This window comes from Chenopodium album, chromosome 17 (assembly GCF_948465745.1).
Source record: "Chenopodium album chromosome 17, dcCheAlbu1.1, whole genome shotgun sequence".
Classification (NCBI taxonomy): domain Eukaryota; kingdom Viridiplantae; phylum Streptophyta; class Magnoliopsida; order Caryophyllales; family Amaranthaceae; genus Chenopodium; species Chenopodium album.
Window position 1 is genome coordinate 40,643,966 of NC_137850.1, and position 72,089 is coordinate 40,716,054.

General features: G+C 32.8%; 3 protein-coding genes, 7 non-coding genes and 3 pseudogenes across 11 annotated transcripts; 7 read left to right on the forward strand and 6 right to left on the reverse strand.

Annotated features, from left to right (window-relative positions):
- Positions 1-4,214: 4,214 nt before the first annotated feature.
- Positions 4,215-19,566, reverse strand: LOC145588981 (uncharacterized; annotated as a pseudogene).
- Positions 19,567-22,494: 2,928 nt separating this feature from the next.
- Positions 22,495-22,561, forward strand: LOC145590464 (small nucleolar RNA U49). The gene has a single exon (XR_014102058.1). It is a non-coding gene; the product is annotated as a small nucleolar RNA U49 (small nucleolar RNA).
- A 255-nt stretch (positions 22,562-22,816) lies between these two features.
- On the forward strand, positions 22,817-22,971 carry LOC145590461 (small nucleolar RNA snoR2/U65). Its single transcript, XR_014102056.1, has one exon. It is a non-coding gene; the product is annotated as a small nucleolar RNA snoR2/U65 (small nucleolar RNA).
- A 193-nt stretch (positions 22,972-23,164) lies between these two features.
- Positions 23,165-23,286, forward strand: LOC145590250 (small nucleolar RNA SNORD14). The gene has a single exon (XR_014101888.1). It is a non-coding gene; the product is annotated as a small nucleolar RNA SNORD14 (small nucleolar RNA).
- A 319-nt stretch (positions 23,287-23,605) lies between these two features.
- On the forward strand, positions 23,606-23,727 carry LOC145590239 (small nucleolar RNA SNORD14). Its single transcript, XR_014101878.1, has one exon. It is a non-coding gene; the product is annotated as a small nucleolar RNA SNORD14 (small nucleolar RNA).
- Positions 23,728-24,125: 398 nt separating this feature from the next.
- On the forward strand, positions 24,126-24,248 carry LOC145590261 (small nucleolar RNA SNORD14). The gene has a single exon (XR_014101899.1). It is a non-coding gene; the product is annotated as a small nucleolar RNA SNORD14 (small nucleolar RNA).
- Positions 24,249-24,454: 206 nt separating this feature from the next.
- On the forward strand, positions 24,455-24,614 carry LOC145590473 (small nucleolar RNA snoR143). Its single transcript, XR_014102067.1, has one exon. It is a non-coding gene; the product is annotated as a small nucleolar RNA snoR143 (small nucleolar RNA).
- Positions 24,615-26,293: 1,679 nt separating this feature from the next.
- LOC145590463 (small nucleolar RNA snoR2/U65) lies at positions 26,294-26,447 on the forward strand. The gene has a single exon (XR_014102057.1). It is a non-coding gene; the product is annotated as a small nucleolar RNA snoR2/U65 (small nucleolar RNA).
- A 6,864-nt stretch (positions 26,448-33,311) lies between these two features.
- On the reverse strand, positions 33,312-34,121 carry LOC145587971 (uncharacterized). Its single transcript, XM_081644617.1, has one exon. It carries the CDS (start codon positions 33,977-33,979, stop codon positions 33,449-33,451), a length of 531 nt encoding a protein of 176 aa, XP_081500743.1. The 5' UTR covers positions 33,980-34,121; the 3' UTR covers positions 33,312-33,448.
- Positions 34,122-34,570: 449 nt separating this feature from the next.
- On the reverse strand, positions 34,571-38,671 carry LOC145588982 (cytosolic sulfotransferase 15 pseudogene; annotated as a pseudogene).
- A 15,582-nt stretch (positions 38,672-54,253) lies between these two features.
- On the reverse strand, positions 54,254-55,558 carry LOC145587972 (cytosolic sulfotransferase 15 pseudogene; annotated as a pseudogene).
- A 2,781-nt stretch (positions 55,559-58,339) lies between these two features.
- LOC145588983 (proline-rich receptor-like protein kinase PERK15) lies at positions 58,340-62,033 on the reverse strand. The gene is made up of 8 exons (XM_081645564.1): positions 61,214-62,033; positions 60,666-61,112; positions 60,395-60,478; positions 60,208-60,278; positions 59,333-59,409; positions 59,095-59,242; positions 58,811-58,969; positions 58,340-58,694 (listed from the first exon to the last, which is right to left on the reverse strand). The coding sequence occupies exons 1-8, from the start codon at positions 62,031-62,033 to the stop codon at positions 58,449-58,451; spliced, it is 2,052 nt and encodes a 683-aa protein (XP_081501690.1). The 3' UTR covers positions 58,340-58,448.
- A 1,398-nt stretch (positions 62,034-63,431) lies between these two features.
- LOC145587973 (proline-rich receptor-like protein kinase PERK15) lies at positions 63,432-69,682 on the reverse strand. 2 transcript variants are annotated; one of them, XR_014101506.1, is made up of 10 exons: positions 69,188-69,682; positions 67,225-67,719; positions 66,421-66,504; positions 66,258-66,328; positions 66,033-66,109; positions 65,802-65,949; positions 65,536-65,694; positions 64,989-65,324; positions 63,608-63,722; positions 63,432-63,465 (listed from the first exon to the last, which is right to left on the reverse strand). XR_014101506.1 is itself a non-coding variant. In XM_081644619.1 (8 exons), exons 1-8 carry the CDS (start codon positions 69,510-69,512, stop codon positions 65,016-65,018), a joined length of 1,668 nt encoding a protein of 555 aa, XP_081500745.1. In that variant the 5' UTR covers positions 69,513-69,681; the 3' UTR covers positions 64,762-65,015. The 2 variants fall into 2 exon arrangements, 1 of the variants encoding a protein (XP_081500745.1); XM_081644619.1 differs by lacking the exons at positions 63,432-63,465; positions 63,608-63,722 and having other exon boundaries at positions 64,762-65,324; positions 69,188-69,681.
- Positions 69,683-72,089: the final 2,407 nt, after the last annotated feature.

Consider the following 72,089-nt stretch of genomic DNA (forward strand, 5'->3'; position numbering starts at 1 on the left):
TTTTTCCAATTGTAACAAAATTGCAAATCAGTTGTAGAAAGTATAATTGTGGAAATAGGATGATGGACGGGAGAAAGAATAAGGAGTAAGGCCCCGTTTATTTCGCCTTATTTTTGCTGAACTAAATGATTTTTACTGAACTAAAATTATTTTTGCTGAACTTAAATTATTTTCACAGAACTTAAATTAATTTTACTGCGAACTGAAATTATTTTTACTGAGCTGAAATTTTTTTTACTGAATATTATTTTTTTAAGGTGAAGTGAACAGAACCTAAGACAGTATGAAGTTTGATGAAAATTACTTCCTTAATGTATATTAGCATTGGGAGAACTTTTTTCCATTGCTTTACATACCTAAAAAAAAGAAAATATGTACTACGGGCCTGGTTCTGATTTACTGAAAACAACTAAACTGAATTAAATTGAAATTAAGTTGAACAGGACAGGTCCTACCACTGTTAAATATTAGTTGCAACTTTGGATATTATTTACGATATATAAAATATTCCAAAATTACAATTAATATTTAACAAATGTAGTATAACATACACCTAATTAAACCACATCCATTTAAGGCTTTAAGCCCAATGAGGGCAATACTACGTACTCTAGCCCTTCTACTATTTAGTCTTAGTACCTTAGGCTCAAGCTCAATAGATTTAGTGGCCCCTTTCTAATAGGGGTCCAGCCCTTCGGCCCTGTTTTGTTTCCCGTATTGGGCAGGCTTATCGCATCATTTGCATAAACCAATATAAGTCATCTTACAACACAAATCCTTTAAATACAAAACATGTACTTCGTATGTGATAGCATGGACTAAGGGCTTATTCTGATTTACTGAATTGAGATGAACTGAACTGATTTGTTTATAAGAGAAAGAAATTGGAACTAAACTGTTTATGAGAGAAGGAAATTAGGAACTAAACTGAAATTAAGCTGAAATGAACAGGTCTTAATGCTTTTTTTTCTTTACAATTTCAATATCAGATCTATAGGAGTGTTTCATACACTTTCATGGGATGGGTTGGGATGTGGCCTTAAATATTTATGTTCAAGATTCACCTATACGGCTATCCATAGAGGTGTCCATTCAGTTTTCGGTTTGGATTTAGCCCAAACCCAGTCCGATCCAAAATAAATTTCGGTTTTTAATTTTCAAATCCAATCCGATCCGAATTACTTACCAAATCCAATCCGATCCAATCCGAATTATAATTCAGTTATTTGGATCCAATCCGAAAATCCAAATTAAAATAAGTTACTAATTTTTTTTGGGTCTAATGCGATTATAAAAATAAAATTGCAATAATACAGTTCAATTCTTGAAAGTATAGTAGTACATGATTTATACAAGTATTGAAAACATAGGTTTACATGATTAATATTGTTATAATCATAAACATAGTTTAACATGATTAATATTAACAATATTTTTTTTTGTAAAATAACACTTTCATAATTCGGTTATTTCAGTTTTTTGGATCCGAACAAGGTCAATCCGATCCGATCTGGAAATCCGAATTTTCAAAAAAATTCAATCCGATCTGATCCGATTTAAAGTTTGGATCCGATTCGAATTGATAATTCGGTTTGAATTGGATTGAATTTCAGTTTTTATCCAAATAATGGACACCCTAGCTATACGCTTAGTTTGAACAATAAATATGAAGTACGTAGTATATATTATAGAACGTGACTCCTTTAATGTTTGTTTTCAGGAGTTGCCACTATAAGGCCTCGTTTTTTCAAAAATTCTCAATAGGAATCCAATTATTATTGTTACTTTTTGTGGTAAGGGAAGCCAATTAGGATTATTGCCTTGTTGGGAGTTATGGACCTTATTATGGTTAGCAAAAATGATATTACTAGTATTCTTTAGTGTAACCTAATTGTAAGCAAAACCTTATTTGTTGTACTCTGTAACTACATAAAATACTCCCTCTATTTTTTTATTAGAATCTCATTTCTCTTTATTATGTGAGTAATACATGTTAAGAATGGGAATTTAATAAAAGAACGGAGGGAGTAGTGTTTAAAAATTAAAATCAAAACTATGATAGTGGGAGCCAAATAAAATGCACTTGATGGACTACAAAAATAAATTATGTTTGAATATGCAACGTGTTAACTAGACCTGGTTATTGGGCGGGTCGGGTCAGGGTCGGTGCGGGTCGGTTGCGGGTCAGGGTCAAAGAGGGTCACATTTTATAGGGTCAATATAGGGTCGGGCCAATGCGGGTCGCGGGTCGATAATGGGCGGGCCTACAAAATATCAATTAAAATAAATATTGGACAAAACCATTATTAAATACATATGAATACAAATTAATCTATATAATTATTTTTACATTATGTATTTTCTTTATCAACTAAATTGGAAAACATGTTGGCCCTGTATCGACCCTACCCAATAAGGGCCCTGTCCATTAAAAGCCCTATAAGCTTGGCCCTGACCCTGTTATCATTGGGCTACCCTGTCCAATAACCACCTCTAGTGTTAACAACTACTAGTCTACTACACGTACAAACACCCGTGTTTTTGCCTACCTTCTTCAACATTAATGTTTAAATTCATTAGATCATTAGATAAATTGAATAGCTATGCTAAATTGTATTAACATGGGTCACCATAACTTTCATAAGCAGTGGTTGCACAACAATAATTTTCCATACAACCACATAGATTGCTCTTAGTGCTGCCACCAGCCTTGGCACCATCGATGTCACTTCCGCTACATCAAAAAATACGTCTGCCACCGGCAATACCACATTTGGCATCATCGCCAATCTCGTTCCCACAATCGCCACCTCCTTCGAGGAATCGTGTAGCGGTGGGAGCTGTTGTTGGGGGTAGCATATTGGTAGTGGTAATGTTGGTTGTTTTGTTTATTTTCTTGTTTAAGAAATGGCGGGGTAGAAAAAGTAGTCAAGGCCAAATCAAAGAAATAGCGCTTGGAACGTCTACTGGTCTTCTGCATCCTTGATCAGATGCATGTTCGTAACACACTAAATTTTCTTGACAATATACTTAGTCCAAGAGGCCCATAATCTAGCTGTGAGTTGCGGAAGATATGGATAACTCTTGTTTGACATGTGACTATCTTTGTAACCATTGCCTAAAAATAAAAATAAAAATAAAAAATTCAAAAGTTTGTTAGAAATTATTTTATACAACCAGGTACGCGGTGTACCCCAATAGTATTTTTTTTTTTTTTTTTTTGCTTATTTCGATGATATCATTAAATGAACAAACAAATACCCTTTAATGTACCGTACATTCGGCTATATATAACAATCTCTCAAAGTTTGTAAATGAGCAAATCACTCGTGCTTTTCTACAAGGACATAATAATTAAAATTATTAAATGAAAGAGGACTTTGAATTGTTTATTTGTTGTCATGTTTGTAGAATGCTAGAATGGGTAATACTTTAACTATTTTGTAACGAAATGATATGCAAAATACCCGAAGTATATATGGTTAACTTTGGGAGCTCCTGATTTAATTTAATAATATTATCTGCCTAAGATTTCACAAAAAATATAAGGAAAAAATGCAAAACTTATTACTCTCAACATAATACGGAGTATGTAAAAATGTAAAATGAAGTATTGTGACTGGTTCGATATTGACATGGAGAATGACTCAATTAGGCACAACCCTCAAAACTAGTTAAAGCAACTAGTACAATACCCATGCGATGCACGGCTTATAATATTAAATAAGATTAACTAATTAATATGCGAAATTAATCCAACTTATGAGTAATAAAAATATGAAACAAAACTATCATCAACTGTATAGTGTGAATGATATGTTGTTGTAGAAGTGTTTTTGTTAAAACTTCTTGCTCTCTTATCATATAAGTAATCAAGCAATAAATAATTGTTTTATATGAAGAAAAAAATAACACAAACAAATCTATTTAAGGTCCAGCCCAACACATATAATGTTTGAATAAAAGTTAAATTATTTGACTCTAACCACAAAAATCTAATTAAAGTACTTAATGCCTTTCAATCTCTACCTACTTCGTCCATTAGTTGGGCATTAATAAAAGTCCATGAATTGTAGCACTGCAATGTAAAAATTGATTACAAAAGTTAGAGAGTTTAACAATAAAATTAGAGAGTTTAACAATGTAGATTTAAAACAATGTTAGCAAATGATGAATATTAATTTATATATTAATTAGTGTTGAGTAATACCTTCTCATGGCAAATTTTGAAATACTTCTTTGTATACTACATTGTTTGTAGTGTTAGCAATATTTTTGTCCTTATCGCATATTAGAACCTTCAAACCTTTCTTGTTTGTAACTCTGGAGATTGCAACATAAAGCTGACCATGACTAATCTTGGTAGATATAAACCAACATGTGAGAGTGATTGACCTTGGCTTTTATTTATTGTCATAGCAAAACAAACTACCAATGGAAATTGTCTACGCTGAAGCTTGATTGGCAAAGTGGTAGTATCCGATGGGCTTAGGACCATTCTAGGAATGAACACTTTATGCCCAATGTTACTACTTGAAATTATTTTGGCTTCAACAACATACTTTCCTAGCTGAGTTATCACCAATCGGGTACCATTACATAAGCAAGAAGACTGATCAATATTTCTGAGAAGCATGACAGGAACACCAACCTTCAATCTTAGCCGGTGATTTGGCAAACCGGAGCATCTAATGGTGTTTAAGAACTCGGGTGGATAAAAGTCTTCAATTCCCATGGTTGTATCTGCTTGACATATGCTATCAGAACTCAAGTACTCTATTTCTTCACCTAGCATTAAAGATAGCAAGTAATAGTCAATAAAAATCTTATATATTAAATTAAGAAGTAATCATTTATAAGCAAGTAATAATTTAAACTTTATCTTCACCTGGCATTAAAGATAACATATAATCATTTATAGCTTCAACATTTTCATGAGTTGGTGCTAAAATTGCTCTTTCTTGAAAGTATTTTGGATCCCACAAATTCTGAAGAATAGATGGATAAGTACTATCGACAATTGCTTCGATCGAATTTGTTGCTTCCTTTATCAGATTGTCATCAGGAATTTCTATAGTACCTTCACCATCATTTGGCTCTCCTACCGTACCATCTCCAATTTTTAATATCCACTCTGAAAATTCTCTTATATCTATATTACTTGAATTTGATCGTCCTACTTGAAGCCTCATATTTCTTGTCAATTTTAGGACCTCACAAAAATTCCACAAATAAGATGAATTGATTGTTTCAAACACAATGTCTTGTCTACTTCCCTTCGAGATAACTGGAAGGATTTGTCGAAAATCTCCTCCAAAGACAACTACCTTACCCCCAAATGGTTGCTCTGAAGGCCTTAAAACATCTCTTAAACTTTTGTCTAGTGCTTCAAAACAGAATTTATTTACCATAGGAGCTTCATCCCAAATGATAAGCTTTGTCTTTTTTAAAAGCTCCGCCAAATCACTTCCCGATTTTATATTGCATGTTGAGTCTTCCGTTACATTCAAATGTATTTTAAACCTAGAGTGAGCTGTTCTTCCTCGGGGAAGGAGAAGTGATGCAATTCCACTTGAAGCAACAGGGAGCACAATTTCTCCTTTGGATCTTATAGCAGCGCATAGAGTTCTCCAAATGAAAGTTTTACCCGTGCCACCATAGCCATATATGAAGAAAACACCTCCCTCATCTTTTGAAACCGCACTCATGATTTTATTGTACACCTCTTTCTGCTCATCGGTAAGACTTGAACAAAGGGCCTCATATTCTTGTTGTAATGATGATCTATCATACTGCAACTCATCTTGAATCAACTTGTTTCTTCCTTCTGACATTAGCATATCATCTGGAAAAGGTATCATGGGATATTTTCGAAGTGTGCTACCATTACTTTGCAAAAAATTTTCTATTTCAGATAAAGTGAAATTCTTTAGCTGATCATCTGTTAACTGCAAATCTATAATATAGTTGAAATTATGTCAATGATTTGCATTAAAGCTTATTGTAAAATTGTGAGGTACGTAGTACATAATTATGTATACTCAATTATGCAAATGTATTGTTAAAACAAAAAATGGAAATGTGCGACCAAACGTACAACTAAACATCCAAATGCATCAAGGAAATTTTCACGCATCTATCCTTCTCAAAGTTAACATGGCCTAATATATTACAAAAAAGTAAAGTAGTGTAGATATTTATAATTGCATTCACATGTATGAAAATAAAGAATAACATATGAAAACCAAAAGGATATAACGTAAAGTATGTAAAATAAAAAAAATAAAAAGTCTTTTTTTTTTAATCAAAATTGAGTTAGTTAGGTGTAAAAAAAAGGTTTCAAAAAAAAGGAAAAAAAAAAGAACAAAAAGTGAGTTCGTTACGTAAGTCATGGTAATTTGCATTCACATGATCACATCATATTAAATATCTTATAAGAAATAGTAGTAATATTATATGTTAGAATATATTGATAAGTATCAATGTATTCTTATTGTATATTAGTTATAGTTATATATGCTTAGTGTATATTTGCACCAAAAAAAATATATGCTTAGTGTATATTTGTCTTCCATTAATTGTAGGAAATTAGGCCTACTTTATAGTTTACCATACGTAGCTTACAGTGTATATAATGCATTTGTTAGGGTTGTTAATATTTGAGGAATTATCTTCTTTCATTATAAACATAATATTCTAGGGAGAACGAATGAGGAAACTAATTAAGATCTAAAATATCTTACAGATTAAGATAATATTCTTTAAAAAAAGGATATTCAAAGTATACTATTCTAATATTATATATAGGAAATTTACTTATGGTAATTTGCATTTGATTATATATATAATCGCCTTAGAAATAAGAAATATTCTATACATAAAATTGGGATATAAATTAAGGAATTTGCATTTTATAAAATTGATTCCATGAGAATTGCATTACAAGTTAGAGAATATATACATTGTACAAGTTATAAGCATAGAGTTACAGCTAGTGGAACGACATATGTTTATAGTATACAAAGACCCACCTAATAAATAATCCAAATCTAACAGCTTAAGAAATAACATATCAAGGGAATTAAAATGGTCACCTATATTGGCTATATATTATGAATGAAGTATCAAAAAAAAAAACAATCAAATCAATTCATATATATAGCTTAATCTTAATTACAAATTAACTATTAAACTTAAATTTAATCTCAAGTATTGACAAACAAATATTTGCTTACCTTGAATTTGTAGACAACGCCTTTGTTTGTGAAGAATATCCTCCGATAGTAAATGCCATGTCGCATTCCACACATGTTCTGGTCTTGATAGACTATCTGACAATAACAACAATGCAAAAAGGCTCCTAAGGTAGGTTGCAGTTCCCCAAAAACTTGCTTCCGTGATTCCATCAATGTACTCTTTGTCATCATCTAACAACCCTCTTGCATAGCAAGCTTCTTTAAAAGATGAGTATAAAACACCATTGACTGATCTAATATCTTCATAACATGTCGGACCTCTCACATGGTTCAACAAAATTCTCAAATAGTACTTTTCACCACAACCTGGAGGGACATGATAAATTCTTCCAATAGAAAATGAACGTTGCCTTTCTTCCCACTTGCCTTCTTTCCACACATACTTTGTTGGAAACTCAACATAAGTGAGCTTTCTAGCTCTCGCATCTTTTTTATTACATTCCATCCATGCCAAAAACTAAGATTTCCCAATGGAAGGTTTATTTAATACCGCATCTATTGGATCATCATCTTCGAACACGACATTTTGCTCACCAGGAAGATGAAAACTTAGTCTTTCGACAGAAGGAGTTCTATAATGCATGTCAAATCCGAAAATTCTCCACACTGCTTCACAGGGTGAAATATACCTTCAAACAATAAATTAAATTAAAATAAAATTAAAAATAGATAATGGACTTCCTTCAGAAGATGAAGTTGAACAAAATATTTTCAAACTCTTAGTTCCATACATTATTGTTTTTGGATAAATTTTTAGTACATACGAGGTACTAATCTGTACTATACAATAGCAATATACTATAACAATCTAATCTTTTCTAGTCGGAGGGGAAAAAAAGGCAATTCAATCATCTAATTGACCTAGTGACACTTGTAGTTGTTGTGGATGATTAAGCAAAGCATATTGTAACATATAAGCTTTTATAGCATGTTTTTAGATGGAGGCCATTGAACTCTTTTATATGCTTTGAGCATTAGCAATTTGTTTCACGAGCACATTTTTGCTGAAAACATGCAATGTTTCCTCCCTCCAATCAACAATCATAACCTTACATCTAGGAAATAGTCACATATTGTGATATCAAGAGCAGCAATAAAACGACCATAGTATAAGCATGGTAAATTTCTGCCATTAACTAAGTACGTATTTTCCATGAACTAAATTTCATTACATGTGTAATTTAAATAAGTTATTGTGCAACTAAAATTTTAAATAAGTACATGAAATCATACCTGCAGTCGTAGTATGCTTGAATTTCATCAACATTATCACAAGGTCCTTCAGATCCTTTAGAAATGGCAGCAGTGATCCGATCATTTCCTTTATTTATATATTTAAATAAGTACTTGATCGACCTATGTTGATTACACCACTCAATGTTGATATGAGCACCATATTTTAGGAGGAGTGTTGGATTATATGGAACAACAAATCTGTTATCCAACTTTACTCCATTCTTTTCAATAAATCTTCCATTGTCTCGTCTTCTATACATCGGATACCCTTCTTCATCAACACTTGTTTCTTGGATAAATTTTTTTGGGAAATGTTTCGAGCACCTACCCTCTTTCATGCAAGGAGAGTTTCGATTTAATTCACCGCAAGGACCATGCATCATGTGATCACCCACAACTTTATACAACTTGGGGTCTTGTTTTGGATCAGGAATTTCAGCATATATGATTTTATCAATTTCTTGATCATTAGAAATCTTGCTTTCACGATGTAAAAAAAGAAGAATATGAGCATGAGGCAATCCTCTCTTTTGGAACTCTATTGTGTAAACCACTGAAATTATTAAACTCAATTAATTAGTAAATAAAAAATTAAAAAATATATCAAAACATAATAAGATGCATAACTTATATAATTTAAAGTAAAAAAACCAATTTGAATTAATCATTTAAAATTTCATATCAAGTCGATATAAATCATGTCATTCTTTTATTCTTGATACCATCTAAATATAATATCCAAATGTTGTTATAAGTAGTTTGAGTTTGGTTTGAGCAATCCCTTAAAAGCTAGGATATTCCATTAGGACTAAATATGATTGATAATGTTGTTGTAGAAACGAAGAGAAATGGAATTAATAGTGTCCCCCACTATCTTGTAAGCCTAATAAAAATCTTAACATTTTTATATGGTTACAACCATTTCAATATTCCTTTGAAGTTCAAGAGGAATAAGTCCACATTAAAACATATACGACATATTATATACATCAACATATAAAAGAATATCCATCACCCACTACTACCTCCAAATTAGTTTACTGCAAATTTTAGAAAATAATGATAATTTTTTTTAAAAAAATGCAATAAATTAATTTTCATGAGTATTGATATATTTTACTACGTATTTTTACTTTATTTAATCTAAATTTTCTTTTGCACTCTCTCGCAAAACCACATGAAACAATAAATTGACGAACAAATTAAAAGATATATTCAAACAGAGAAAAAGAGATGACTTACAAGCATTAACTTCGAAGGAAAATATCTTTTGCTCCTTTAGATCACTTATTAAGCGATCTAGCTTCATTTTAAAAACTCTACAAAGGATATCTGGTCTATCCTCTGGCCTCAAACCTCTCTTTTCAACGAACCTTGTGATTTCTGGCCATTTTGGATTACAAGTAAATGTTATAAATAAATCCGGATATCCATACCACTTGCAAAGGGCCATTGCATCTTGATAATTCTCCATCTTATATCTTGGTCCAGCAGTAAATGATGAAGGTAAAACTACTCTCTTTCCGGTGGAAGATGGCTCTGTGTCTCCTCTCATTACGGCATCAGCAAGATTCTTGTATAATTCTGATCTTAGCTGTTTTTGGTGTGTTCGGATGTAAGAAAGTCTCTCTGCCTCGATCATTGTATAAGCATCAACCAAAAATTGTTGGAATAATTTTTTTGACAACAATAGTGTCGCGGCTTCATTGAGTCTGTCGATAATCCTAAATGCAAAAAAACTCTCTCATACTTAGCCTAGACCTTTTCCTCGTAGCTCCAGTGTCCCTTAATGGAATATCAACCCTATAACCATCCTCACCATATGGAAATAATAATGGATATTGTAAAGCGAGGTAAGAAGGGTGTAACTCGTTGATGCGTTGAAGTGCACCAGGTTGTTTCTCCACAATAATATCCCTATCTGTAGAACTTCCTACATCACCAACAATAAGTGCTGCCACTTCGGATGCACTTGGGAGGTTGTATGTCCGCCCATCTGTTCCCCTACTTCCGATAAGCTTTAGCTTAACATCTTGAGAAGCATTAGAAATAAAACGATCCCTTGCCATCCTAAAAATTGAGCAAGAAGGTTGTGTAGATCAAGCATAGTTTTGAGATCATTAATAATCCCATCATCGAAATCATCAGAATTTCTTAAATAGTTATGCAAAAAAAAAAAAATTCCCAAAAAAAAAAGTGTTAGTATTATATTTGTAATAATAATATCCTTCAATTGAATGAATAATATTTCATGTATGAAAGATAAATGTTACACACCTCATATTAAACTTTCTGTTGGAAATCTCATTTTCAGTGTCATAGATGTACAATTGAGCAAATTTCGGAGATGATCCGGAAGTCGGTAACAAACTTCCTATCTTGTGATAATTTTGACCATGCAATCTAAAGGTATAAGGCCCTCTACCATGATTAATTGTTGAATCGATCCTTCCTCCCATTGAGGTAAATGAGTGCATACTGTTATAAGGTCTTATGTTTTCTAGAAAATGGTTACTTCTAGGATCATCCTTCTTTAAAGACCATTAAGGGGTGTGTAGGGAATATTTCAAGCACTAAGATCCTAAACTTGAACCCCACTGTGATCATACACTAAAGTACGGTGGCGTTCCAAAGGGAAAGAAAAAGAGCAAAAAGAGTCGCCAACAAGTTTTAGGAACTTGTAAACCCAAAAGACAATCCAAAAGGACCATCAAATCCATAAGGTCTTGAACCAAACAGGGTTCGGGGATGAGGGTACGAATCCAATCTACAAAAGAAAGGACCCGCCCTATAAAATAGGCCTCTACTTTGTTCTGCTCGTATTCATGTGCGCTCTTCGAATAACATACAAACATTATATTAAACCTACCCTGTTTAATTTATGTTGGTTGAATATTAATGCACAAATAAATCTATTATTGGCGATCACTTGAGTTAAAATCACATTAGCCTAAACCAAATTATTAATTATCTTATTAAGCGTGATTTCAAGTACAAATTCCCTTTAACAATCATAAAAGGTGTGATCAAGCAATAACAATAAAAATAAATCAAGCAACATAATAATAATAAATAAAATATAATCATCATAATAATAAGTAATCATAATAACCATAATAATAATCATGTTAAGGCATAATAAAGCTTAAATATAATAGCAAGATCCTAGGCATGATACTAACAAGATTAATAACAAATCCTAGCATGTCACTAAGCAATAAAGATCAAAGCTTTAAACCTAACATGGTACTAACATGAGATTATAATATTAGAAATAATAAAAGGCATCCTAAACATGATACTAGAAAGCATAAAATAACATCCTAACATGATACTAGAAATTAAACAATAATAAACATGCTTTCTACATTGAAAGAGAGTAATAAGATTACATACTTTGAAGCCTCGTACCTCTTTCTAATAACAAAATACACAAGTTAGTAAACTTCAATGAAAATAATAAATCAAAGAATTAAATTAAATTATTGAAAGAAAGAGTTAAAAAGTTTAGACTGGATTTGGGACCAAACCCTCAGAAAATATTAAACCTTTCACGTCTAGGGCGAAGGCAACTTCGAACTTGGCTAAGAGATTCTAAGTCTTGTGAATGCGGAATTGTGTTTAGTAAAAAGGTAGTTTAGAAAAAGAGAGAGAGATTAAGAATTAAGTAATTCTTGATGAGAGAATAGAGAGAATTGATGAGAGTTGAAAGTTGATTGTATATGAGAATTGATTGATTAAAAACAGAGGTTTAGGACCCTATTTATAAGAAAATAGTCCGGAAAATCATAGAATTTGATAAGGAATAAAACTCCACTCTGTCGCTAACAAACCGACCTTGTCGCTAAGAATTTATCTTGTCGCGAGGCGACAAACCTGTCGTTTGGCGACAGAGACAGTTTTTGCGGATTTTGTTTTTATCATATCTTTTGATCCAGAAGTCCAAATAAGTCATATAATATGTCGTTGGAAAGCTCTTGAAGTCTAATTTCTAATTCAATTGGAATCAGATTAAAATATTTTGTAGACAAAAAGATATGGCCGAAATAGTGAAAGGGTGTTTCGTATTCTTTTCATATCTTTTTTGTTATAGCTCGGATTTATTATTATAATATATCATTGGAAAGATAATTTCAAGATCTATCCAACCATATAAAATTTGGATAAAAAAAATGAGGCACGAAAATAATATCTGACTATCTTTGAACATCTTTAAATCCGAATAGAATTAGGAAAGTTTATATTCAAATCAAACTCTATGATCTTATCTTTTCAAAAAAGGATAATTAAGATATTTTAGAAACTTATAGAAGATTCTAATCAATCCTAATTAGTTTAGGAATAGGATTAAACCTTTGGACCCTCCTCATGATCATTGGGTCGTAGGTAAAATCCGGTTTGGGCCCAGCTTAATATTTTGGCCATAACTTCCTCATTATTCATCGGAATTGGGCTTATAATATATCGTTGGAAAGGTATTTTCAAACCCCATCCAACTACACCATTATTGGACCCTTATCATGGACCAAAATAAACTTAATTGGACGTTTTCATAAAATAGAGTGGGTTTTTGAAAACAGAAAGAAGGATTTTTAATAAAAACTAACCGCAACACTAGACTTTTCACACTTTCACCTCATTCGATTATAGTTCGACGCGAAAGGTATTCATCACTGGGTTTGGTTTTGGGGAGACACAAATGGGTGTCTACAGGGTGGTGGTGATTCTTTTAGTAAAGGTAACTGCACTTTTCCTTGCATACAACATAATGAAAACTTTGGATCTTTTGATGAGCCACGTTTATTCTCTAATCGCTCCTCGTACCATAACATGGCTCCACAAAATTTACAAATACAAGTCGGATCTCCAATGTCCCAATACTCTAAGTAAACATTAAAAAAATATTGTTAGTTGAGACTTTTTTTTTTTTTTTTTTTTTTGCTAAATAGTTAAAATATTAATACGTTTTGTTGTAGATTAAATTAATTATCAATAGTTCATCAAAAGTACCTTAAAATTAAATAGATATATAACTTAAATTTAATCTCAATACTTATATTTGTAATATACCTTGATCTCCTTGAGTATATAATTATTAAAAGTGTTATTGATAGAAATTGAGTTATGGCTCATGTAACACGTCTTCATTTGCACAATCTAAACCTTCAAGCTATACTATATAAACTATAATATTATAGAATGAATTTGATTACTTACCAGTACTTGAAGTAGTAGCACAATTTGACATAGTACTTGTGACAGATTTTGTGATAGACCTTGTCTTATCTTGAGCCACACCATCACTTTGAATTCGGTTTTCAGCATGATTCGCTTCATTGAAACAATACAAATAGTGATGATTAGCATAGATTAGTTGCTAAAATATCTTTTACTGTATCGTAGAAAATCACCTTGAGTGTTGCAAAAAAAAATTAAAAGTTACTATTCCATACAATTGAATAAATCTAATTACTTACCCGAACTTGAAGTAGAAGCAAATGTTGTACTTCTGATGGATTTAGAGTTAGACCTTTTCTTTGCTTGAGTACCATCACATTGGATGAAAACATCATTTCTTTGAATTAAGTTGTGAATATGATTTGCTTCATGAAAAATACAATACGTGAGGATTAGCATATATTATCAACAAATTATTTCACATATAAATTTTAGCTCATACACTATTGCACATTCAACACAAAATGTAGCTAAATTCATACTACGTACATCACATACTCTCAAGATTAGGATATTATGCATAGGAAGTCTCCACTTATACTATATTGATTATGAATTATTAATTGATGAATTAGAAGTAAAGTATGTAAAATATAAAATGTTGATCAAAATATGATGGACCTGACCATTTGAAATGTCACCCAAAGGGATTCTCTTACCACTATTGAATGATTGCTCTCTTTGTAGCCTTGTTTTTGTTGCTTGGTCTGTAGAACCTAAATCAATAAATTAAATGTTAGCTTTGATCATATATACGTACTTGTAAATAGCGTTCTTATTTCATTTTGAGTACGTAAGAGATGTATGGGTATTGAAAAAGTACCAGAGTAATCAATTTCTTTTCTTTGACGCTTCCTTGTTAGAATAGCCTTCCTCCTTAGTCTTGCAAATTTCGCAAAATTTGGATCCATAGAAAAATCTTTTATAAAATGCAAAACAGATTAATTAAGTGTTTCAATTAAGATTCATGCATGAATTAAAGTTTACTCTCAATAATCGAGTTATAAGAATTAGTTCATAAACATGAAACTACTATATAAAGAAGTTATATTATATTATATTATATAAATATGGGAGACAAATGGAATAAATAAAAGACAATTAACCACATAATGAATAAATTTCAACAACGGAAGCCATTGAAGACATGTCTGTCACTAATCACTACGAGCGTCCAAATTTTCCTTAATATATATAGAATTCAGAAAAAAAAAAAGAAAAAAAAAAACAATCAAAATTCCCTAATTAGTAATGGCGCTGGCAAGTTCATACTATAATCAATACATCACCAAATACAACAAATCACTTTGAAATTGACAAAACCCAATCAAAATTATATAAGAGTTTAGATAAGTTACCTGTAATTAGTACTAAGCAAGTCGAAATTGAGAAAAATCAATCTATCGGAATTCCCAATTCGCAATTGTTGTTGTTCGTACAGTACACCAAGTCCACGAATTTCCTCCATTTCTCGCAACAATTCAGTTCGCAACATTCAACTGGGCATTAAAGAAACCAGAAAATTAAAAAAAAAAATTACAGAGGTTGAATAGTCATTAATGGCGCTGGCAGAGGAGTAGTTGGAGAAGATTAAAGAAAGTCTTGATTAAGGAGGGAAATTAAGTCTTGATTAAGGAGGGAAATTAAGTCTTGATTACCCGGTTACCAGTCATAAGGTTTGTTAAAAGAAAATGGGTTTAAAAGTTGAGTTTAAAAATATTACTAATTTTCTTTGGATCTATTACATAACTTCATACGAATTACCATATATAATGTAATTTTGATATCTTTTATATTAAGTAATTTTTTTTCTTTACATAACTTTTATTATTTATATGTATACACATACTAAGATATTTTATCTTATAATTTCCTTACTTTACCTTGCATGTGCATATGTCTGGAATATTTTGAGAATTTTCAAACCTTTTTAACATTATATTGTATGTAGATGACGTAATTTGTAAAATAAGATACTTAGAATATTCCATTTTTTATTGAATAACTCTTTCGTTTCATATTAATCGCAACATTTTAACTATCACACACATGTTAATATTCAACTTTGACCATTGATATTTGTAATTATATTATTATTAGGAAATACAAAAGATTATCTATGTAATATATAAAGAGAAGAGGTGTTTTTGGTTGGGAAATTTTGAATGGACCATTTTACCCTCTCTAAATAATTTATTAACATTATACTTACACCTCCCAATTCTAATTGCGCCATGAATTATGGTAACTCATTTTAATCGGTGTATATCAAAATCATTTACTTACAAGTTTCCTTGAATTCATTTTGTTCTCATTGTTCTCCCAATTTTAAGTTCAAACCATTTACTTTCATTATTGGCTTATTGCAAAATTCACATTACTTTGTATTAATTGTCAAACAAATATTCCATTAAAAAAAAAAATTTGTCAAACAAATACTTCGTATTAAAGATTAATTACAAGTCTGCTACAATGTGAAGCTAAATAGTAAGGGTTAGTACTATATTCTTTCTATTTTTATGTTGCTGAATTTAATTAAATCTAGAATACAAAAGTTTGTGTGAAATATTTTGATGTTTAGAGTTACTCCATAATTGATTTAACTTTGTATGCTTGAGAGTTAAAGCACAATGAGATAAACCATGAAGTGATGACAGAGATCAAGTGAAATTAATCTTTTACGAAGTAATTCATAATGTATCATAGCTGACCATGTACTTCGTATATATTTATTACATTCCTCTCTGTTATAATTTTTTTTTGTTGTGCACGCGCTTCTAAACTTGTTTAATATAATGAAAATATAAGTAAAAAACCAATCCAAATGTATTATACATGGCTACAGATGTTTTTAGTACAATGGTAAAAAAAAATATGGTCAAAGTATTGTACTTATACTACATTAGTGTCTCACATGGTTAAGGAATCTAATGTAAACTATATTCATTGATTATCACATTCAAAATATCATGCTATTTTTGTAAAAAAATAAATAAAAATATCATGCTATTAATAAAAATTGAAGATATAAATTTACTAAGATTAGCATATTATTAAGATAAAACCGTTCAAAGAAACACTCCATATAGTCATTGAAAAACTCATAATGTAGATAATTTATTTTGTATTCAAAATACTAACATTATTAAGAGGTCCTAAATATTTTTTATTATATAAAACATTAAAAGTAGCTGAAAATCATCCATTGTTGGTATTGTCTTCCTTTTCAATCTTAACCACGACCTTCTTTTTGTTAGTAGAGCGTTGTGCCGAACTTATTTCATCATCAATCTCTACATTTGTAGCATCATCAAGAGGTCTTTTTGTTGGAGTGACAAAGGATACATTAGGGTTTTCATTATCACATACAACGGTGGCCAATTCCTACAAAACACAAATACGGAGTATATATATCAATACATATTATAAAAAAAAAATAAAATTAAAGTAGAGAATTTTGGTAGATTTTTAATATATGACCTTATCTTTGTCGACCGAAGATTTACTTGATTCATCAATAGACTCAATCTCCACATCCTTTTCCTGAAACATGATAAATTAAATAATAGCTTAAAGCTTTATTAAGGATAAATATTTATTGAATTTAATAATATGAATTATTAATTACCTGCAAACCACCGTTGACATCCAAGAATGATTTGATCAATTGCTCATCATCACTTATTCTTAGGACAGTATACTTATCCCAACTATGACTAAGATTGTATTTAGAGATATGAAATCGAAACAAAAATTTCCTATCGATAAGCATGTCAAGTTCTTCCGGAAATGAATCATCTTTGCCATCCTACAAATATATAAAATACATTTGTCACAATTATTGAAGAATCAATCGAAGCAAACATTTTAAAATAGTTGATAATTACTATCATTGGTCAAAACTATTATAATGAGTATATACAAAGCCAACATTATATGTGATTAAAATTATACACCTTTGATAACTTCTCTTTCAAATCCACTGCAGATATTTGCAAAATTTGATAAACTTTCCGATCAAACATAACAAAACTGGCAGTTCCACTATCATCCTCTATTATTATTGTAAGTTTATACCTGTAATAAGAGTTGTTTTTTTAATAATAAATCCTAATAAAAATTTAATAACAATTGCAATTTAATAATATAACACCAATTACCTCGGCGGTGCAGATTTGACATGTGAGTCACATTTTTTGCACCAATATTTTCCACCACCTTCATAGTCAACCTTTTTGTTACAATTCTTGCATGAGTTATAATACCACTTGCTATCATTTTCAATAGCAATAATACTAGCATAAGTCACACAAAAGCATTCCTATCCAAAAATATATATTAAAAAAAAGTTAATAATTTATTATAATGTCAATATAATTTCCAGCATAAAATTTTGTTTTATAAAACTTATATGGTTTACCTCATTAGTCTCACAAATCTCGTCCAGTTGCTTTCGTTCATTCAAATTTAAGAATTCATCTGATATTGAATGTGAATTTTGACTTGACAAGTGACTTATTACATGCGATTGTGAATTTTTTTCACCTTGAACACTAAAATAATAATTAAAAAAAAATATAAGTTTCAATTAAATTGTAAAAAAATTATAATGTACAATATGATAAACAGTGTATAATACCTTCGTTTGTAATCTTGCACCTCAGGTATATCCTCATTATTGATGAATTATTTTGTCGCCCATAATGAATTTGATATGGAAACTTCATCTAGATAAGTTATGATCACGGTAATTTTCTTAATACAATTATTAAATTTGGACGAAAATTACTTATCATATTATCAATATATATTTAATAAAATATCACCTCTAAAACTCTTAATCTTAGCAAATTGTAGTACTACAATTATGGGTCCTTGGATGTCATCTTTAGTAGTAGACTCCGACAGTTGTTCAACATATTTTCCATACAAGGCACAAGTCAGCTTGTTTTTGCTACAAAATAGAAGATAATTGTAATTGAAGTCAACACATAAAAAAGAGTTTTAATATTTATATAAAATTCCATTATACTTCGTATAAGTTAGTGCCTTATATGTATAATAACAAATATCAATATTGTCAAGTATATAGGCTAATTCGAATTGATAAATTCCTTACTGCAAGTCTTCTAGCTCAACTGTCAATTTGTGATTAGGAGTATCATTTTTTGAAATATTGATAAGATCGCCCATGCCGGTAAGCTCTCCAATAACATCTGTAATTATTTATAAAAAATATTAGTTGATAATTTAAAAACACGAAATTTATAAAAAATGGTTAATACATTGATATAATAAATCGTACCTACTAAAATCAACTCATTGACCTGTTGTTTGAGGATTTTGTCGAAGGACACAAAATCAAATCCGTATTGAGGAAGTTGTGCATCTTCACAATCCCTAACAATAGTCCTATAATAGAAGTTCACTTTATAGGCATGGCTAGTAGCCAAATGTTTGCCAGCATTAGTAATCATTCCGAAGCTAGAGATAATACGGGAAGTGCCCTCTTTCACAAGCCCTTCAAATCGTCGAATGAGTGATTCTTTGATAGTTGCTTGTATTTTAGATCCCTGCGTTTTAAACATTATCATATCAAAATCAATTTTGCATTATAATTTACAAGTAAACATATTACAAAAAGTAAACGTATATAAAAGAAGAAAATAATTATGAACCTATAATAGTGTACCTTCTCATCAACTAAAATTAACTCAAGTGAGTTATTTTTTTTTGGATTGGAATAGTCAGGTTGATACCATAGCCTCACAATTCGGACTTTTATTCTCCATGATTCTTTAAGAGGGGTGAGATCAGATATCATAGTAAACGCCATTAAAAATATATTAATTAACCTCGATAATATGACCTTGAAGTAAAAATTGTTACGACTTATATGACTATTATGACTCTTATTTATATAGTTGATAATACAAATAATATTGTATCTTATTTTCTTATTTGAACATATATGATTTCATTTTAATATGTTAACTATATTTTATCTTTGCCATTTTTTGATCAAAATATGTAACAGAATATTATACCTTTTTGATCAAAATATGTAACAGAATATTATACCTAGGCTCTACCTAAGGGTAAGTATTCCGTTTTTCCGTATACAAGATGCCAAAAACGGATTAAGAAAAATTCAAATCATTGGCCGTGCAAGAAATCCAGAAAAAATTGACAAAGTATCAACGAAATTAACCATCTTAATTAAGTTTGCTAAGAAAATATGTAACATATTATGTAACAGAATATTATACATAGGATATTCCTTATTTTTTTGTTAGAATATTATCTTAAGTTTTTAGATATCCTAGATATTTGATCTTTCTCCTTTTTTGCTAGAATACGAATTACCATACATATGTATTTTGATATTTTTCCATACTAATACTAAGATATTTTGTCCTTATGTAACTTTTATTATTTATATATAGTAAGATATTTTTTGATACTTTTCTTAATATACCTTGCATGCATGCCTACGAATTACCATTATCAGATCATATGTTATTTTGATATTTTTTTATACTAAGATTTTTTATTATTATGTAACTTTTATTACTCTATAATAGACTTTACTATAATAAATTATGTCTATTACTTTACCTATAATAGACTTTACTATAATAAATTATGTATTTATTTAGAATAAGATGTATAGAATTTTATTTATATAAAAGAAAAAACTAATAAAAGACAGCGAATCATATTGAGACATTTGTCAGTCTCACATTGAGGTGCTTGTCTTTTAGTATAGTATATAGATTAATTGTTCTAGGTACAATTTTTTGGGTGGGTAAATTAAATAGGTATCGACCTTCATCTTTGTTGATCATGTACTTATACTTTTTGACTTTTTGTTAGAATTGACTTTACATAAACTTCCTAACAAGTCGAACCTAATTAAATCAAGTTGACACAATTTGAACCTGAACAATTTAAATCCAAATCAAATTGACAAATTTTAAACATGATTTAAAGGTTTTTTTTACAAAGATTATTGTGAAATCATATTTAGTAAAAAGTATTTGCCCTTCTATGGGCCTGTTCACATTTACTTAATTTCAGTTCATTTTAGTTCAGTTCAATTCAACTCCAATCAGTTCAATTCAGCTCAGCTCAACTCTTAATTTTCCTCTCTCATAAAATATTCATTTAAGCTCACTTCAGTTCAATTCAATTCAGTTCACCTCCAATCAATTCACTTCAATTCAATTCAATTCAATTCAGTAAATATGAACATGCCCTATGTCTTTAATACCCATTACCCAAGCTTGACAAAAATGTTATTCCGTGTAATTTTGTGTTATTAAAATAATTCATTAAGGGTTTTGTTTGCTTCGTCTTATTTTAATATATTTTATACATTCATATAAAATATATCATAAATTATAAATTTTTAATAAAATTATTTTGAGACAAAATTAGATACACTTAACACCTACTCCAATCTATCCCTTTAATTTTGCCACAATATCATTTTTTGGGTCGAACTTTGCAAACTTTGATTGTAAATTGCCATTAATATATAAAAGATAATATAGTCATGAGAGATCTTGTTAGATTCGACTCATTGCATATTTTATTTATATTATGCTTTAAATATTTTTATGTGTATGGAAATAAAGATATGTGCGTTTTTTTTTTTTTTTTTTTTTTTTTTTTTTTTTTTGTGTGTGTGTGTCAAAAAAAAGATATGTGCGTTTTAAGACACATTTTGAAGACCATAAATATTCAAATAGGACAAAAAAAAAATAAAAATAAAATAAGGACAAAGAGAGTAACATATAGGTCAAGTGGTTCACAATATTCTTATTTTGTAAATTACATGATATAGATTAACAGAATTGAGTTTATAAGAATGAGTAATTATAACTTTGGTGGATCTAATAATTGAGAAGGATTCGAAATTTATAAGTATTCATATATATAATATAAGTATTTCTACGAGTAATCTAAATAGGTTGTATGATGTAAAATAAATCAAACAAGTATTTCATATTTATTTTTGAAGGTAGTCTAGAGGAAAACAAAATGGATCTAATAAATTGCAAAATATTCAAAATTTATAATAAGATGTTTAAATATAATGTAGTCATACGAGTAATTCTAAATTGGTTGTATGATGTAAAATAAATCAAACAGGTATTTGATAATTTTGTTTGAATGTGATATAGGAGGAAAAAAAATTTTAAAAATGAGAAGAGGAAAAAAAAAAAAAAGATAATGATGAGCACAAAGATTTGATCCTTAAGACCCTACACAAAGGAATTATGCAATTCACCATCTTAGCTAAAGTCAAGCTGTGTTAAAGAAACGCAAAAAATGCAATATATAATATATTTAATTAAATTTAATAGTGGTACATTGCAGAGTTTGCGGTACATTAGTTTAGTGATACATATCGATACTTGTTATTTACTGTAGAATTTTATTTAGGGTTATTAGGTCTAGCAATTCTAACCGATGAAGCTCGACTGCTTGACGACCAACATTAAAAAAAAAAAAAAAACAACTTAGGTCACATCCATGGGCCCATAAAACCCCAGCCCAACCCAAAACCTTTCCATAATTAGGGTTTCCCAATCCTCTTCCTCCCCCCTTAAAACCCCTCATCTCCCTCCCATTCTCACAGTCATCCACTTCCTCTCATCTTCTTCCTCAAATTAGGGTTTATGGTTTATGGTTTATGGTTTAGGGAAATTAGGGTTTATGGTTTAGGGTTTTTCAATTTCAATGAATCAAATCTCTCTCCCAATGAAGAAAGATTCCCAAAAAAAGATAGGAAGTGCCGTCTGACACTTTAAACAAACAGATTTCGAAGGTTTAGAGTCTAAAATCTCTCAAGAACTCAACCAATCTCCGCCGTTGATTCTTCCTTCATCCGCCGTTGATCTTCCCATCCACCGTTCATTTCGGTCGGGAAACCTCGTCTTTTGTTGGCTTTATCAACACTCCCCGGTTTTTGGTTTGTCTTCTGATTTTTTATTCTCTTCTTCAATTTCTGTTGTGTGTGATTATGAACGGGTCTCTGAGGGAAATTTAATTTTGATTTTTTTTTATTTGAAATCGACGGTCCGATGCCACGTCGTTAATAGCATATAATGTGATGATTATCGATGCTATGATTAGACCAAGATTAAGCTTTAATTAGTGTTTCGCATTTTGATAGGAATCCGTTGGTTTTTATTTCCATGATTAAACGGAGCCGTTTTGTGCGATTACATTTTTAATTTTTGAAATTATAATTAAATACAGTATGTATTATGTAGTCAAGGATGAAATTAAATCAAAGTTGGAATTACCGTCTGATATATATTGATGATTCTTGACTCTCTTACTGAGGCTACATAATATATATGAAAAACTCTTTTTAAAATTTGTTAATTTCGATTAGGTGCTGTAATTAATTTAATTAAAGAGGTCGATGATGCTAAATTTTAAGGCTTGTTTCTCAAAACATTCGCAGTGGCCGACCAAGAGCTTTCGTCTGCGCAGACTTGAGAGCTAATGCTGTTTTATCCTTCCTTGGATGTCTGAGACCTCTTTAATTTACCATTTTACTCTTCATTTTCATAAATACTTTTATTTTAGTGTATTTAATTTTGATAATTAGAAGTGTAGTGGTTAATTTTGTTTGGAAATTAGCCAGTGATGAATTACATTAAAAAAATGTTGGAATTACCGTCTGATATTGATGAAAGACTTTTTTCCTGAGGCTAATTATATTGAAGATGAATAATTTGTTGTTGGGTCATTGAACTTGGAGTTGTAGATACTCGATTTGTATTGATTTTTGAAGACGATATCAGGAGATGTGATGATGGTTTTATTAGATATTGACGAGTTGAAGTAGTCGAAGAGGTCGATGATGATAAATCATAAGGCTTGTTTCTCAAAACATTCGCAGTGGCCGCCTAAGAGCTTTCGCCTGCGCAGGCTTGAGAGCTAATGCTGCTTTATCCTTCCTTGGATGTCTGAGACTTCTTCGTTTACTTCAATTTGTGATGTATGCTTGACGAATTGACATTCTATATGATAGACATTGTTTACCAAAGCATTAGGCAAGGAGCAAGGAGTTAAAATTGGCTATCTTTGTTGTTGATTGTGTAACATCAAATTGTCTTTTGATTGAAAGAGGGTTCCATTTTCCCTCTCTTCAATAAGCATTCTTTTTTTATATTGGGTTTAATTGCGATATTCTTAGGTAGGCTATATGGATATGGACTTTGAACTATGATTATCAAAGGTTGTGATGATCTATTGCATTTATATTTTCGAGTCATATGTTCCATACTTCCAGCTTGTTGAGTAATTGTGTATTAATTTGGGTCTTAATTGTGATTTGCTTCTGCATTGTTATTCATATTAGTATTTAGAAGAGGTCTATGAGGATAATCTTTAAGGCTTGTTTCTCAAGACATTCGCAGTGGCCGCCTAAGAGCTTTCGCCTGCGCAGGCTTGAGAGTTGATGCTGTTCCTATCCTTCCTTGGATGTCTGAGACTTCTCTCTATTTACTTCATGTTTGTCTAACCGCTAGTTGAAATGCTTTGCAAAGCTCTCCTGAAAAATTCTAAAATTTCAATTTTAGCTTATAGACTGCCATTCCTATGGGCTGTCCGATAAATTTAGTTGACTTACATTCTCATTATCTCTGAAATGTTTAATATCATTAATATTGCACCTTTTATGTTTATTTATACCCACTAATTAAATCCAATAATTGAGTATTATTATTCAAGGTGTATATGTGCAAAAAAAAGTTTTGATGAATCATACTGATAAAAAGCAGCAGCGGCCAGGCAACCGTTGAGATGGATCCAAAGCTGGGGTGGCTACTTATGCTTATCTACTAATTACTTCTCACATTTTTCATGAATTTCTAATTTTCTTAATTTTGAATTCTAAATTAAATATTCTAAAATGATAAAATCATATTGAAACATTCTTACACAGTAGTAGGGGTGGCAACAGGTCGGAGTTGGAGCCGATTATGTTAAATCCAGTCGTAGGCTAAATCCTACTTTGTTATACGACATCCGACTTGACCTTGACTTTAATATCCGACCCTCTAGCTCTGACTTCGAGTTTTTTTTGTTATTCACTATACTTTGAGAAATTGGGCTATTTGGGCCCATTCCACACCCAATGCTACCATGACCTACACAAAAATCCACCATCTGTTGGAGTTGGATAATCCGTCAGCGTCGATCATTTGCCGGAGTCGGATTTTTTGTATGATCTTACTCCAATCCTCCTGACTCGGAGTTGAATTCGGATTACTTTTTTTCGGAATTGGAGTGGATATTTTTACCTTGGATTGGGGTGGAGTAGGGTAGGATCCGGACTAGATTGGCAACCCTTCACAGAAGGTTGTTTCTCAAAACATTCGCCGTGGTCACCCAGTAGCTTTCCTATGCGCAGACTTGAGAGCTAATGCTGTTTATATCCTTCCTTGGATGTTTGAGATCTTTCATTATACTTTCTCTAAATAAAGTTTTAACTTGGAATACAGGTTGTAAATTTTCAGTGTGGTGCTTTAGAACTTAGAAGGCTTTTTGATGTACTTTATAGTATTCCACTTAGGGCATGTACTCATTGCATGAACACAACTGAACCGAAGTGAAATGAATATTTTATAAGAGAAGGAAATTAAAAGCTGAACTGAGCGAAGTAAACTGAAAATAATCGTATGAGAATAGGCTCTTAGTCTACTACTTCGTAATTTTATGAATGCATCAATCATATTAGCAAACCTTATGGCTGATACTATTGTCATTGTTGAATTCTAGAACTGTTAGTGAACTGTATTTTTAGGAGAGTATTTTTTGCAATGTATTCTAATAAGTTGGTATATAAATTTATCAACTTTAAAAGAAAGTTGTTAAGTTTAGACATTTAACTTTGAGTCTCAACAAAAAGTGTGGACCCTTGTCAATATTCTAATATATTTGTAATTTATTTAAGTTTTACTTTTTTCTTATTTTTTAATCTTATAATAATTAATGAGTCATAAATTGAAAGTGATATTCGTATATTTTAGAGAATCTCACCATTGAGAAATTAGACTTCACATGAGTTGCTAAATTGAGAAGTGGGTTTGTTATTACCATTGAAGGTAAAAAACAATTCATTTTGTATTTCAATACTCAAATTTGAGTCTTACCATTAGAGATGGTCTAATGTTGTCTATAATCGAATGATGGTTTTCTTTATCAATTGATATAGTATTGAAAAAATGTTGTAATATTAGGTTCATTTTATAGAGGAAAAAATGTTGTATTATTAGGTTTATTTTATATAGAAAAAAATGTACTTGAGTTTTATTTATACGTTTACTAAACTCGTATTATTATAGTTCAAATAAAACCTCTATTTGTGGCATTTATGGTCTTGTTTTGGGACAAACTTCCCCGAACTTATTAGCTCAAGTTAGTTTATGAACTAATAAAGGAAGGTAGAACTTATGAGTAATTGAGTAGGGGTGAAATTTAGGCTTCGATTATTATTTATCTGAACTTTGTTGTGATTGGAATAAGTATTTTCTTACGGTCTGATGCCACGTCGTTAATAGTATACAATGTGATGATTATCGATGCTATGATTAGACCAAAATTAAGCTCTAATTAGTGTTTTGCAATTTGATAGGAATCTGTTGGTCTATTTTTAGTGATTAAACAGAGCCGTTTTATGCTATTACATTTTAATATTCCAAATTATTAAGTTTGATTATGTTGCTAAGGATGAAATTAAAATCAAAGTTGGAATTACCGTCTGATATTTGATGATTCTTGACTCTCTTTCTGAGGCTACATAGAGACTTTGATTTTAAACTTTGTAAATTGTGATTGGTGGTTATAATTATTTTGATTAAGTGTTATAATTAATTTGATTAGAGAGGCCTTTGTGTCACGCTGGCTCTGATACCATGATAGAGGATCATCTCAACCAAAAGTTTAAACTGATAGTTAAGGTCCAGAAATATATTTTATACTCTATCAGATTTGTTGCATTGACTTTCGTAAATAGAAGCTGATTACAAAATAATGTACAGTCCGAAATTATACCAATTACACACAATGGAAGACAATAGACTTGTACGGAGTATATAACGAGTTGAGCATGGGGAAATCCTTTGTCATCACTAGGTGAGCCGTGACTCCGTGAGCACGAAATACTGCATCGCCTACCGAACCCCATCCCAATGCTCCGGGGGAAGCTTTGATTTCTCCAGGTCAAAGTTAGAAGAAATTGATCAGATTTCCATCCTTTAGCTTTGATACGTTTGACCCAATTGATTGAGGCTATACTTTGTTTGGAGATTCTATTCTTGTAAGGTTATTAAAACTTCCTCAAATTTTCGTTGAGTGTTGTTATTTGTCGTTCCCATTTTACTGGGTAACGCTTCCTTTTTTTCTTGAAATTTCAATTTTACCCCTAATATATAAATACGGTTTTTTCCTTCCCGACCAACATTTCTCACTTCTTTACTTCTCTCTCTAACTCTCTTACTCTCTAAAACAATTTTTTTTAAAAAAAAAAAAAATTCCAAAATTGTTCTTCATTTTTTAAAAAAACAACAATCATCATAAACACAAAAGAAAATGGGTGATTCGAGGCGGATTAGGCTGAGATTCGGAGGGAGGACCTTCGGCGGCGCTGGTGGCAGGGGCGTAGGCGGCGGCGGCGGCGATGGTGGAGACGAGGTATTTTTTTTTTTTTTTATTTTCGGATCCCAGGAACTTCCGCCCAAAATTTCCGGAAGTTCCATGGAGGATCTGCCTGGAATTTCCGGATCCTCCATGGAACATCCGGAAATTCTGGGCGGAAGTGTGACATCCGCCCAGAATTTCCGGATGTTCCATGGAGGATCCGGAAATTCCAGGCGGATCCTCCATGGAACTTCCGGAAATTTTGGGCGGAAGTTCCAATTTTTTTTTTTTTTTTTTTTTTTTTTTTTTTTTTTTTTTGGCCCGTTAATAAAATTGTTAATTTTATTTTTTTTTTTTCGGATTTTGTTTTTTTTTTTGTTATGGTGATTATTGTTGGTATTATTATTGTTGTTGTTGTTATTATTGTGCTTATTATATTTTAAAAAATATGATAATTTTTATTATTTTGTTGATATTAGGTTTTTATTATTAATGTTAAGGTTATTGTTGTTGTTGTTAATTTGTTTTTTTTTTTTTTTGGATTTTGTTATTTTTGTTGTTATTTTGAAGTGTTATGGTTAGTATTATTATTATTGTTGTTATTATTATTGTTGATATTATTATTATTATTATTATTATTATTATTATTATTATTATTATTGTTATTATTGTTATTATTATTATTATTATTATTATTATTATTATTATTATTATTATTATTATTATTATTAGTGTTATTATTTTTAAAAATACGATTAGTATTATTATTAAACTAATTTGATATTAGGGTTTTTATGGTTATTGTTGTTGTTTAATTTTTTTTTTTTTTTGTGGTTGTTGTTATAATAATATTATTATTAGTGTTATTAGTAGTACTATTATTAATATTTTTAATTATGATTAGTATTATAGTTGTTGATATTAGAGTTATTATTATTGTTATTATGGTTATTGTTGTTGTTAATTTGTATTTGTTGTTGTTGTTGTTAGTTATTGTTGTTGTTAAGGTTATATTTGTTGTTGTTGTTAATTTGTATTTGTTGTTGTTTTTGTTGTTGTTATTATTATTGTTGTTATTGTTATTATGGTTATTATGGTTATTGTTATTACTAAAATCGGATTATTTTTTAATTTTATGTAGATCGAGGGTTCTGGTGCTCGACATGCAATATCACGACGTCTGAATGCGTCTGTTAGGAGACAGACATCTCGATCTTCACCGGTTCAGCCCGCGCAGCAGCAATACGGGTCTACTAGAGGTTGGTCGAGAGACCAACAGTCTGGTAGTAGTCGGCCCTTGTACTCTGCAAGTGGAGCACCCATATCTGACGAGGAAGACGAATGTTCGGCTAGTCATGCTGGTGACCGGGATGAAGAACAGGACCCTCAAGATTTCCATATGGTATATAGGGGTCAGTTTGGGAGATTTGTTGGTAGTGGGTCGAGTCAGCCTACTTCCAGCTCTGCAGAGGCATGGTTAGTGCAGGAACCGATGCCGGGTGGGCCTGAGGATGGGTCAGTTATCCCTAGTTTTGGCGGTCACGTGGCACGGTATATCTGGATGGAGCAGGAGCGTAGTGTTTTACGCTGTTTGAGTAGGACAAAGTTATGTTCTGACTTGTGTACTTGGCGAGGCCGTCAATCTGTGGAGGACATTGCGGAGATTGATGCTAGTTGGTTGTCTCACTTGCCCGGCCTGATGTTTAAGAGACTTGATTGGCCGTTGATTTCTGCTTTTGTTGAGAGGTGGCAGCCAGATACGAACACCTTTCACATGCCATTTGGGGAGATTACGATCTTGCTGCACGACGTGTACAACATACTTGGGTTACGGGTTGCAGGCAATATGGTGTCCACTACTCCTAGCACGGACGTGTTACGGGACGAGTGCTCGGTCACCATGGATATGACTCCAGATGATCTGTCTGAGGTTTGCGGCACAAAGACCATTTGGCAGGGTAGTGGGGTGTTGACTGATAAGATTTTTGAGTCGACATTGGCGGTCGACCGGGATTTTAGTGAGCAGCTTGATGCATACTTGTGGTTAGTGCTTGGAGGTACACTGTTTGTAGACAAGAGTGGTAACCGTACGCATCCTTCCTTCCTCCACGAGCTATGTCACACGGATGTCCCTATTAACGAGTATGCTTGGGGAACAGCTGCACTGGCCTACTTGTATCGGCAACTGGGCACGACATCACGGAAAGGTGCTGATTCGATTGCTGGTTGTCTCACGCTTCTGCAAGCGTGGATTTACGAGTACTTTCCGTGCCACAGTTCCCATCACCAATGACATCCTTCCAAGACGAAATGTACGGCAACATTGGGGTTGGAAGCAAGTTCAAATACTTGCATTGACTAATGTCACTTGGATCTACAACACAAAATTAAAAGATAAATTATTAGTAAAGCTACAAGTATTAAGTTTACATATTTTTATGTTAAATATAGAATTTTAGTATTACCTGGTTCTTGGTCACCACCACGTTGAGTGTGTTGACGGTTCACATGCTCGAAATAGCTACGATCACGCCTGGTGTTATTTCTTTTCGGTCGACCACGAGTGTTAAGGTTGATATGTGGTTCTTCAAGGTGTGAATGATCTGGATGTAGCTCCTCCTCAATGATTCGCGTTACATTTCGACGTACGGCCGGGTCACTTTCCATGACTTCGTCGATCAGGGACCGAAAATGTGCAGCCTCCTCGGTCGAATCATTTACCACTTCAGGAATGTTACAACCATCACAACCAATAACCAGTGTCTTCCAGAAAGAATGAATTTGGCTGCTATACAATCCCGTCTGTGCAACTATCGATTCATGTATCTGGCAAGCACATGGAAGACCATGGGTCAGACGCATAGCACATCCACACCGTTCATGGACCTGGTAACTCAAATCCCGCATCCTTTTCGTCTCGTTATCCAGAACTTTCAAGCAGTGTTGAGACACTTTGCCATTTATACGTGACAGTGGCAACTGTTTGTACATCTGACCAATTTTAGACCTTGATGCCTCCAAGTCATTACGAATTTGTATGATGCGATTACCGATATGACAATGGACTCGGGCCCATACGGTATCCAAAGCACCTGCCAATGATTCTAATTAGTAAATTCAAATACAATTACAATTAATACAATTACAATTACGTAACAACGAGAACAACTAATAAAATAATACAACTAACCTGTGGATGATTCTAACCAAGTTTTCACTGCTGAATGTTGGCTCTCAACTCTGCAGTTGGTGGTGTTACCAAAATGAAGAACCTGGTTCGTCCAAAATTTCACAAATTTCTCCTTATGACAAAGCCAAGTTCTCTGAACATACTGAATCACTTCCGGATATTTTCCCCACCTCACTTGCATGGCAGTTAGAGCACGATCATACTCCGCCTGTGTTGTTGCATTCACGATTTTGAACCATCTCCCAGCTCTAAAACTGACACCAACCGTCTTGTTTCCAAACATCTTCGTCACCTTAGCCTCCACATCTCTGTTGATGTGCCATAGACAGAGTAAATGTGACGTCCCTGGAAAGACTTCTCTCAAAGCTGCACATAGCCCAAGATCACGGTCTGAAATAAATACAGATGGCTCTTTATCAAACCCAATCAACTCCCTTAATCTCTGCAACACCCACCGATAGCTAGCCGTGCACTCGTCGCGCATGAAAACATATCCAACTAGAAAATTCTGGTTTGTCGGTGTCACGCCTACTATCTCAAAGAAAGGCATGTTATATCGATTGGTCTTGTAAGTAGAATCCATACCTATGACATGTGGGTATGTGCGGAGTATGTTGACCATGATCGGGTGCACCATAAATGCATGTTGCAAAACGTTGTGATCATCATTCGTGAACCAGTAAATGTATTTACTCTCTCTCGCCAGATGAAGAAATTGCTGAACAACTCCTCTTCCTTCGGACATCTCCATCCTGAAGTCATTTCGGCAATTGTAAATGTGTCGGATGTTTGGATGATCATCAGGAAATTGCTCGGCAATAGTGGACATGATGTTACGGGGAGCAACCTTGGACTTTGTCATGTCCCGCACAACCTGTTTTGCACCCGGACTCAATCCGCTCACTTTACGGTGACCCTCTGGGTACACAATCATTGGGTGGTTATGTGTCCCGGTGTGATCATTTTTCGCAATGATCTTCCAACTTTCGGTGCTGACATCATAATATATCTTGATGTAGAATGGACAACCATTAGCTTTGGTTTTGGTGTCCTTCCGTATCGCGTTCTCCAAATCTCTCGGCTTGCTCCTTCGTGACCGATCACATCGCAAATACCGATACGGCCGACCATATCTGGTTTTGTTATAAGACGATTTCACCAATATAAATCCCAATTTTATGGAAACACCATCAGCCCATGTAACAGCATCGTCAAACGTAGGAAAAAACGTATCGGTGATAAAATTCCCACTATAATTCACACCGTCACCGCCTTCCTCAGATTCCATATCCTATACAAATTAAACAAAACATGCTTTATGTCAAAATAATAATAATAAAAACAATAATAATAATAATAATTATAATTAAAATAATAAAAATAATAAAAACAATACTAATAATAATAATAATAATAATAATAATAATAATAACAATACTAATAACAATACTAATAATAATAACAACAAATACAAAACAATAACAATATTAATGATAATAAAAAATTTTAACAACAACTACAAAACAATTTATAAGACCATAACGTTAATTAATAAATAAATAATAATAATAATAACAATAACAATAATAATAATAATAATATTAATTATATTAATATTAATATTAAAATTATATTTCTACTAATTAATAATAACAATATTAATAATATTAATATTAATAATATTAATATTAATATTACAATTATATTTCTACTAATTAATAATAACAATATCAACAACAACAACAACAATAAAAATAACAGCAACAACAACAATAATAATATCAAGTACAACAACAACAATAATATCAACATATTACTAATAATAATAATAATAATGAAACAAAAAATAAACATATTACTAATAATCATATTAATACAACAAAATTACATTAATTATCAAATACAAAATCACAACAATAATCACAAGACCACGAAAAAAAAATACATAAAAAAAAAACTTAATAAACGTACTTAAAAAAAAAAAAAAAAAAAAAAAATTATAGGGACATCCGCCTAAAATTTCCGGATGTCCCTAGGTACATCCGCTTGAAATTTCCGGATGTTCCTTGGTACATCCGGAAATTTTAGGCGGATGTACCTAGGACATCCGGAAATTTTAGGCGGATGTCTTAATTACCGAAAATAAAAAAAAAAACTTACAGAATGATCCGACGCATTCTCCGGCGTACGTATGTTCCACTCGCCGTCCATGACCCAAGACCCGTCGGCAAATTTAACGATTTTTGAAAATAGAAAATTTAGGTGGTCGTGGGGACCGATTTGGTTGCATGGTCGTGAGGACCGATTTTGGGAAGCTCGGGACAACAATGTCGTGAAGTAAGGGGACCGTTTCATGTATTGTGTCCAAATGGGGAACAAGGTCCTTTTTATAACCCAAATTGCATAAAGGGCATAGTGGTCCATTCAAGTAAAAAAGGGAGCGTTACCTGGTAAAATGGGAGCGACAAATAGCAGTTGAGTTTTCGTTTCCTTACAACTTTTGCCATCCAAGATATCGGTATTTGGTTAAAATTTTCTTCATTTAATTCAGCGTTCATCTTTAGTAGATGGCAAGCTTATTAATTTCTTTAGTAATCTTGCTGCCTCGCTAATAACGGATTATTTTGTCAAAAAAATTAAAAAAAAAAAAAAAAACGGATTATGCCCTCCTCTGAACACTAAATCTTAATTTTTTCGTAATATCAACCACATTATAAATATCCAAGTGAAAACAGAATCAAATACCATTTCATTAAGCTCACATTTTACAACATTATTTTATACTATTAACAGAAACTACAACATAAAAAAAAGAAAAAAAACTAAATAATACAAAAACCTTACAACTTTTAAGAAGTATTTTTCAAGTATTCAAGAAAAAACCCTCAACTAAAGTAGGTTTCTTCTCATCTTGTTGTTCTTCATCATCTTCTTTCTTCCCTTTAATCTCCAACCCTCTTAACCCATCCACACAATCCCCGCCTTCGCCATCGCCACCGTCATTACCGCCAACAATCACCACCTCATCCTCTACCTCCTCCCCATTTTTCTCTCCGATAACCACCACATCCCCCGCCGCCTCACCATCTCCGACCAACGCGCCACCTTTCCCGGCGGTGCATGCACCCGGAGGAGACTTCTCAGGTTCAACCCCCACCAACGCATCCGACGGCGCGTGATTTTCAATCCAAGGATCACTCACACATCCACCGTCGACCTCGTCATCGTCGCCGGCGAAAACAGAGGCCGCGCGTGAGCCAACGGCGGAGGCTGCTTTTAGAAAAGCTTCTTTGATCAAATCTGGAGGTAACGCGCAGTCTTCTAAGCCGGCATCTTCGAGATTTGGTGGCCGGAATTTGTGGAGAAGGGTGAGGTTTTCTCCGGTGACCTCCATTTTTGCGATGAGAGAGAACTAGGGTTTGATTGATTAGATTTGAGAGATGCTTGATTTGGGGAATTTAGAAGGAAAATTCTATTTTTGGTGGAATGTTCCGGAAATGGATAAGTGATATTGTGGTTTGGGTTTTACATTGGGCTTTGAGACGGTTTATAAGCAGCCAATTTTTGGGTTTGTTTGGTTATTTAACTTTTGTGTACGTCTATGATCTCGGCTTTGCTTTGGAGTAATAATTATCGATACTAAAAGGGTCAGCTTAATCAAAAGCTCTAATAAGAAAAATTAATAAATTTATACCGGATCAAATTAATTAAGTAATCACAGATCTGAACCACTATAAAAAGTTTTTTATATCAAGCATTATTCTAATAACAACAATACAAATAAAAAATGACAATACAATGACAAGTTACAAACCTTGTATGGAGTAGTAATAATCATCAACAATAATTCTAGGAAACATACTTAAGAATAGAAATACATACGTAGATCACACCCATCATTTGTGATGGATTTATTTTATCCACAAAGAAAATACAAATTAAAGCACATTTTAATTAAGGTAATGATGACAATTGATAATCATTCTTACATATATGTTAAACCGGTATCATAGAATTTTTCTTCCATAATCTTCCCAAGCTTGTCCGCCATGGATGGAGTCAAATGATTAGTCCAATCTCCTACCATCCCTTTACGGAAAAACGTATCATTTTGAACAATAGAATAAACTCGATCACTGTTCATCGCGACTAATTTCATATTATCAATGCTGCACAACTTGACAATATCATCAATGACACCTCCTTGCTCCTCTTGATTTGAAAATGGGAATCCTATAAATTCCGCAATTATTTTCAATTGAGATTTAGGATCTGCCTTCAAATCTTCTGTAACACCCCAATAATTATCTCTTTAAACCTGTGAGTACCCTGAACAATATCCAAGAGAATTACTGGCGTGCTACCGCCACGTGTTCAAACGTTAAGGCTTTATCAGAAAATAGCAGCGGAAAAACTAAATCAGTTATAAATAAGTTTCAAAACCAACAAACAAAACCGGATTAAGTGTTACAAGTTGGAACCATTAAGACCCTTATTCAAAATCCAAACTAGAAGAAGTAGTATAAAAATAAATCCGAGTTTAAATAAATCCAAACTCATGAAAAGAAATAAACTGCGAACAAAAACCAACTCTCCACTCAAAATCCCACAACCCTGATGCGGATGTTGCATGTGTAAGAACCTGTGGTTAATCTGCTCCCCAATATTACAAGTGTAAAAATTGGATCGTCACAGGGTCATTGAAAGGCGAAGGCCATGACCAAAGAAAGACACACACAGAAGCACGCAATCAGCAAAGCTGAGTACATACGAGCTGCGAAATAAAATAAGAAATCCCTAACATGCTACTAATAATCAATCATCATACATCTTTAAATTGTAGACTCAACACACGACTCAACTATTAAATTTATTAAGACTTCACTAGTTAATAGTAGCTAACTCATTTCAATTTATTCATTGGATTAAGCAATAGACAAGGTTGTCCAACCCATGCTCCATTTGGAACATCAATAAAGAAAAACCCCATGCCTCCTTTCGGAAACATCAATAAAACATCCAACGACCACGGGCGCGACTCCGTGACCGTAGTTAGTATGAGATCTCATCTAACTCCTAGTTTTTAAAAAAAAATATATTTGAAATAAGAGACTCGCGGATCAAACAGCCTCGAGAAAAGTACACGGCTAATACCCCATGTACCCCAACCCCTGATTGTCATTACTCCAGATGTGCACCAACCCAGAGTTTTATTGCTCATCCATCTTGCACTTTACGTGATTTACAAGTTCAGACTTGGTGATGACTCATATGCAAACAACACAATCAATCCATGATCAATTCAAGCAAGTAAAACAACTTTCCAATTCCAATTCTTGATTTATTAGTGACAAGCAACATTTATTATTTATTCCTTTACTACCTCGGTGTATTAACACCTTGAGTGCATAAGGCACCCCAAAACCTTAACCTCGTCTTATAAGACTTTAATGAACTTCCTCTACTCAAATCATAATTAATTCATGAAAGAGTATTAAAAATTAACCTCATGGAACCATTATCAAAATTAATTCCACTTATAGACAACCAAGAATCCATAACCTTTAATTAATCATAACATATCCAATTGATAAGACAATCACTTATACATCACCCACAACCGTAGTCATATACTTATATCTCAAACATGCCTCATACACAATATATGGAAATTACAATGTATAACCAAACAATTTAGCCCAGTCTTCACTATACATGATACTAAGTTCTCGATACATCCCTAAACATGCATCTAGAGGCAAGGTTTCGTAACTCGTACGTAACTTGAATAAACGAATTGGTATGCCACTTTACTATCTAGAAATCACCTTCAATAAACTCCTCTCCTAAACCAAACAATAACATCTCAATCAATACCCAATCAATCAAATTTACAGCAATACTAACTTACTTTAAAACCTTCGAAATCCAAATCAAACAACACTTTAAAACCTTCCCTTTAGTTAAAATTAAAGGCTTATATATAGTTCTTTAAATTTTCTTCATAAAAACCTTAAAATACACTCTTATACATGAAATTACAGCAAGTTTAAAGTTTAATAAAAATCTGAAAATTATTTAAAAACCCCTAATAATCTCCCCTTTTAATGGGTGATTAAACCCTCTTTATAAAACATTAAAAGTAGTACTTAGAAACTATTTCCAGCACTTTAGATTAAATAAAAACCCTTCAAAACTTTATCAAAACATCACTTTAATACTCAATCAAAAGTCTCTTAGGAAATAATCACTTCCTAAAAAAACAACCAACAATTAATATTACTAACCCAAGTAATTTCCAACAATATAATATGATGAAAAACCTCTTAAAACTTCAATAAAACATATTTTTATGCTTAATTAACTTTAAACATAATTAATTTATTAATCAAACTTAAGGATAAAATTTTAAGCATAAAAAAAACTTCGTTAAAAATCAAAAACTGCCCGAAAATCATATTTAGAGGCTGAATTTGGCCACGAGAGGGTGGTACTCACTACCAAAGGTAGTGAGTCTTTCTTAAAACGTTGTTTCCACATGGAAAACACTAATTTTTTTATCAAAATCGGATGAGTTCAGAACCTAATCGGATTAAAACGGGATTAATATTAAGGAACGGAAATCTAAAGATTAAAACACGAATTTACGTGTTCAAAATAATCTGGAATTAAGTTAAACTAATCATTATTTATAATCACCAAAATTTCAAAACATCATTACTATAAAAGCCCTAAATCAATTGTTCATAAAAACCCTAAAATCATGAAAAATCAAGGTTTAAACCCTAATTTATACATTATATGAAATCTGAAATTTTGTATAATAAATAAAACATATTAATATTCATAAATTTATAATCTTTTGCAAATTATATGCATAATCAAATCATAGTCATAACAATTTAAGAACAATATTGAAATAAGGGTTAATAATTGAATCAATTTAATCAAAACAAAAGAGAAAAGAGAGAAGGAGAGAGAGAAGGGGCGGACTGTCGAGGTGGCTGGTGGCGTGCGGTGGTCGGCGATGAGCAACAGGTGGCCGGAGAGGTGGGGCGTTGGCTGGCAGCAAGCAATTTCGATTTTTTTTTTTGATCGTGAAATAGGAGGAAGAAAGGGAAATTGAGGTTTCTCCTTTTTTTTTTTGTACGTAGAATAGGTGAGGGCTTAAGGAGTGTTATATTTGGACCAAAGTCTCATAATTTTATTGGAATTGTGTGGTTTGGGCTTGAATAAAAAATTAAGCATTGGGCTACTAACTTAAAAGGAGTTATGATTTAAATTAAAACTTAATAGTTTTAGCTTATTAATAATGAAAATCTTATTACTTTTACATCAAAATAATTCACACTATAAAATTGAAATAAAAATATTTTTATAAATAATAAATAAATATATTTTAATTAGATTGAAAATATGGGGGATTACAATCGTACTTAATAAACAACACCTTATCCGACCTCTTGAGGCTCTCTTTCCAATACCCTAATGCGTGATCAGGGTACGGTCCAAATGGAACTTTCCCTTCACAAAACATGTCAAAAAATTGGTTAAACATGTTAGGCGTTAAATTAGCCTTGCAATTATCCAATTTTTGATAAAACAACCAAGAGGACACAAAAGTGTCAAATGGGTTTCTAAAGATATATATGATCTTGCTCTTAGAATCCTTGATTGAACTTGGTAACGACGAAAATGGGACGTGTGTACCAAAAAGCCTAGGAGACTTAATGGTGCTAAGATTTGGACTCTTTGATTTTTCATAAATATTGGACTCGAATTGGGGGACTAACTCATGAGGGTTATGAGTGAGTAAGGGGCTCTTTGAATGTGGGTGATTTTTGCGGTCACAAATGGCAAACACCAAGGATTTGAGCCAAGTTGTGCCTACTTTGCGAAAGCTGGTTGCGAAGATAACAGTGTCTTGAGCTTCAAAATGGTTTTGAAAGGCAGTTATGCATTCAAGTTTTTGTGCCCAAAAGCCTTGGTAGAAGTACAGGGGATAACCATCAAACCACAACTCTTTTGGTAGGGAGTTTTTCAGTTCTTCTGTATTTGTTGGAATAATGGTACTTGAGGCTTCCATTGCTTAAATGAAATTACAAAATTCCAAATACAAGAGCTATATATTGGTAGAAAGAGAGCATGGATTAAATGACATTGATTGATGTATACTTGTTCATTGTCTGCGGTTTGCGGCTTAACCGTATTTTATTAAAATTGTAATTATTCTTTTTAAAATAAAACTTTTATTTTATTTTATAATTATTAGTTTATAATTCAAATATTAAACTCTTTTTATTAATCTTTAATTAACTAATAGTTAAAGATTAGCTTACATATTTTAGTTCTTTTATATAATTTTAATAAAAATATAGTATAAAAATCGCAAACCGCATTAAAGTGCGGTTTGCGGTGCGGTTTGGTCTCAATATTTTTGGAAACCGCACCAAACCGCAAACCGCACCAAACCGTAAAATTGTGATTTGGTGCGGTCTAAACCGCACTCTGTACAGCAGGGCTGGCTCCTACGGGATGCACCAGCCCCCCCCCCCCCCCCCCCCCCAAATGACAACCCCCCCCAAATGACATTGATTCATCACTTTTACATAAAATTTAATTACATTTATTGGTTACTTTTGCTGAGAGTAATTTAATACAGTTTTTTCACCATACCTCTTAATTTTTTGTTTATTCACCATATTCCCATGAAATTTTTCAAATTCACCATATACTCCTGAATTGTTATAAAAATTCACCATATACTCTTAATGGAAATAAGATGAGTGGAATTTGGTTAAATATATATCGAAACTACCTTACATCTCTTCGCCTCATCCCCGAAACTACTCCTCTTCTTTCTCTTTCCCTCGAAACCACTCTAAATCTCCATAACTATGTCTGTATAATTGATTTTGAGGATGAGAAAAGGAAATTTAGGGTAGTTTGGAGGTGGGAAAAAGAATGTGGGTGGTTTCGGGGGTAGGGGAATGTATTTGGGGTGGTTTTGATTCATAAATAACGTTGATGATTGACGAAATTAACAATTATTAATCATCAAGGGTATATAGTGTATTTTTATAAAAACTCGGGGATATATAATGAATTTTAAAAAGTTCAGGGGTATATGGTGAATAAACAAAAAATTCAGAGGCATATGGTGAAAACCCGAATTTAATATTACTGATTGATTACTTTTGCATGAGAGTAATTTAATTTTTAATTACATTGCTAAGATTGATTGATTTTTGGGTGCAATAAATATGAAGTAAATACACTACTGTACTAATGACAAAAAGTCTGGATCAGCAACATTGAATCGAAATCATGCATGGACCCTCGTGGAGTGGGTATGATGTCTTGTTATTAATTGCAGGGACCCCTTAATCAAGTGTAAATAAATAAAGAGTAATGTTATATGTAGCTTTAAAGGCTATATATAAGTAATAAATATACTCTCTTTATTTTTTTAAGGTAATGCTATATGTAGCCCTAAAGGCTATATATAAGCATTAAATATATTCTTAAAAATTGTATAAAATTAAGAATTCATGACAAAAACACGCGTGAATCAGTGTAATTAGTGTTTATATTTTAATGATTTCTTAACTTTTTACGATTTTCAAGTGTAAAGTTAATGCTTATATGTAGCCCTTAGGGCTATGTATAACATTTTCCTTTTTTTTTATTTGTATTATTTTACTTTTATGGGTTTTTTTTAAATGTATCACTTTTAATTTTGATAACTTTATACTATATTTTATCATTTCTCTCTCTTATTTTAAACCCCACTTAAATTATTTTCACTTTTCTCTCTTTCATGGTCTCCACTTAAATAATAAAAATATATATTCTCTCTTACATACTTTCTTTCTTATTGTCTCCATCTTACTTTTAATATTATATTTTATTCACTCACTCATAATATTATATTACTCTAATTAAACTCCATGCAATCCCAAGTGATGCAAATAAAAAAAAAACGGAGGGAGTACTCTTGGAAGTGTATAAAGTTAGGAATTCATGGCAAAAATACGCGTAAATCAATGTTATTAGTGTTTATATTGTTATAATTTCTTAACTTTTTACAATTTTCAAGTGTGAATTTAATGCTTATATGTAGCCCTAAGGGCTATGTATAGCATTTCCATAAATAAATACACTAAAAAATTCCATGTTAGTTTATTTAATTTATTGATGTATACTCTTGATCATTGTCTTGCATTAATTTTTTTTATGGTAAAAAAATAAGGAAAATATTAGGAATCCCTTATTACGAGGGAAATTTCTAACACATCAGAGGAAATAATAGGGTATAAAAATGAGAAAGTACAAAGAGTAATATTCATGTTATCACTAAGCTAACAAGATAACCTACATTAGTGATCCAATCTATTGTTTTATTTGCTTCTTTAAAAATGTGGTTAATTTCCAATTGTTGAAACTTTGAAGAACTGTACTTGCATTATTGATTAACCTCTGGTAACATTATCTGCAGGCCCGTTTTTAAGATTTTGGTGGCCTATGGGCAAAATAACAAATCAAGGCCCTAGAATAACTAGTAAAGTAAAAAAAAGAAAAAAAATTACAATCTGTGTATATATGTTGATTTTTTATTTTTTGAAATAGTGCTTTAAATTTTTAACGACTACCGAATAAAACCATAAGGCTCATAATAAATTATTGTATACCATATATGAGTATTATATTTTGCATAAAAAAGCACTCCACCATAACATGAAAGAAAAATAAAATAAAATTAAAGAATAAATATTAAGGAATTTAATGCAAATAAAATAAATGATTTTGATGAAATTAATTAATGAAGGAAGTTTTACGGAATCACGGATTCACGGAGAACATTCATATTGAATTACTACCTAGTTTTGGTACTTACTAGTTTCCATTAAGCACACTTTAACTAAACTTTATATTTAACAAAAAAAAAAAAATTGATGTTGGGCCTCTCCATCCCTTGAGCCACCTTATGCACTGCCCCAGGGACGGGCTTGATTATCGGATCTGGGGGTACACAGAGGTACAACTGTACCCTCCTCTGATATGGTAACATTGACTTGTTCTAGATAACTAGTTTATTAGATAATCCCTTTTTACTTACAAACATATTTCGTTAATCATTTATAAGACTTATTGTTGGAGGATGGGTGTATTGTACACGCAAATACAAATACAATAGAAAAATTGATTACTAATTCAAAAATTAGTTGGCAAAAAAGATTACACTCCATTTTTTTTGCATTTTTTAATCAAACTAAATTCCGTACCCTCATCCTCCAAATTCTGGATCCGCGACTGTCCGATAGACAAATTAATTGTTCCTCTGTCCCATAATGTAGTGTTCGATATTAATTAATTTTATTATAGTTCTTTTTAACAATTACAACCTTACAAGTAGGGCCTGTTCTTTTTAGCTTAATTTCAGTTCAGTTTAATTCGGTTCAATTCAGTCCAGTTCAGTTCCTAATTTCCTTCTCTCATAAACAATTCAGATCAGCTCAGCTCAATTCAGTTTAGTTCAGTTCAGTTCCAATCAGTTCAGTTCAGTTCAACTCAATTTAGTAAATCAGAACAGGCCCGTAGTTAGGGAGTGGAAAATTGTTTGATTAGTACTAAAAGTAGAGGCATTTTACCAGAAGGTAAAACAAATAAAAAAACAATTAATAAAGTTTTTAAATATACAATTAAGTATTTTCTAATAATGAAAAAATTGTATTATGACACAAAATTTTGGGAAACTTTAGGGTATTTAAGAGCAAAAATATTCAAAAACTTAGGCCCTATTCACTTCACCTTAAAAAAAATAATAATCAGTAAAAATAATTTCAGTTCAATAAACATAATTCTTGTTCAGAAAAATCAGTATACTTAAAGAAGAAATATCATAGAAAATAAGTAAAAATAATTTCAGTTCATCATAAATAATTTCAATTCAATAAAATTAATTTTAAATAATTTGTATTTGCTGAACTTAAATTAATTTTACTGAACTGAAATTAATTTTACTGAACTGAAATAATTTTTGCTGAACTGAAATTATTTTTACTGATTTTCTATTATAATGCTTCATTCACTTCACTTTATTTTTGCTGAACTTAAATTATTTTTACTGAAACAAAATTATATTTGATGAACTTAAATTATTTTTACTGAACTTAAATTAATTTTACTGAACTGAAATTAATTTTACTGAACTGAAATTAATTTTACTGAATTTTAATTATTTTTACTTAATAATATTTTTTTTAAGGTGAAGTGAACAAGGCCTAATCCTTCTTTAAGAAAACTGAATTTTACTGAACTGAACTTATTTTTACTGAACTAAAATTATATTTGCTGACCTTAAATTATTTTTACTGAATTGAAATTAATTTTACTGAACTGAAATTATTTTTGCTGAACTGAAATTATTTTTACTGAACCCATGTTATATTTCTTCTTTGAAGTTACTGATTTTTACTGAACTGAAATTATTTTTGCTGAACTGAACTTATTTTTACTGAACTGAAATTATTTTTACTTAATATTATTTTTTTAAGGTGAAGTGAACAGGGCCTAAATAAACAACATTATTAAATAGCAAAGATGGTAAGATTTCTTATTCATTTTCCAATTGATCCAAGTTCAATTCTTGCAATAAACATTTTTTCAAAGAATCCAATTAATATGATCCTAGCTTTTGGGAGAATTTCAGAGGGATATTCATGAGAAATTTGGGGGAGTATGGGGGAAATTTTGCTACATTGTACAAACAATCCAAAGCAAAATTTGTGAGGTTTGTAGCCGAATTATTTTGATCAGAGATTCTGAATTGAGGATTAGCGTCTTTTGAGTACTCCCTCCGTCTCTTAATACAAAGCCTCATTTCCTTTTTTTGGTAAACCAAAATACAATGCCTCTTTCTATTTAAAGGTTGTATTTTTTTGACATAATTACCCTCTTTTTATGATTGTCATCTTTTTTCCTTTACTTTTTTGTACTTTTTAACATCAATTCCCAACAGTTTCCCTCTCTATCTCTTTAATTATTCCCAACTGCTTATTCTTTCTCTCTATCTCTCTCTAACCCCACATACACATATATACTTTTAATCATTAGTTTTACAAAATTTACAACTTTCTTAATTCCCGCGTTAAAACCAAAAGAGGCTTTGTATTAAGGCTTTGTTTGGTTCAGTATTAGTAAAGGAAAAGAAGAGAAAAGATGGGAAGGGAAAAGAAAGAAAAAGAAGGGAAAGGAAGGTGATTTTTTCTTCCAATATTTGGTTGATGAAAGGAAATGAAGGGAAGAGAAAGGAAATTTATAATGTAGTACTTTTATTTTTCTCTTTCCAGTCAAATTCCTCCAACTTTGGGAGGAAAGGTAAACCAAAATTTTGTTAAGAGACTTTCCTCCCACTTCCCTTCCTTTCCTTTAGATTTTTATTTCATTTATTCAACCAAATATGGGAATATGATTAAAGCAATTTCATTTCTTTTTTTTTTCCATCCAAATCCCTTCAACCAAAAAGGGCCTAAGGGATGGAGGGAGTACAAGAATTAGGGAGAGTTATGGAGAGTAATTATGATTTGTATAATTAAATTAAATTTGGAATAATTATTTTGGTTTTACAATCCCATCCATGTAAGTATACAACTATCGAATGTATAAAAGTAGATTCCTTTTTTCAAGTTTAGTCGTGAGTTTTCCATGGATTATTTGGTTATACTTTAATTTCCATACCTAGTTAATGAAGATTTAAGTTGAAGGTTGAAAGTTGGATACTTGGAACCTGCATCAATAGCAGCAGCAAACAAGCAGTTGATTTTTCCAGTTTTTTTTTTCTTCTAAAATAAAGTAGTTTTTGTTATAAAATAAAGGGAATAAGAGAAGAATTGAGGAGAGAATAAATCTGTGTATGTTATTCCATATGATAAAGTGTATATATACATACAATATATTAGGGTTTGGTTGGATAACCCTAGATCTAGATTGTTCCGGAATGATACAAAGGAGGATAATGGATATCCACAAATATTTCATAACACTCCCCCTTGGATGTCCATTATCGAAGATTGTGCCTCGTTAAAACCTTAATTAGAAAAACCCTATGGGATAAAAACCTAATTAAGGAAAAGAGTACAACATTCTTCGTAATACGCTCGATATGCTGCCTCATTAAAAACCTTACCAGGAAAACCCAATGTGGGACAAAACCATGGTCAAGGGAAAAAGAGTGCAGCGCGTATTTTCTCCCCCTGATGAATACATAACTTGAGATCTTCTAGTACCGCAACCATGTATCCAATATGTTTGCATATCTTCTCATATGTAGTAAGTAAAATATCATTAGTTGATCTTCAATTCTCTTAAACTGAAGTCGCGTCTTCAATTCTTCAAGTCTTCTCGTGAACATGTGAAGTGTCTTCATTCACCATACATGTGTTTATCTCTAATATCATTATTTCAAATCTCGATCTGTTTAGTAGTTGATTTAAAAATTAAACTAATATGATTATGACTTCTTCTGGAAGTCGTTAATGATAGAAATTGATGATCATTATTTGACAAAACTTGATATCATTAATGTCATTCTTCAATTTCATATGAATTAATATAACACATGTAATTATATACATTTATCATGGTTCTTCTAGACCATAATAAAATAGTTTCACACATAAGTATCCCGTTGATATTCTTTAGAATATTCATAATTGACATGATAGTTCTTTTGCAAATACAAATAGCAATTCACTAACTTTCATATGCTCAATCTTCAGGTTGAGATGTCAGTAGTCACATTGACTTATCAAGAGTTTGATAATAATTGAATTGCAATATTCAAGATATAAACTTTGCAGGGCTGAATATTTAAATACGTCGTACATAAGTTCTTCAGGAACTCTTCTTACATGATTCATAACATGCTATTCAATCGACGTCATCAATATTTTCATCACAAGTATAAGCCCATTGGAACATAAGTATTTCTTTCTAATATTCCATCAGAGTTGTAAATATGTCTTACTATACTTTGAATGAACATTGACATACACCACAATTATCATATAGAAATTAAAGCATGCAATATGAGATATAAAAAATATGATAACATAATTAACAAATTATACAGTGAGTAATGCATTTACAACTTCGAACATATGTAATGAATAATCCAATAACCTAAGACTCACACATGCATATGAATATAAATAAGACTCGAAATAATGCAAGACACTATACAGTGTGGATTTTAAAATCCATATTTCTTTGGACTTCTGGTCCATGATAAACTTTTATTATTATCATTATGTCGACATTAAAATGGACATATATTCCAGATCCCTTATTCACTTAGTCCATTATATCATGCACATGCATTATTTATCGGTTCCATCATATACCGGTATCATCATATTATTCCTCAAGGTACAATTTTAATTTGCATGCTATTTTGACAATGATATCTGAATACATTTCTCATTGGTACCATCATAATTTTTCTTACATCATAGGCCATCTATTATAATAATTCAGATATCTATACTACTTTTAGGGTATTTCATTCACTATGGTATTTATATACTATTACACCATTAGTGTTAACTGCACTATCTTGCCAAATATTATATCTATTAAACATATCTTTAATTTTGGAACCGATCATATACAACCTACACTTCAGGTGTAGTGATTCAAGTACAATTGGCAAGATTTTATCTCAATGTATACACATAATATGACCAAAATGTATCTTCAACGCTATGCAACATGAGTCATAACTGAATACAAATCAAATCATAAATGTGCAACATATCTTGATAGCATATGGACGAAAGTTGGCTAGAAAACATTTCAAATTACCATTATTTATATAGGGATCATTAGTTTAATTAATTTTTGCCAACTTACTCCAATTCTCCCCCTAAGTTGGTAAAATATCTCATATATATAGGGGCGTCTAATTCCACACCAACTTAATAGACAAATTTGCATTAATAAAATTCATTTCATTAAGAGGATCACAATCAAAATTTATTTCTCAGAAGATTTGTATTAAACAAGTTTTATCTCTTTTAGAGAACAATTTCAATGAAGAATCATTTCTTCATTAACTTTACATTGCAGGTGTATTTATTATTACACTTTTCATAATATGTTCTCTTCTGGAAAAACAATGTCAATGGGGAGACATTTATTGTGCAGTTGTACTTTTTTTTTCCAATTTCTTATGTGCTGACATATAATAGCCCCAATCAAAAGAATCGTTATACAAGCATAAATCACTTGCTTGTAATTCTACTAGGTGGTGATCTTCTGGATCTTTAAAGACTTAAATAGTGTATTTGGTGAGCTTCTGGTCACCAATTATTCAGATTGACCAATATATTATCTCTTGAACTTTTCTTTTTACACAAACTATTAAAAATCACAATCTAAATATAGCTCAATCTCAATGTTATGTCTTGCCATTCAATTTATTTCATATATTTAACATGAGAGAGCGTCAGCACATTATTTCTTTCATATCAAATGAAACTTCAGGTTTTCATAACGGGAATTTATTAAACCCCGGATGGCCTAATTATTAATTATCACATCCAATCACTTTTGCTTTAGTATTTAAATTATGATCAGTTTTATAATATTGGTGATCACCTTATTAGAGATACTTTATGCATGGCCATGAATATGATGTGATATAAGTACACCAGTGTGTTTCTTTCTACAATTGGCAAGACAATTAACTAATACTCATACTCCACTAGAGCATTGATTGTAATCTTGATACATGTTAACCTTGTTGGACAACATTTTATACTCTTCTGGAGTACTTTATATAATCATATCACATTTTAATGTATTAGAAATGATCTCTTCAGGATATACATAAAATGTGTCACTTAGCTTTCTCAAATTTGTCATTGTCAATTAGTGCTTCTTTCCTGTTCCAAGGATTCTTATCGTTGTAACCTTTTGCATTACCACACTTCAGGTGTGCTAGTTCAATAGCAACTGATCTTATCCACCTAGGACATCAACTTAATATGTACATTTATAGCTATTATATAGATAATGACATTTATTCATATCCATCTTCAGGATGGTATCATGCTAAATATTTGATTATCATGTGGCCACCTCTATTAAATAAATTATTGATGTTTAGGCTAGTGTATGTACCAAACTGACCACTAACATATTTAATTATTTATGTGCAAGGATTACATAAAAACAGTGGAATAAACACAATCTGCCCCTAATCCTTGCATATGGGGGTATAAAACTAGTCCAACAATCTTTAAATCCATCTTATTCTCAAGCCATAAATTCTTCTAGCAATGCATGTATCAAACAAAGAAAAGTTATTATTTTTCTCTAGCCCAATTATATTAATCATATTAATCTCTTATAAGTATAGGTATAATAAATATACTTTTAAATAAGTTGCTCACAAGTAATGTCGTGGATTAATTTCTTGAACTCATAACACTATTTCTTGCTAAAAAAAGCTAATATATGTAATCGTTTTGGTAATTCTCATGAATTTACAATGGATTATATCAAAATAACATCATGCAAACATGCTTATATTATTATTATTATTGTTTCAATCTTGAGATTGCTCATTCACTTCTGGGAATGAGCTAATAGTCTAATTGGGATCAAGGATCTCCACTTTTAACCCAAAGTTGGAATCAAGAATATCCACTCAAAGACCATATAATAAAGTATAGATTGTTCAAAGTATTTATTTATGTATTTATTTTCACTTTACATACATTAGTTTTGCTTATGGAGGATAATATAGCCAACAACATATCTTAGAAACTATTATTAGACATTTGTAAGTCATCATGTACATGTATGTTATCATATTATACTGAAGGAAATAAAGTTACTAGTAATACACTCCTTGTCTTATTATCCACTTCAAAGTAAATCATAAGTATATCATATAATAGCGGTGTCATGGTTATTAATCATTATAATTAATTATCAATCAAATCTCTGAACATCTAGTTAGTAAAGAAAGGATTTTCCTCAAATTATCTTTACACAAATACTACAGTACTATAATTCGAGGTCAACAATTTATGTGGTCAATTAAATTATGACATGCATCATGTAAAGTGTACCAATATAAGTTATTTTTGTGATCATCAAGGAGTTACAAGAAAGATTAGTCCATAAACTTACAATACGTACTCATTATAATAGTTGAGCGTGACCTTATATAATAGTCAAGATACACTGATGAATTAAATTATATGCTATTTATTATAATTCCTCATAGATACTAAACAATCATATCCTAGTTTTACAGTAATTCATAACAGACATTGACTAGTTTATAATTCCTCATAGATACTAAACAATCATATACATTAAATAAATTTTATGATACCGGTACACAACACATGACATCTATAATATGGAGTATAAGATATAACATACCATGACAAACAAAATTTATAAATGAGGACTTAGGAAATAACGTCAATAGATATATTCATAATAAAGTACATAACGAGTGATTGACAATCTTCTTATTAATAGTAAACTTATGATGACATACACAAAATTTATAAGATATAGTTAATCAAGTTTGGTAACCCAAAATCAGCAGGCAAAATCATGAAATAGATAAATTATAATGGCCTAATTCGTTTATATCTTACATAAAACCAAATACGGAGTAAATAATTAGAAGCAACCAAACTTATCCAGATATAGGATAAATTTCAAGGTAACCAAAATCAAGGAAATAATTTATCCAACTAGCTTGGCAAATAAAATTAAAATATGACATGGCACATAGGGTAAATTGACAAAATCACTCCTCACCACTTAGCTGATCAAATTGCATATAGATATGTATCAGTGTCACTACCACCAAAATACCATAAATAAAGGGAAATTACCTTTTGATATACTTGTATCAAATAATCACATCATACAAGCGTAAAACGAAAAACAAAATTAATACAACTCGTAACTTTTTACAATTCATATCTTAAATCCTATAGTAAGAGAAAGGATTTAACCAATAGAAATATCAATCATGTTGCAAGCATATACCAAATTATTTTTAAAACTTAAAAGAAATCTTAGAGACGAGATTTTGTTGCGCTCATAAATCATTATACAAAGCACAAAGTAACAAATTTTACCAAATCCGTTAAAGTATCTCGTATAATCGAATGAAAAGGAAAACTATATTGGCATTTGGCACACACAATTAATGGGGGAACAAGAACTAAATCTACTCTGTACAATTCTACTATATCTTACCTCATAAATGGAGCCTTATATCAAGCAATCATCAAGTATGCGCATAATACATAATAGTATATTACTTTAAAATTTGTGTCAAGTATGATTAATTGAATTACTCTTTTGACTAATACATATACATATTCTTATATGTAATTTATTTACCTACAATAACAGAACAATTAATAATATGAGTAGGATGAAATATGCGTACCTTTTGAGCTGAGGTATGATTTCAATCAATATATCAACATCACAAATAGCAATTTGGGTAATTGGGTTGACTCTCTCAAATATTCATGACAATTATATGGCTTCTATTGCTCCAATACTAATTCCATTGACACGTGAGAAACACTATAAGAATGCCTTTAAGATATTCATCATCAATATCATCAAACAGATAATCATCAGTCGAAATTTCGACCAAATTATTCCCAAATTCGCATGGGTTTTGTCGCCTCGTCAATATATATGGCAAGATTTCAACATGAATTTGTTGCTAAATTTCTTGTTTCTCGATGCCAATCAATTGTAGTCGAGATCTAATTAATCTCAATTGGTGGTTTAGATATTTTAATCGATGACTTAGAGCTTTGGTGCTGATAACGTGTTATAAAATAAAGGGAATAAGAGAAGAATTGAGGAGAGAATAAATTTGTGTATGTTATTCCATATGATAAAGTGTATATATACATACAATATATTAGGGTTTGGTTGGATAACCCTAGATCTAGATTGTTCCGGAATGATACAAAGGAGGATAATGGATATCCACAAATATTTCATAACAGTTTTTGAATTTGATTAATTTTATTTTAATGTAAAAGTCAAAATACAAATGGACAAGATTAATGTTTAATATTTGATGGTTGTGATTAAAAGTGGTTACAATGGCTACAATTTTAATGTAGTCATTGAAAAATCTTCCTTAAATGGGTTTTTTTTTTGACAAAAAGTACCTAATAAAACCTAAATTTTGTGAAAAACTATCTAATAAAAAAAATGTTGTTAGAAATTCCTTAATAAAAAGAAATTAAAAAGGAGGATTTTCAATGTGAGATTTCAAAACATACCTTTTCGTGGCACTCGCTGAAGGATTTGTCCAATTAAGGAATCCGGTTTGAACGGATGATTCATTAATCATATGTTTTTTTTATTAATGAATCTTTTTCATTGTTTCTTTTACTCGATTTTTCTCTCAATCCAAATAGTCGAATTGGATTTATGTTTGACTTGTTTTTTTTTTTTTAATTTCAACAATCCAATTGTTTGTTTCATTTTCGAACTTAAAAAAAATTCCTGGAATTCTTCATCGGCCGAGGGAAGGAGAAGAAGAGGTCGCTTGGTACCCACTTGTGGGGCTCTCAAAAAAGAAAGTTCTGTAAATTTATGTGTCTAGTATTCAAAAAAAGATTGTTGTAAGATACTACTTTGGCCGAATTTTAATTCTACCGTTAACCTAATTTTACGACGTTGACCACCTCAAAATACTTGTGAATTCTTCGCGAGGGTTGATTTTCAAGGTGGTAATTAAGGTTGTTTTTGGGGTGGTTGGAGGATATTTCAAGTTATGCTTCAAGATGGTGGTTTTTGAGATTAGAGGGTGGTTTTGGCGTGATGGAGGCTATTTCAAGGCTTCAAGCAGGTTATGTAGGTTTTGCGGATGAAAGCGGTGGTTTCGGGGGTGCTTTAAGGTTGGTCAACAGTGGAAATCCGGCGTAGGTAGTATTTTACTACATTCTACCTTTTATTTAGCAGTTTCTTACAATATTTTACTTTCTATTAGGTAGTTTATGATAATATTTTTTTATTAGTAGTTATTCATAAAATCTGAGTTTTATTAGATAATTTCTGATAAAAAAAAATCCTAAATAAATTTATGCAAATAATGAACCTACTTATTCAATTAAGGGTGTTCAAAGTAGTAGCGTAGGGCACCATAAATGGAAAACATATACTTGTACATAGTATATAAAAAGAGGCATTCCACCATTGCATAATTAAATAGTGTATGTACCAAGCAAAGCTTGTAGGAGTTAGTGGGAACTCACCTTGTGACTTTGAGGTCACGAGTTCGAGCCCCCTTTGAGAGTAAGGGGATTATCTTACCTCCCCCCTCTACTCTCAAGTAATGATCTGCAGAGTTGGGTTGACTAAACCTGTGAGAGATGCCGTCTTAGTAGGGTCCTTCATCTTTATAGGCACATAAATTTTATATAAGTGATACATTTATTGAATATTATACGGCTCTCTCTAGTTCATTTGGAGAGGGGAGAAAACAAAGAGAATCAAAATACAGAGAAAGCCTCTCAAATATTCTAAATCTCTTCGGAGAAATTCTCTCATCAAATACTCTAAACCTTTCCAGAGAAAATATTTCAAAACCTAGATGAAGAACAACAAGCATTTTACATGCCGTTCTACTCTAGAAAATCGTTGTGGAAGAGATCAAGCCTCGACGGCTCTCAACACAGAGAAAGAAAGAACATCAAAGCATCAAGCGCATCACAAATCAGTGCAGTTCAATCTCTACATCAAATAGTCATTAATTGAGACGTCGACCCTCAATCAAGAATTCAAGTCAAAGGTCTACATCAATAATCTTTGATCGATATCAAGTCTAATCAATCGGCACTCAATCAAAGCCCAAGTCAAAGTCCTGCGTTAACTATCTTCGATCGTGATCAAGCCTCGACGACCCTCGATCAAGAAACAAGTCCGCCCGTGAAACAAGTCAAAGCTAACACTACTAGAAAATAGGCGATTTCCGACGGAAAAATTCCGTCGGAATCACCCTGAAATCCGTCGGAAAACCCGTTTCCGACGGAATTTCCATCGTAAGCGGTTTTCGGAAAACATCTGGTAGGAAAAACGACCTTTTTCGACGGAATTTCTGACGGAATTTGGCCTCGAAAGATATTTTCAGGTACCGGCACGGCGTGTCACCACCACCCCTAACAAACCTAACCTAAGCCCACGCTACTCCCCCCAAACTAACAAAAACCCAGATCTAAACCATCCCCACCACTCTCCCCACCCTAACCCTAAACCCGCCTAAGCCCACAGGCCACAAACCCAGATCTAAACCATCCCCACCACTTTGCCCACCCTAACCCTAAACCCGCCTAAGCCCACAACCCCTAACTAACCCAACCCTAAGCCCACACGCACCACCAACCCCTAACACAAAGCCCACAACCCCTAACACAAAGCCCACAACCCTAACTAACCCAAACCTCAGCCTACACGCACCACCAAAACCACTACGCCCACACGCATCACCAGTACCACCACATCAGACCACCACTACCCAATTTTTTTTTAAAAAATATAATAAATTAAAAGAAAAGGGTAAACATACCTTATGAACTCTTCAATTTTTGGTTTATATGGTTAAATTCGACCATGAAAACCCCAGATCTGGAGTTTTCATGGTCGAATTCGACCTAAAAACCCATTAATTTTTTGTGTCGTGTCGAATTAGATCCTTGAGGAGTTGTGGACACAACATGTTCGGGGTTTTCATGGTCGGGGTTTCCATGGGTGATTTTTGACGGAGAGAGAGAAGGGAGGACGGAGAGAGGGGAGTAGGGCTAGACCGCACCAAACCGCAAACCAAACTGCAATTTTGCGGTTTGGTGCGGTTTGCGGTTTGAAAATTGCGGTGCGGTTTTTAAAAATGACCAAACCGCGTTTTGCGGTTTGGTGCGGTTTTCAAAAATATTGAGACCAAACCGCACCGCAAACCGCACTTTAATGCGGTTTGCGATTTTTATACTATATTTTCATTAAAATTATATAAAAGAACTAAAATATATGAGCTAAACTTTAACTATTAGTTAATTAGAGGTTAATAAAAAGAGTTTAATATTTGAATTATAAACTAATAATTATAAAATAAAATAAAAATAAAAGTTTTATTTTAAAAAGAATAATTACAATTTTAATAAATTACAGTTAAACCGCAAACCGCACTGCACCAAACCGTATTTTGCGGTGCGGTTTGGTGCGGTTTTTTTAAAGTACAGTTTGGTGCGGTTTGAAAAATTTACAAACCGCACTTTTGCGGTTTGGTGCGGTTTATGATCCAAATCGCACCAAAGAGGAGGGAGAAGATAAGAAGAGAGTGACAGAGGAGGGAAAAGGAGACCGAGAAATGATAAGAGGAGAGAGAAAGAGGAGGGAGAAGAAAGAGAAATCTAAAGAAGATAAGGGGAAGGAGTTGCGGCTGAAATAAAAGGGTGTTGGGATATTTAGGGTTTCGGTGCCATTTAAAAAAAAAATATTCCGACGGAATATAAATCCGTCGGAAATTCCTATTTTTCCAACGGATTTACGTGTCCGTCAGAACCATCCGTTGGAAATAGACCTATTTCTAATAGCGTAAAGTGGAGATCGTATCAGTGGAGCAAATTAGAGATTGTACCCATAAATTATCAAATTAATGAAATTAACACTTGCATTTGTTTTGAGTCTATATTTTATAGATTTAAAATTTGTGTTTACAATCTTTCCTTAAAAAAACCAAAAAAAAAAGGGTATGTACTCATCTTTCTGTCCTTAGAAATTGTCTTAGCCTTTTATTACTTAATAAAGAGTTTTATTGAGCAAGGATTAGGGACCATATTAGTTGAGACAAACGACTTCTTAGGAACATGCATTCAGGACTCAAAAAAAAAAAAAAAAAAAAAGAAAAAACAACCCATAAAGAACAACTAGTCTTACATTAGGCCAGATTCACTAAATTTCTGTTTCATGAGCTTCTCAAGTCTCTCCACCATAGATGGAGTCAAATAATTAACCCAATCTCCAACAACCCCTTTTCGGAAGAACTTGTCATTTTGAGTTGAAGAATAAACCCTAGCACTCTTATTCGACGTCGCGACGTCTTTCAGCTTCTCTAAGCTACACAACTTGACAATGCCATCAATAACGCCTCCCATCTCTTCTTCTTTCGAAAACGGGCATCCTACAAACTCTGCCACTTTCTTCAACTGAGGTTTAGGATCCGCCTTCAAATCTTCGTACTTAATAAATAACACTTTATGTGGCCGCTCTAAGCTCTGCTTCCAGTATCCCAACACATGATCCTCGAAAGGACCAAACGGAATTCTCCCCTCACAAAACATGTCGAAATATTGACCCAATAACTCTGGCTTTAGAGTCTTATTATCATCCACACTTTGATAAAACAACAATGATGACACCAAGGTGTCGAATGGGTTTCTAGAAATGTAAATGATTTTGCAATTAGTGTTCTTGATAGAACTAGGCAATGATGGATAAGGAACGTGGGTACCAAAAAGTCTAGGAGACTTAAGGCTACTAAGATCCGGACACTTCGATTTAAAGTAGGTGTTGGACTCTAATTGAGGGACTAACTCATGAGGGTTATGAACGAGTAAGGGGCTTTCTAAAGGTGGGTGATTTGCGCGGTTGCAAATGGCATACACAAGCGCTTTGAGCCAAGTTGTACCGGCTTTTCGAGCACTTGTAACGAAGATATCAGTATCATGAGCTTCAAAATGATGTTGAAAAGCAACCAAAGATTCTAACTTTTGAGTCCAAAATCCTTGGTATAGGTACATTGGGTTGCCATTGAACCATATCTCTTGTGGGAGGGAGTTCTTTAGTTGGGTTAGCTCGGCTTCCGTTTTCGGTACGTGTATGAAGCTAGAGGAGCTCATTGCTTACTAAAATGATATGGAGTAAAAGTAGAAGAGCTAAAGAAAGATCAAGAAAACATGAAAATCACAATGAGAGGAAGTGGTGTAGATATTAAGACCAAGTCTTGCATACACTAAGAGTCTGTTCTCATACGATTATTTTCAGTTCAGTTCAGTTCAGTTAAACTCTAATAAGTTTAGTTCAATTTAGTTCAATTCAGCTCCTAATTTCCTTCTCTTATAAAATATATTCATTTCAGTTCAGTTGAGTCCATTCAGTTGAGTCCAATCAATGAGAACAGACCCTAAGAGCTAACATTATTGTACACTTACCATTTATTGATAAATTTGAAGGTGGGACATGAAGGATAACGTTAGGTACGATATTTTTAATTGGACAGCAATTAATAGAGATGATCGATGCTTGTGAAGGTCTGAAGGAGTAGTCCTACATAATCCCACTTGGAGTACGTTGTTGCTTTGATGGAAATCAATTATAAACTCCACATTGAAAACAATTTTATTGATTTTCTTTGATGGAGACGTTGAAACTTTACGAGAGTTACTTTTTAACCTTATGTATCATGAAATATAATGAAATTATTCCCACTAATTTTTTTCAAGTCATACTAATAATAATTTTGGTTAGCTATTTCTGATACATAGTCAAAGCATCTATTATGTACCTAAGAAATGAGAATACCTAATGATTTTCTCAACTCACAACTAGACGGCTACAAAACTATCTGTGAATTCGACATTTTAATCCGCAATCGATCCGTATTTTTAGATCCGATCTGAGTTTTATTTTGAATTGGATGTCAGATGCAGATTTGGATATTGATTTTCAAGATTTTGGTTATCATTTATCCGAAACATATCCCAAAACTTCGGATATTGGATGTTGGATATTAGATATCTACATCAACATCAGAAAAATAAAGGCTAAAATAGTGAAATATATGAAGTTATAAATTTTTTAAATGTCCATATGAAACTGACCATGTGTTATTAACTCATTATAATATTCTTAATATATTTTCTTTTATTTTGTTGAAATAGATTGTACAACTTAGCGATTAAAAAACAATAAAATTAATGTAATTAAGAAAATAATCATAATCAATTTTAATTAATATTGAATAATGGATATCCGAAGCAATCCGAATGATTTTGGATATAAGATATCCGAAATTTTCAAATCGGATTCGAATATCAGTTTCCGATATTCAAGTATTCGGATATTTGAACCGAAATCACATTTTGGTTCAGATATGTGATTGAACATGCCTACTCACAACTAAGAAGGTGCACTTATTTTGGTATGTGGACTTAGGGTGAGTTTATCTCAGACCTAGACTTATTCTCCAGATTCTATCTGTCACATCAACTTTCTATAACTTTTTTATTATTTAAATTTATATAAGACTTTCTCCAGATTCACACATTATCTCAAGACTCACTCCAGACTCACTATATAAAATATCATTAATTATTTTTTTAAAAAAATTTGTAAGTATTATTAATCAAATTACATGCAAACTAGCCGTTGGGATCGAATTGCCATCACTTTTGGCTGGTGATGTGGCAAGTTTTGATTGAACTCCAACCAAATATTGCAGCATTTGTTTACCATGCAAAGTCTTGACATGAGTTTTGATTTTTCAAAATCAATGCAAAACTCACATGAGTCTTTGATGATTTTATTGCAAGAATCTTGAGCAAGACTAATGTTGAGACTCCCAGATGGCGAAGAGCCGACATCGAGGTGCCAAACCTTCCCATTTGCTCAAGACTTGCAATACTTCCTCTGTGTTTTAATAAGTGATACAGTTTGACTTTTTACATTATTTATATATTGATTTTGACTTGATTAATTTACAAATATATAATAAACAAATGTTATTGCATACATTGATGGATTCATTATAATGTATACTATCATAATATAAATTTTTCTTATAATTTTACCAACATATAATTAGATAAAGGATCTTGCTAACGAGCGCCCTGAGGCGTTAGATAAGGAATAATTATATTGGTTGAAATGATATTAAATTAGGAATGCATGACAAAATCACGCGTCGTTCGGTGTAATTAATGTTAATTTTACTCTAATATTTCCACTTTTAATTCTCTTATCTAACGTCCCGAGGGCGCTCATTAACTTTTGCCTTAGATAAATTAATGGTCAAAATCATGTATCGGCATGCATGTTTGGTCAAAGTGTAACACTTGTTAAAACACGGAGGGAGTAATAAACTTACCCTTACAATAACTGGGGAGAACTTTGTGAATGGATATGGAGCTACCTTAGAGAGTTGAATTTAATGATGTATCATTTATTCATTTATGTCTAGGGTGCTAGTTAAGGCAATATCCCCCGTATCTCTACTACAAAAAGTGCTCCTAAAATTATATTGACACAAGGTCTGTTTGGTACGATTTTTTTAGCTTTATTTCAAATAAAAGAAAGTTAAATAAGTTCAGACAAATTAAGATCTTCTACAATGTCATCAATTTATGATACAACCATGGTAAAGAAATGGAAGAAAGTGAGCTCAACATTGGAAGAGTTTCATTTATTAAAAGGAAAGGAAAACAATTTGCTACCCTTCCCTCTCATTACTTTTTATTTAAACATTGTTGATCTGATGAAGAACTTGAGAAAACACGAACTCTGAACAGAAATAGTAGTTCATCCTATAATAACTCACTTTTCACATGTTCAAAGAGATTAAGAAAACAAAATAGTGTCATATAATTTAGAAAGGAAAAATGTTTTAGCAATAAAGGTTGTTTAATAATTGGTCTTGGAGTACTTTAAGGGAATTAAGCACTCTTTTGATGAAATCCAAAGGTAAATTCATTCATTCAACAGAAATTTTATCATTCCTGTTTCTTAGTATTCAATTTCTATAACTCCAGGGTATCTTGTTGGTTATCAGTACTCGAGGTAGATACGAGCTCGCTAGTGCTAGCACTGAACTTATCAGTACTTTGAGCATGGCTTTGTAGAGCTAACTTCCCAAGTTTATGTAAATCCTCCTTATGCTGGCTACTAGAGCCGTCGTCAGAAATTTTGTTGAACATATCATTATCTGTTGTGCTTTCTTTCAGAAGATCTTCAGCTGATAAGTTCCCTTCTAGAGTTTGTAATACCTGCATCAACCAAATAAACAGATCAAATATAAGTACAAGGTTTTAAAAAACCTGTATGAAGTTAGTTGTCACATTGTAGCAATCCGACATGATTAAAGATATGAAGCAACATGTACCTGACTCATTTGAGGCCGTTGTCTTGCAGAGATGCGAACACATGCTGCTGCACAAGCAATCATTTGTGCCATCTCAATGGGACTGTATTCTTCTAATCTTGGATCAACGACGTCACTAAATCTTCCACCTTCTAGGGCTTGTTTAAGCAAGGGTCTGGCCTACAAGTTCAACATGAACAAACAGGTTTACGAGTGTCTTTAAGCCATGTATTAAAGATCGTACTGAAAGAAATTCTTAAAGGTTGCATAAGATGATGGTCTAAAAAGATTCATGATAACCTCACCCATTCGACCATGCCATCATCCTTAAAGCGACGAAATCTGTCAACAGGTCTACGTCCTGTAATCAATTCCAGAAGCACAACTCCAAAGGAAAATACATCTGACTTTTCAGTAAGTTTCCCACTTGCAGCATACTCTGGAGCTAGGTAACTGCAATTACAATAACATTAGCTGATTATATTCTTAACATGTATGAGTACATGAACAGAGAAAAATTAAGTGGTAAAGTATCAATCTTACCCAAAAGTTCCCACAACTCTAGTAGAGACATGAGTATCTGTGTCTAAGAAAAACTTTGCAAGTCCAAAGTCTGCAACCTGGAAAGAGGAAGAACATGCAATTTCACATCAGTGGAAAAAAAATAGATGTGTATACTGCAAATAAAGTGAGTCAGATGAATCAGAAGCAAAATATGGGATGAAGCAGAATGTTTCTAGGATCAGATTAGTCCAGATTGGCAGTCCCTACACACAGGTTCGCGCTTTGGATTGCTGTGAAGGGTAGACTGATGATTAGGGACAAGATGCATAAATTGGTGTATGTGCTGATGATAGGGAAAGTCAAATTTAATAACGAGTACTAACTTATATTTAGACTGATAGTATAAAAAGCGGTGCATTGTATATTATGATGATATGGTGTGGTGTTGAAGCAAGGATGCTCTATCCCAAGTAATCTGAAGTTAATTTCTAGCAGATAACAACTTTCAGAAGGAAAAATTGATATGCAATTACAGCAGGCAGAAATTGTTGTTCATTATCTTTGGCACGAAAAGAACAGGACAGTTTGGATCGTTTGGCAGCAGAAACTCAGAGCTCAGTCAACATTTGTACAGACTAATATAGCATATATTACAAGTTCCAAAGAAAACAGAACATGTATATAAATTGGTTTCATTACGCGTAGAGAATTTTTTAAGGCCTTTGCCTAGCTTGTTTTAGTCTTATAGTATGGTGAGTTCTTAGGATTGTTAAACAGCTAACAAATAAAGAAAAACATAATAAAATTACTATAATCACACAGGATGAACATACCATCTTGAAGCTGTCAAAAGTACAACCAGGAGAGTTAAATAAAAAATTCAGTTCATTAATCAGCTAGGAAGAAATTTGGACCTTAGCATTAAACTCGTCATCTATAAGTATATTTGCTGCCTTGATATCTCGGTGAATGATTTTTGGATAACCTGCAGACACATTTTTAAAGCCAAACATCGATTTTTACTCATCTAATGTCCATGAGGAAAAGGGACTAACATTTTAAAAATGAATACAAGAAGTTAAGGTCTACTAAGTAACATACATTCCTCATGAAGATATGTCAATCCTTTCGCTGCACCTAAAGCAATTTTCAACCTTGTTTGCCAATTCATGGATGGAATTTCATCTCCTACAAAATTGTCAAATCCAATAAATTAGGTCCTGAAATATTGGAAATAAGATACTGAAGATATGCTGAAACATTTCATTGAATTCTCCCCCAATTTTCTTGGAATTTGTTGTCTTGATCATAGTACTAATTTTCTAGATATACAGTCAGTGTAATCAAAGATGACCATTAGGCAAAAACTTACCATGTAAATGGAATTCCATGGTCTTGTTGGGAATGAACTCGTACACAAGCAATCGCTGATCTCCAGAAATACAATATCCAACAAGCGAAACCAAATGTCTATGATGCACAAGACTAATAATTTCAACTTCTGCCTGAAACTCGCGCTCCCCCTGTGCACTTCCAGTTTTCAACTGTTTGACTGCGACTTCTATACCATTAGGCAGGACTCCTTTGTAAACAAATCCAAAACCACCTTGACCAAGAACATTGGCACTTGAAAAGTTATTTGTTGCCAAAGCTAGCTCTTCATAAGTAAATGTGCTCTGCACATTATGTGAAATCTGTTGGGTTTTTTCGCGTTTCATAGTCACCCTTCTCTTACACAACCAAAACCATAGAGCAAAAAGCATAATACACAATCCTAAAGCAGCACTGACTCCTACAGCTATGTATGTTTTACTATTTCCTGCCCGCCAACAAAAAAAAAAAAATTAAGAATTATTCTATTGTGGTTGATTACAGTAATAAAAGCAGTAAGAATTTAGTGCAGATTGGTGATTTACTTACCGGAAGGAGGGGGGACTAGAGAAGACGGTGCACCTGCAGGAGATTTGAGACCAGGATCATTCGGCGAAGAATTTGGCTCCTGTTTAATACTGAAGAAAGGAGCAAGAGAATACATAACCTGACAACTTGGCATAAAAAGACTCATCTTTGTTCTCCCCTCATCGATAAGGTTACCAAGTGCTGCAAGGAGGCATTTGTGGCATGGGCTGCCAAGAATGTCCGGAGTACATTGTGCAAGGCAATATACAGTCTGATTTGCAGAAGAGTTTGTAGTAGCACCAGTAGAAAAACCTCGTTTGGAACTATTATAAGCAGCCTGATTCATAGGGCCACTCATCGCTGCTGTAAGTACATCGTTGAACTGATCTTTATCAGAAACCATAGCTTCACTGAAAGACCAATCATTTGGATCTTCCTCCTCTAGGGAGAATATAGAGCGATTGGCATAACGAAGTGTACATTCTTCAAAATAAACTATTGCTTCTTTCTCATTGGGGCATTCATAAACAATTCTAGATGTTGCAGTTTCTACACAGTTGCTGCAGTCTGAGAAGTTCAGGTCTCCTCTGCAGTAGAAGACAGCATATACTTTGTCAACGCCTTCATCAGCAGTGAAGTTAGCGAAGCCTTTAATTGATGCAGCAGAAGTTAGATTGCTGAAAACGAGACTTAGATTATCCTGATACAGGCTATTCTTACTATAAGAGCCACCCTTTTGTATACAGAAAGAGCTTACAAATTGGGGCTCTGAATAACCAAGATAGCATAGTTGAAACACTAGGAAAATCCTGAATACCATCATTTTTTCAAGAAATGTCATGGTTGCTTGCTTCTTCAAATCATACAGTTGATCATGAAGTCTTTAATTGCTTCTTCTTTTTGTGTTTTTTCTTTTATACAATTCAACATCATTGACAGTTGACTGGAATTCTAGAATAATGGTGTGAAGTGATAACAAGTAGACAAAGTCAGCTATAGTTTGAAATAAACAAAAGAAATCAACTACGAGTTTATTTCATATGACAGCAGAGCCATCTAATCTTGTTATTACTATATAGACTAATATGATCAATAATGATTTGATGGGCGTGTAGAGGCCAGTTCCATCGAAGATCTCTCCTAGTAAAAAAAAATGGATCGTAGATCATTTGATAATAATAAGATTAATAACATACATACAGACTGTTACATGTGTGCAAAAAAAAAAGGTCCATCTTAAAACCTGGTAGCAATAAGAGGAGAAGTTTGTGCTGTGCAATGCAAATAGCTCAGATCGTAGTATACTGCACACTGTAATAGACTAAAGAATACGGAGTAGTTTACAGTTGTCCTAAACAAACCTTGCAAATAAGTGTTACTAAGCTATAACTAAATTTTGGATACAAATCATACTATGTACATTGTCTACTAAACACCAGTCCACGATTAATAGTCATGAATATTTAATAAATCCAAAGTCCACCTCCTATACTTGTAGGTCAAATACTTACAGAGTTACAGTACATAAGAGGCATCTAGAAACAGAATTTTCGCTGACTGAGATTAAAAAATATATTTTTTAAAATCATTTTACTAATGTTTTGTAGGGGAATTTTGTAGCAACAAGCTAAGCATTTGAATTTTTCCAATTACCCCCCTCTCTTTTTTACACAATAGATGCACATAACCAAGATAAGCTCTTAAATTTTAACGGCAAAATCTTGAATAAAGGCATACTGACAATACTTATTGTAAGTCAAAGTCTACTCAAAGATGATTTTACTATTAGAAAGGGGTGACATCTGCATAATTGAAACACAAAAGTAGTAGCTGTTATGATAAGACGACAAGAACATAGAATGTGTTACCAAGCAAACATACAAAGTTAATATCAAACGTACAAAGATCAAACCGAAATCAAACTCTAAAAGTGTTATGTTATTCAACCAGAATCAAACGTACAATACTTATTGCCCGCGACTTTTTCAACATTTTCTTCATGTTGGATGTTTGATAATTTGAACTACACTCACCTACAAGTTTAGGGGGTTTACACTGTAACTGCACAGCTTGAGTTGAGGCTCTCTGATAACAATGAGAGACTATCCTTGATTTGATATAAGCCTTCCCTGTATCTTTGTACACCCTCTCATTCGCCATCATCTGTTGTATTCCTCTCACCTCATACTTCCACTCACATCAAGGACTGCAATGAGATCAATTGGGGCCCTTTCTTCCGTGTTGTCAGAGGCTTCTAGAAACAAAGGAGGTACCTGGATTCCAACAAAGACAGCAAAGGACTCAGACTGGTCTGACCTGCCTATTGCAGGATATTCAGAAAAGGCTTTTACTGTCATGTTGGCACCCTGTTGGGGTTTTTCCAATAGGAGCCACATGTTGGGCAGACGCGATTACCATGTTGAGCATTGTAGGCAATGCAGCTGTAATGGAAGGCGTGGGAGCACTCTGCTGTGGACAGTTCTCGGCCTTCTCTTGCTTTCAAACTTCCTAAGCATATGGAACACAATTCCTAAGGAAGCACACATACTGTCAGTTGTGTACTGTAATTACCCTGGACTAAAAAGAAAACATGAAGAACTAGAAAAGGTATTAAAGGAATGCAGGGACATGAGTTGCATTATCATCATCAAGGGTTACTTAACTTACTTATCATAAAGTAGGCAATACTGCTAAAAATTAATGGAAGAACTCGAAAAAGACTATATAATATTCAGTCCAATATATGCAAAGCCAAGAGATGAACATAAACCGTGATCAGCCATGTCAGAGATCAGATTTATCAATATCAAAAAATATAATTACAATATCTTGATTATTAGTATAAGAAAATATTACCGGATATCCTACAGATATTACTCCTTGAATCATATCTTAACCTAAATAATCCTAGAGATATTATATATTCTTCTACTATTAATACGGAAATATATTGATTTACTCAAATACATTTATCAATATTGATTATATTACATATTTACATGGTATCTCATATCTCTAACAAAACCACGACTTAAGCACAAATAAGCAACTAATTAGCATCAGTCAAAACGCTAAAATCTACCCAAATTTTTATAATTTTTTTTGGTGAAGTCATCAGTACAAATTTTTATATATGTACCATGACAACTTTTTTTTGTATTTTGTAGGGCATAAAGTACATCTCCATTGCTCTAAAATGACTACAAGTCATCAGTACAAATTCTAGTATGATCATAATCAATTATGCTTCAAACAAAAATTATTATGTAACACAGTAACAGAAACAATTAGGCTAGAATTCACAACATTATTAGCCAACTTTAAAACCCAATAAGCCAAGAATCAATGAGATAATTAGGGCTAGAAATTACACTTCTTTGCATATTGCATATAGTATAAACAGGAAAATAACAGTTAATGATTAATAACTTACAGGAATATATCTTGTAAGGAAGTTTTGATGGTAGGATAAATATTTATTTGTATTTCAGAATTTTTAAGAACTATATGATGAACAAATACACTAACCAAAAACAAGTAAATTATTGTTTAGCAACTCCAAACGGCGAAAATGCGTAAAGGTATGGCAAACTTTTGGCTAGTTCATGTATGGTAAAAAATAAAAATGGACTAGTTAGTCTCAAGCTCGTGTATCTGAACAAGTGAACATTTACAGTGACCTATGCCAATATTAAGTTAATGATAGTAGGACTAATCGACAAAAACTTTGTACACCTAACTCTATTTGACACCAATATTACTAAATGAAGCATCTTAAAGAATGAATCAAGCTTACATTAATAAAGTCCAAAGGTTAATCTATTCACTCTACAGGAATTTCAAGAACACTTGTGGTTCCTGTTTTAGATTTCCCAGTTTCGACCTCCTGGGTATCAAGTTGATTCTCAGTACTCGAGGTTGATGGGGGTACACCATGCTCGTTGGTGAATACGCTGTACTCGCCAGTGCTTTGCTCTTGGCTTTCAAGTGCTAGTTTCCTGAATTTCTTTAAATCCTCCTTGTATTGGGCACTAGAGTCATAATCTGTGCTTCCGTGGAATGCTCTGTTGTCTGGTGGAACTTCTTTCAACAGATCCTCGACAGACAAGTTCCCTTCCAGAGCTCTTACAACCTGCATTAAATGAAGGATGGACTTAAGAATTGAAAGATGCAGTTTCAGACTATCAGCTCAAGGAGTTGTAATAAATCAACCATATTGGAAACCTAATCATGGAACATATCAATAAAATCAACACAAATTTGAGGCAGAATATTAAATCTGCAGACGGATATTATACGTATTTTCCCAATAGCAACTCTATTCTCAATCCTCAGCCAGTTACCTGACTCATTTGCGGCCGTCGTCTTGCAGAGCTACGAACACATACAGCAGCACAAGCAATCATGGAAGCCATCTCAGTAGAATTGTAGTCATCCAATCTTGTATCAACAAGTTCCTGAAAGCTTCCACCTTCTAAGGCTTGTGACAGCAATGGCCTTGCCTACAAATTCAACATTAAAAACCTTCAAAAACTGTAGCATTGGAGTGCAAGACTTGTTAATACCTACAGCCTAAGAGACCTTGTGAGATTAGACAACGAAAGCTCACCCATTCAACCATGCTATCATCCATGAAGGGACGAGCTTTATCAACAGGTCTACGTCCTGTAATCAATTCCAGAAGCACAACCCCAAAAGAAAAGACATCTGATTTTTCAGTGAGTTTCCCGCTTGAGGCATATTCCGGAGCCAAGTAACTGCAGATCACCTCAACAAGTTAGTCACTGATGTAATTAAAATCTCAACAGGGAGATTTCAGACGGCGTATTACTTATCTTACCCAAAAGTTCCCATAACCCTGGTGGACACATGAGTGTCTGTGTCAAAAGAAAACTTTGCAAGTCCAAAGTCTGCAACCTGGGAGCATAAAAGTACATAATCTAATCAGCACTTCAGAACCACATGAATAAGTCTGAATCATATTCTCACAAATACATCACATCCAACAATTCAACTTAAATTTACCAAAATACAATACAGTATTAAATTGCATGAAATTCCTGACCTTGGCTTCAAACTCCTCATCAATAAGAATATTTGATGCCTTGATATCTCGATGAATGATTTTTGGATGACCTGTATACAAAATAAACTAGCCAAAAGTCAACAACCCTTTGAGACAAAATCAGGATCCTTCCAAATGATTATACGAGCAACAAGGAACTCACAGTCTTCATGAAGATATGCCAATCCTTTCGCAGCACCAATAGCAATTTTCAGCCTTGTTGCCCAATTCATGGGTGGTTTTGCTTCTACAACACCACAAGACTCCATTATAACATGACATGAGAAATCACAAGTTTTTTACTACTTGTAAAAAGTTAAATCATGAACCCTCATTGTTCAGATGAGAGACCTTGAAAAACAACAAAAATCCCACATTTAAAAAAAAAATACATTACAACCAGTTTTACACCAATAGAAAATTTGGTTAGATGTCATTGAAATATCATTACTAATTTACTCCATAACATGACCAAATAAGTTCATGAGCCAACTAAAGTAACCATGATTTCAATCAATGTTAAAACGAAAAGGCCAATACATTAATCTAAAGTTCAATCGATCTTTACGAAAACAAGATTAGGTCTAGACATATTTCATAGTAAAACTTGACAAGATTAGGTCTAGACATACTTCACAGTAAAAATTGCAAATTTTCTTTATTTTCTTGAATGCAATTTAGAAACTAGAATTAATACCCAAACCTACTCAAGCCCAAAAAAAGTTAAAAACTTAGGAAGAACGCTGCAAGGCTCAGACTGCTAGATATTCATGAGTAAAGACAAAGTTCTCCTTAATACTTGGTTCAGCAGGTTTTCACCCAATCAAAAAAATTGACAAAATATCCAATTTAATCGTGCTGTAGAACATAAGTCCAAAAGCAAGCCTTAAAATGTAAAAACAGAATCAATGTTGAAATTGCATGCTTGAAAATAATTTCATAGGTTAGATGCCAAACAAGAACATACCATGCAAATGGAAATCCAAGGTCTTGTTTGAAATGAACTCGTACACAAGCATTCGTTGTTCTCCAGAAATGCAATGCCCAACAAGTGAAACAAGATGCCTGTGATGAACACGACTAATCGTTTCGACCTCAGCCTGGAACTCACGCTCCCCCTGGACACTTCCAGATTTCAACTGTTTGACTGCAATCTCTTTCCCGTTAGGCAGGAGACCCTTATGGACATATCCAAAACCCCCTTGACCAAGAAGATTGGCACTTGAAAAGTTGTCTGTAGCCAATACTAATTCTTCATAAGTAAATGTGCCATTAGGGAAGGGCAGTGAGGACAATGACTGCCCAGGAGGTTGTGCTGGATGTGACTTATCAGAGCCCAAGCTGCTACTTGAAGATGGAGGTATTGGTACTACAGCACCTTGGGGTTGTGGCGACTGTATATTATTCATAGACGGAGGCATATTGTGCTGTAACTGTTGGGCCTGTCCACCACTAGGTTTATCTGGAAATAGTGAACAGTATGATAAGCTTGGGAGAGCAGCATGTAAAAAAAAAAAAAAAAAAAAAAGAAAAAAGAAAAAAAAGAAAGAAAGAAAAGGGAAACAAAAGAAGATGAGATAGCCCCCTCATGTAAAGCACAATAAAACAACCATTTGCCCCTTAGTTATTGGAGAGTGAAACTGCAATGCACTTCACCATAAATATGAAATGGCATGCTCTAAAAAAATTTATAAGAATAAATCACAATGAAAAATACTTAGGGATTTGTATATATGGAAGGCGAGACAGACAAGAGGAGATACGATAAGAAGAGCTGGTGTCACAGTGTCAATTTATGTGACAACTAAAGCCTAGAAAAAAATCATTACAGTAACGCTAATCATAAATACAGTCACCAGATGATAAACAGTACATAGGTGAGAGGAGCATATCATTATAACATACAATCACTAGAAGAAACCACAGAAACTCCTCTATCCTTAATCCTGAAGGCCTCAATTAAACACAATGTCAAAGTGAAGGATTTCTACTTTTCTTTACAATGAACTTGCATATTAGGGACGGGAAAGTAACAGCGTAGAACAGAGCTATCAATCACAAAGAGTAAATCAGTGCTTCAGAACTCAATGGCTTCAGATTACAACATGAATTGGAATTTCCTAATCAATTTGTCAGTCACAAAAGAAACTCCCATAAGTTCCCTTCCCCCCTTGAGTCAAAGGATCTGATGTCAAGTTCCTACTTTATAAGATTGGGTAAATTTGTAATGCAATACTATGCTGCTAAACCTCATAAACTTGCACCAGTGTAGCATTTATGTAGTTACTCCTTCTGCAGTCTATGAACCGTGTAAGAACAAAGAAGGACACATGACTTCAGTCCAGAAAACAAGAGTGCGTGATGGTAACAGCAGACGGGACTGTGAAGACGAAGTAACCCCTATATCAATCAATCAATGTTGAAACACTAATCTCATGGAATCTCCCATGCCAAATTCTTCATTAACACATCTCATATAACAAAGACATCAAAACCCATATATAATGTCTTCAATAACAGATCTCGAAAAGTTACTAAATTTGGATCACACTCCGCCTTTATAACCAGTTAAGTTTAACTACGTTCAAATCACCAAATCACTCGAATTTACATTCACAAATACCACCACCACCCTCAAATATAAACCTCCATATGCAAAACCCACCATCAAAGTCCTTCATGTACAAATTCAAACATCAAATTAATTAATAATTAAATTAAACCAAACACATACCTAACCAAACAACCCTTGACAATTATTTAATTAATAACACTTATAAATCCGTCAGAGCAGCCATTAATAACGACAATTTCATACAATTAAACAACAAGAAAAAATCAATTAATACAAAAAATTCTAAAATTACTAAAATTAAAAACAAACAAATATCACATTCTATTAATTAAACCAACAATTAGTAAAATCATACGTTTAATAGGCAACATCAACTGATCTTCCTCCGCCTGCTTCCGCTTCCTCCGCTTGTAAAAAAAGACGAAAATACCCACAGCAATCAAAACAATTAACCCTCCAAGCCCAATTCCAACCACCAAAGCAGTCAACGTTTCCTTCGACATTCCCGAAGACGGCGTTGACGGGTTCAACGGAAAAGAATTCGCGTTTTCCGGCGGAATAGCAGCGGGTGGTCCCGGCGGAATGGCGGCGGCTTCACCCGACGGCGGCGCAGGGGGCGTTTGACCCGTCGCGTTATCCGCCGGAATTAACGGCGAAACTTCCGGCGGCGGCGCAGACATCGGAGAGAAAGTAAGGTCGGAAAAGTAGGAGAGAGAAAATGAAAGTTGAGAGACGTTGGTTGCTGTTTTTGATTTTTTCTTAGTACAGTGGGTTTACACTAGTGTAGAGTATAATGTCGGAAACAGTGGTAAACGGTGTCGTTTTAATGTTTTGTAAAAGTGAAATTAGTTTATTTTTCTATTTTTGGGTGTAGCGTGATTATGGCAGTTTTGACGACTTTTGACAGGCTTTATTGAATTGATGCCAACTAAGAAGGGTGTGATTGGAATTTTGAGGGGAAAGTGAATCTGAGGACCCAAACAAAAAGATGGAATTTTTAGAAGGTGAAGGTGTGCCGCAATTTCGATTATCTGTCATATGATCATACTTACCATAGGTATTTCATTAGGCAGGTCACCAACGACCAACCCATCTTGGACGTTTTGGTCTTCATTGTGTTAATATTGTAATCGGTGTGTGTTTTCCACCTTTGGAAGTATCCTACACGCCCTAATGCGAAAAATGTGCCAGTATAGGGGCTATAGGCACTAGACATGAGCATAATTTGGATTTAGACGTTTAGTCGTAAGGTTTGTATCTCACAATCATGAGATTGTGAGATCAAACCCCATACTTAAGGGTGGGGATTTCCTAACCCTTCCCCCTCCCCAACACTTTTAAAGTGCCTAACCCGCTAACCCGGGCTGGAAGGATCTATGAGAGGTTTCGGCCTGATAGATCCTTTCTCCTTACCAACCAAAAAATGGGCAATAGACACTAGAGATGAACATGGATTGGATCGAGGGTGGTTGGTCAAAATTGGCCCATTTTAGGTCAAGAGTTCAAGCTAGGCCCAAGTTTGGGTCATAAAAACGCTAATTTTGGGTGGATTCTGGTCCACCTGTTGCGCTAGCTAGTCAACCCAAAATATTTCAACCTCTTTATGTAATTATGTTGTTCTTTTTTGGAAAATTTGCAAATTGCAGCCATTTAAAGTTCGTATTTTGCAAATTGCAGCCATTTAAAAAAAATTGCAAATTGCAGCCCAAAAGTTCGTATGAATTGTAAATTGCAGCCCAATTCAACTTTTTCATCGGTTTACATGTCGAAAAAATTTCGGTTAAGGTTTTAGGGGCCATTTTAGCCCTTAAGGGTCCGAATTGAGCTCGGAATTAGCAAAAAAATAACGCAAGTGCCTCGTTTTGCGTAACAAAAATATATCGATTTGTGGGAAACTGTAAAAATGAGACACTTACGTTATTTTTTTGCTAATTCCGAGCTCAATTCGGAACCTTAAGGGGTAAAATGGCCCCTAAAACCTTAACCGAAAATTTTTCGACATGTAACCGATGAAAAAGTTGAATTGGGCTGCAATTTACAATTTATACGAACTTTTGGGCTACAATTTGCAATTTTTTTTTAAATGGCTGCAATTTGCAAAATACAAACTTTAAATGGCTGCAATTTGCAAATTTTCCTTCTTTTTTTTGCTCAGAAAAATATTACCACAAAATCTACAACCACCTTCCAAGAATCCATTAAGTGGTGGTGAAATTCAAATTTTCGGTTTTTTTGTAGTGTTATAATAACAATTTTGACTATTTTGTGATGTTATAAGTAAAAAAAAAAATCTTTTTTTAATAAACATCATTTTTTTTAAAGGAGTTGTCCAACTCATGATAATTCAAAAAGAGTTTGTAATTCAAGTTCACTTTTAATATGCTAAATGTTCATTTGAAAATATGTACTTTTCCAATGGATGTTATTTTTGCTGCTTTTGTAGAGTTTTATTTTGAATTAAACATCTACTGATTCATATGAATGATATGATGCATTTTAAGTTTTTATTTAATATGGAATGAAATATATAAACAGTGTGAAATATTTAAGCATAAAATAGCTGCACAAGTAATTAATTTATTACAATCTTTTTATGTCATGTTCCTATTTCATCAATATGACAAGAGGACACAAGCACACAACCACAAGTTTTCTGATATTGTTTGTGCTTGGCAGTCATCTGTTAGTCTGAAACAGCTTGTCGTGGATCTCCTTCAACTTGTGCTTTTGTACGCATTTCCAGAGCTAGATCATGTTTTTAAGCACGCAGCTACATGAAGAAAAACACAAGTTCAGTGAATTCAACGCTGCAAAAATCTGCCGAGTGCCGAAAGCCATACAAGAACAGAGTTAGCCCGTTTGTGTCTATAATTTGTGTCACAGCACAAAGTGAGTCCCCAGTTCTTTCATTGATCGGACTGCTGAATTCTGTAAATTTTGAGGATGTTTCAGATGAACCACAGAATTTTCCAGTCCCCAGCAATGTAAGTGAAAGCCACTGATTACAGCACTAAAAAGTGTAATGTAAATTTTGAAAATGTTCCAGATACATTGTCGGAAACCTTGTAGATCACTAGATTCAGTTTCCTGCTCCTATATGGGATTCATTTTCTCCTTATTGCCGGAAAATTTTTTAAATGTGCTGAACCAAACGTCGATGTTCAAGTAGACATTTTTATCTTAATATTTAAGATCCCGTAGGTGATAACGATACTCCTACTCGAATACAATTGTTCACCCAACAAGCCATAGATAGA

Excerpts from the sequence above, each read along its gene's own strand:
- LOC145587971 (XM_081644617.1), bottom strand. The coding sequence starts at position 33,979 with ATGGAGGTCACCGGAGAAAACCTCACCCTTCTCCACAAATTCCGGCCA.
- LOC145588983 (XM_081645564.1), bottom strand. The coding sequence starts at position 62,033 with ATGACATTTCTTGAAAAAATGATGGTATTCAGGATTTTCCTAGTGTTT. Across the intron at positions 61,113-61,213 it reads TCTAGTCCCCCCTCCTTCCG|GAAATAGTAAAACATACATA; the intron begins GTAAGTAAATCA and ends GTTGGCGGGCAG. Across the intron at positions 59,243-59,332 it reads AGAGTTGTGGGAACTTTTGG|TTACCTAGCTCCAGAGTATG; the intron begins GTAAGATTGATA and ends TTGTAATTGCAG.
- LOC145587973 (XM_081644619.1), bottom strand. The coding sequence starts at position 69,512 with ATGTCTGCGCCGCCGCCGGAAGTTTCGCCGTTAATTCCGGCGGATAAC. Across the intron at positions 66,329-66,420 it reads GGCATATCTTCATGAAGACT|GTCATCCAAAAATCATTCAT; the intron begins GTGAGTTCCTTG and ends TTTTGTATACAG. Across the intron at positions 65,950-66,032 it reads AGGGTTATGGGAACTTTTGG|TTACTTGGCTCCGGAATATG; the intron begins GTAAGATAAGTA and ends GGTGATCTGCAG.